The sequence below is a fragment of the Mustela nigripes genome, chromosome 12, assembly GCF_022355385.1.
Source record: "Mustela nigripes isolate SB6536 chromosome 12, MUSNIG.SB6536, whole genome shotgun sequence".
In the NCBI taxonomy this organism is placed as follows: domain Eukaryota; kingdom Metazoa; phylum Chordata; class Mammalia; order Carnivora; family Mustelidae; genus Mustela; species Mustela nigripes.
In genome coordinates this window covers 59,730,451-59,802,233 of record NC_081568.1, presented here as the reverse complement: position 1 = coordinate 59,802,233, position 71,783 = coordinate 59,730,451, and the positions used below count along the sequence as shown (strand labels likewise).

Here is a 71,783-nt window from a genome sequence, read left to right as displayed (position 1 = left end):
GACTCTTGCTAAGTGGCCTGGCTGTTGCCTGAGAAACAGTGATTTAAACTAGATGTATGGATTTCTGTCTAAGTATGATAGATGAGGTCAGATAACAGCTGGAAAAGAGGGAACCTCAAGGAAGGAAGGGAGGGAATTGATTTTGGTTTTCTTCAAAAGGCTGGTGTCATTTTTCTTAGATTTGTCATCATGTCTTGTTTGATCAGTTGAAATCTAGGTGTCAAATACCAGCTGCATGCTTCACAAAAGCAGCGGGTTTTATAGAGTAGATGGGAAAGGTTGGGAGATACGGCAGAAAGTAGCAGATACTGTCTGAGGCCAGTTGCCATCCCAGAGGACCACTATGCAGGACAGAGGGCATTAGAGATGCTTAAACAGATAGCTGGATGTGAGTTTGGAGGGGACCCACGTGAAGTATCCAAGTCTTGGCTCATCAGTTTCCTTGGAAACCACACCCAACCTTAACCTAAAAATTAGCTCATGATGCAGCTATTTACAACCCCTTGGCTAATGAGAAAATTTTAGCAAAAAGGTTAAATAATGTGCCCACGATTGAATATTTACAGAGCCAGGATTTGTACCCAAGTGTATCTCTCTCCAAAGTCCCATCTACCTTTTTCACGTTATCATCCTCTCTCTCCCCCAGACATGAACTTATGTTTATGAAGTAAGTTCACGCAAGCCCTTTGTAAGGCATAAAGTATTATATAAATCCAAGATATTTTAGATGTTATTTAACACCTGAAAGACAAAAGATACCCGGAAACCAGAGAGGCAGTGTTGCTCCTGTAACGCTCAACATATTTTCGTTTGTGGAGTAGGTTGAAAAAAGAGGAGGGAATATGAGACCAAAATGGAGAAGAAGTGGAGACAGAGATGAAAAGTAGTGAGTTTTAGTGTTTCAGAGAAAAAGAAAAATAAACTTATTTCTGAGTAGTAGAAATTGTAAAGTTTAAACATTTGCCTCTTGTGTGAAAAAAATTATTATTATTATGAATGTTCTGGGTATAAAATTAAGAAGGTATTATTTCAAGTCTGGTCCACAAAAAATTTTGGCTCTTGCTACTCAAAGCGTGGCTCAGGACCGACAGTTCACCTGCTTCCCCTGGGAGTTTGCAGGAAATGCAGAATTTGGGTCCCATTGAGTCAGGGTGGGCATTTGACCATGATCCCAGGTGATGGATCTGCACTGTATAGTCTCAGAAGCATTGCTAGGGGCTGAGAGCTAATGGCTGCAAATGAAGAGAAAGGGCACAACTTTGGGCAAGAGGTTTATCTGTTAGATCTTCTAGTGAGAAAAATGAATTTCAAGGAGTATCCAGAATACTTTGTATGGCCAATCAGTATGAACAAATCATTCTAGTTGCCACAGAATTGTCTTGACTGTGGCTGGGGAGCGGTGTGTGGAGGGAAGTCATGTGTAAATAAAGCACATTAAACAAAGAAACAAAAAGTTTAGGGACTTAAAGGGGTGAGAACATTTAATTCAGCCTACCATTTCTCCATTACATTTTAATTAGCCACAGAGGTTGTAGGTGAAATCTTGAAAATTTAGCTTAAAATCTTCCCTCTAATAACATTCTATATTGAATAAAACAAAAGTAAAACTTTGTGGATTTCATACTTGTCAAAGCAATTCAGTATTTTATAAAGAAGAATAGTTTACTCCTTCAGTGTGCTGAAGTTGGAGGGAAAGAGTTTCTGGGGTATCTGGCACCTTGTGAAGAACCCAGCAGTGGGGCAGGAACTGGTACTCATAGGTCTCCTGAGTCCCTGCTAGGGGCTAGGTCAAATTTCCTGGCAGCCTGTCATTACCATTTATGACTGCACTCTCAGCAGAGCATTATCCTGGAAGAGATCAGTGGAGGCATGAGACAGGAAGTCAAGGATTTGCTGCTATAGCTACAGTCTCTGATTTAAAGGAAATGATAATCCCTCGGGTCCTTAAGAATTTACACTCTTTCAATCAATTCATCAACAGGTATTTAGTGAGCACATAGCTTGTAAACAACCCTGTGCAGTAAATCAAAGTGTAAGCCATAGTTCTTTTTTTCCAGAATATTTAAACTCCATGCCAGAATTGGCAGAGTAAATTCATGGAGGGGTGGGTGATGTACATTTGGGTAGGAGGGGTCACTAAAATAATACACTGACTGTATTTAGGACTTGACAGAGAGCAAAGAACTTTCAGAGTCCGTTTTCACATCTCAGAACCATGGAAACAGGTTTGGAGAGGTTTCACGACCCCCTTAAGGCCATCCCCATTGGTAAACTGGCAGAGCTGAAAATAAAATCCAGATCTTTCATTGTTTACCGTGAGGAAGAGGAATCCAGGGGACGGTGGTAACAGTGATGATGGCGATGATGATGATGGTCATGATGATGGTAATGATGGTGTCGTGTTGGCGGTGATGATGATGGTGATGATGACATTGGTGGTGGTGGTGGTGGTTAGAAAGGATGTAAGTTCAGAAAGGCAGTGCTAGGGACTCTTCTTAAACAAAGAACATTCCTGCTACTCCTTTCACCAATGTTGTTTGTTCTGGCTGAAGGAGAAAAATGAGTGGCTTCAAGAGAACGAAACTGAGGACAAAAAGAGGGACTTCGGCAACCCAATGTGATCTTAGTCCATATGGGGCTTCCCAGAGCGCCACGAAGTAGATATAAGTGAATAATCCTCATTGTGACCTACAACCGAGGTTAAAAAAATCAGAAGCTTCACTAAATGCATCTGGCAAGCTTTTCGTCTTCCCTTAAATAAAATAAATTCCCTTAATAAAGCCAATGGAGGCAGGGTTGGTGGCGGGGGTGGGGGGTGGAGAGGGTGTGTATGATTTATTATGGAGCAAGGAGAGGGCCTTGATGGCTCTGAACTATCTATTTAGAACTGCTGGCTCTAAAACCAAGTTGTACATTGGTTCCTCTTTTTGTGCCAATCTTACATTTTTTAAAAAATATAACTTTTATGAATATCATCATTAGTGCTATAAGCACATGGAAGTATAAGTTAATTCTACAGTAAAGTGATTATTAAATCCATTAGTCATATACAGGGAATCCATAATTAACTTATTCTCCAGCATCAAGTAAATGATTCTACTGTGTGCTTTAAGAAAGCAATTGTTCACTAATATGCAAAATACAGCAGAACTATTAGATCATAAAGCTATGCAATCTTATAATTAAATTATAAATTTTACATATTTTAATAATGTGCTTTATATACTTTAATTGTTTTCTACGCAAGATTAAAAGGAGGTGCCACGGTTTTTCTCAGACATATTATATCTTGACCTGAACCGTGCAATACTTAATAATAATGGATGAGTATCTACCAGGGATGACAGCAGTCTTTCAGCAGCATCAGATATTTCTTTTGGTTATTGCCGAGGACAAAAATAAAGATATGCATTAGTCTTAAGTGAAGTCCTAGCTCTACCCTTGGGCTTTCTTTTGTTTGTCCCCCTTTCGCTGTTTTACCAACCATAAGCATCCATGGCCTCTTCCCAGCCATGGCCTCTTCCCATGCCACAAGAATGGGCCGGCCTCCATTGCCACTGCCTTGGCTGTATATGTGGGTAAAAGCAACATGAGCATTAAATTCTCTGCAGGGGACTTAGCCGCCTACATGAGCAATCTATTGTTGTTATTGTATTTTGGATTAAATAATGATGCCATTCTTTTCCATGTGCACAATTAAATGTTCTTGAAAGACCTGGAAAATACCATGGATCTGTGCTGCGGGGGTTGCCTCTGTAACTTTCTGTTTTTCCGAATCCTGATTGCTGCAGTGGGAACCGTAGTGCTGGTTCCCTTTATTCTGTCTGAGAGCCTTTCTCCCAGATGATTGCACTATTCCAGCCTGCTTTCCAGTTTTCAGAAGTAACTTTGCATTGATGATACCTTCCACACAGGTACGTTAAGTGGTTCATTCATTCCTTCACTCCTTCAGTGAACACCGACTAAGAGTTGACCACTGCCCAGCCCCAAGGTCAACACTTGGCGGGGAGTGGGGGGGAGCGGTAAATTTAAAAAGACAGGTTTTCTTTGACTTAGGTCCACGAAGCAGGTGCATTACTAAGGCTTACACAGGATACTAAGTTTGTTAGTTTGCTAGGGTTGTTATAGTGTTGTTGTAGCAAAGTGCCATAGACTAGGTGACTTAAACAACAGAAACTTATTTTCTTGTGGTTCTAGAGACTAGAAATCCAAGATCAAGTGTTGGTTTCTTCTGAGACCTCTCTCCTTGACTTGCAGATGGATGCCTTCTCCCAATGCTTTCACGTCATTTTCTCTCTCTGTGTGTCTGTGTCCTATTCTCTATTTATGAGGACACCAGCCATATTGGATTAGGGCCCACCTGATAACCTCATCTCCCCCCCCCCTTAATTAATTAATTAATTAGACACAGAGAGAGAGAGAGATCACAAGTAGGCAGAGAGGCAGGCAGAGAGAGAGGGGGAAGAGTAGAGAGCCCGACGTGGGGCTCTATCCTAGGACCCTGGGATCATGACCTGAGCTGAAGGCAGAGGCTTTAGCCCACTGAGCCACCCAGGCACCCCCTGATAACCTCATCTTAACTTCATTATTTCTTTAAAGACCCCCACACCCAAACATCATCCCATTTCGAGGTGCTAGGGTTAAATCTTCAACCTATAAATTGGGGGGTGGGGATACAAATCAATCCGTAACACTAAGGGATTGCCAAGGGGCAGTACCAACAAGCCCAACTTCAGATGGAGAACTCTTCCTGGATGGTAACTCCAGTCTGAGTGTTGGAAGATAAGTAGGAGTTGTTCAGGTGAAGTGTGGAGAAGGGGAAAGGCAACATAGGTGGATAGTGCATCATGCAATGTTTAGTTTTCAATATGGTGGGATTTAAATGTGAAAGGGGTGGGCAAGGGACTGACATAAAGTTTAGTCTTGAAGGTGGTAGAAGGCCAACCTTGGAGAGCCAGGTGAATCCTACTAAGGGGTCTGAACTTTATCCTGAAGGCTGAGAAGAACCACTAAAAGATTCTAGGGAAATTGGTAGAGATAGTTTCACCTTTTACAAAGAGGTTGGTATATTTAGGGGCCCGATGGAAAGGCTGCCAATGTCCCAAGATATCTTTCCTGTGGGATTTGTCACAGCATCTGAAATTCTTTTTTTTTTTTTTTAAAGATTTTATTTATTTATTTGATAGATCACATGTAGGCAGTGAGGCAGGCAGGGGGTGGGGGGAAGCAGACTCCCTGCTGAGCAGAGAGCCCAATGCGGGGCTTGATCCCAGGACCCTGAGATCATGACCAAGCCAAAGGCAGAGGCTTAACCCACTGAGCCACCCAGGCACCCCAGCATCTGAAATTCTTAACACCAAAGAAATATTACTTTGGGTCATTATTCTATAGATACAATCATCTTTATTTTCTTAAGGGCACTAATCAGGATTTGTGATTATTGAATTTGTTTACATCTTTATTCCTTTGATGCTATGTTTTCTGTATACACCTAGTACAGTGCTTGGCACATGGTGGGTACTTAGTACATTTTTGTTGAAAGAATAATGGGTAAATTATTCTAGACCAGTAAATTGACCCAGAGCCTTTCGGAATAAGATGAAGATCCCGTAAGTTTTGATAGTGGTAAGCAAGGAAGTATAGGCCAGACCTAGTGAAGTTACCTGGGACAGGCCAGCAGGAGGAGCTGACACACTGGCCACTACATTACTGGGAGGCTGGCTGGAGTGGGTGGGAAGTTAAGGACTGCTTGAGACAATGCATGTGGAAGTGATCTGCACATTGAACTTGGAATTGGAAACTGCCACTGCCACTGCTTCAGTGGCAGTCCTCTGCTACCAACTAACTGTAGCACTCTGGGCTAAGTGCCTTTCTGTCTCTGAATCTCACTTGCTTTGTCTTAAAAAGAGGCTAATGATAGTCTCTACCTTTTAGGTTGTTGTGAGAATTAAATGAGTTAATTTAAGAAAGCCTTGATATAGCCTTATGATAGGGCCTGGCATATAATTCGAGTTACGTCAGTCTTGGTTACTATTATTATGTTTTTTAATTTTAGTTAGATGATGTTCAGTTGGTCCCCTTGATTTTGATCTCGGTTTTCTTTCTCCAGCTTCTAAGCTGCTCCCATTTACTCTCTAAAACCTAAATAATGTTACTTCCCTACTTAAAAATCTTAGGCTTGAAAAAAGAATCTTGACTTCAGTTTAGATTATCCCATGTGTATTATGTGACTGGCAAGTTCCAGGCCCTGGAACAGAAGATGTGACCAGATAAATGTGGAAGCACATTCTACTGATAGCTTCATATTGTTTTGTGAAAGGTTTTGTTTATTTATTTGAGAGAGAGAGAGAGAGAGAGTGCATGAGCCAGAGAAGCAGCAGACAGAGGGAGAGGCAGACTCCCTGGTGAACAGGGAGCCCGACAGGGGCTGTGTCCTAGGATCCGGAGATCATGACCTGAGCTGAAGGCAGACGCTCACCAACTGAACGACCCAGGTGCCCCAATGGTTTCATATTGTTTTGAGCAGTTCTTCTTAAAGCTTGGTCCATAGACCTTCCATTAGCATTTCTGGTGCTGAACAGAACAATGGTAGACTAGATATGTAAATGCTCGGAGTAGATTGGGGGCAGAAGTGTAAGGCTTAAACCTGTCTCAAAGGTACGGGGCAAGTTGTGGAAAAGAAGAGGTAAGAAGTGGGACACTGGTAGCTACAGTGTTCTTTATAAAGATCTGGTTACCTCTTTTATACTACAGACAGCTTTTAAGTCTGAGGGAGGTCTAAGCTCTTGGCAAAAGGGAAATGCATGAAGAATTCAGACCTTGCAGGCCTCCTTACATGGGCTGAATGGTGACCAACGGAACCAAACATGGCTTCCTAGAATTGGCTGACAGAGGAAGAGGCTGTTTAATTTGTGAGTTCTGGACACAAAATCATTCTTTGTGGCAGCTCTGATATTGGCAGATGGGAGATTTAGCTCTGTCCTGTTTATATAACAGCAGTTGATAGATAGTGACTTCATAGTTGGATATTTATGAGAGGTTTCATTTCAAATAATATAGTTTTGGCCTGTGGCAATGCTAAGACTCTTACCCATTATTACCGAGAAGCTAAATCTTTAGGATATTGTTAACTATAACTGCAGGGTCTGTTTGATCTACCCGGAAGAACTGGAAAAGTTAATATTTTTCAAAGCAATGAAAGCTTTATTATAAAAAGTCTCATTAGGAAGTTTGTCCCTAAAACATATAGGCTATCGGAAGGTCAGTATTAAAAAAAGCAACTTTTTATACTTTTCTTTTACCTTATGACTTCTATCACATAACAAGATAATTAAAAAGAAAAAAAAAGTCTACTTTCCATTACAGAAGCCAAACATCTTGCCATGCCCTCCAGCCGGGTCCCAGCTCTGAGGTGAGTTGCCAAAGTCCATTCTTCACTGTTTCAGGACAATGGGCTTTCCTGTGCTAGGTATTGAGCCCTCTGCTGACTTAGTACCCTTCCCAGACCTGCAAACGGTCAACAAATCAGGAGTGTTTTCCCAGTTGGGAAAGAAGACTATTCCCATTCGAATACCACCTGGGCATGTATCTTCCAGAGTCTGTGGGTTTTAAATCTATGTAATGTGATGGGAGGCCCCTGGCACCTGAGGAAGTTATCAGGTTTGGAAAAGGTGGGTGGGTACCGTGTTACAAAATCTCTTTTAAGGATAAGCTCTGGGAATCAGCAGAGAAGCAGTGTGTCACTACGACTCTTCTCAAAGGGACAGTGGATGGCAGCAAAGGGCCCGAGTCACAGGGATGCTCTTGGTTTGGGGGAGACAGAATAAGATCTAAAATAGTTGAAGAAAAATTGGGTAAGAAATAAGAGTGATAGATAACTTAGCAGGGAGCTTAAATATTTTTTCTTTTTTATATTTGTAGTGCAGGAAATCGAGCAGGGCACACAGTAACCCGGCACCCATCCTTAAAGAGTCTTTAAAGGGCCAGTGAGAGGAGTTATGCCTGGTGTTATGGGATGAACTGTGTCATTCCCCTCATCTCTGCCCTAAGTTTGTATGTTGAGGTCCTAAATCCCAGTACCTGTTGGCGGGGGGGGGGGGGGACTGTATTTGGAAATAGGCTCTTTAAAGAGACAATGAGGTTAAATTGAGGGCATTTGGGTGGTCCCTAACCCAATATGGCTGGTGTCCTTATAAGCAGAGGAGATTAGGACACTGACACAGACAGAGGGAAGATGATGTGAAGGCACAAGATGAAGATCGCCACCTACAAGCCAAGGAAAGAGGTCGCAGAAGAAACCAATCCTGAGATCACGTTGGTCTTGGACTTCTAACCTCCAGAGCTGTGAGAAAATAAATTTTGTTGTTTAAGCTGTCCAGCCTGTGGCACTTTGTTAAGGCAGCCCTAGCAAACTTACACAACTACTTAAGTCATCTGGAGGGAAAGGAGGAGAAGGACAGATAGCCATGTTCCTAACTGCATAGCACAATGCACGATGTACTTCTTTTCAAAGCATGAAGCTCTACCTTTTCCTATACTTGAACTTTTGAAGCTGCATCTGGCTTCAGCTGCAGACCCTGCTCTCAGGCACTCCAGGCGTCTCTTATCTTGGTCCAGGTGAAATATTGGGATCTAAAAGCTTAAGGCTAAATCCCTTTTTCCATGTATATCTCACTAATTGAATTTTAAGAAAGAGTTACTTTCTTGTTATTGTTGTATTTCTTCATTACCTATACTGTTGAAAAATATCCAATCTCAAATTTTGTTTCTTGTTATTTTGCTACTAAGGAGTCTAATTCAGCATTTCCCAAAGTGTGTTCCATAGAGGATCCATGAGATACTCTAACATACTTTACTTATGAAAAGAATTCTGTTGTCAGGGCAATTGAGTGGTTTGGTTAAGCTTCTGGCTTCAGCTCAGGTCATGATCCCAGGGTCCTGTCAGCCAATTCTAGGAAGCCATGTTTGGTTCTGTTTGTAACCATGCAGCCCATGTAAGGAGGCCTGCAAGGTCTGAATTCTTCATGCATTTCCCTTTTGCCAAGAGCTTAGACCTCCCTCAGACTTAAAAGCTGTCTGTAGTATAAAAGAGGTGACCAAGGTGACCTCATGATCAAGTCCTGAGTCTAGTCACTGGTTCCCTGCTCAGTGGGGAGCCTGCTCTCCCTTTCCCTCTGCCACTTACCCTAGTTGTGCTCTCTCGTTCTCAGTTATGTTCTCTCTCTCAAATAAATAAATAAATAAAATCTTTTTAAAAAAGGATTTTGTTGTCAAATAAACTTGGGAAACATATTTTGCTCTCCTCTTAGACATTTATAAAGCACATTAGCATATTAAAAGTTCTGAGAAGTCCTGCATCAAAGAAAGCCCATTTAATCATTTAATCCAGTATCTTCCAAAATTATTTGACTAAAAATGCTTTTTTTTTTTTTTTTTTTTTTTAATCTCCAGGCCATTAACTGCAATGGTATTTCAAGAAACATAGTAACAGTAGTTAATCTGCTCAGGCATTTATATATAGGACATTGCTTTAAGCAATGTATCTTGATAACAACCCAGCAAAGCAAGGACTGTTATCCTCAGTTGACAGATGAAGCACAGAGAGGGGGATTAATGTGAGTAGTATAACACAGCCAGTAAATATTATAGCCAAGACTCAAACCCAGGCATTCTGGCTCCAGGGAGGGATGCTTGGGGAAATTCTGCTCTAGTCTTCAGACACAGAATTTGGTTCAGTGTTTCTGGATTCAGTGAATGTATTCATTTACTCAACAACATTCACTGGGCACTTTTAAAAAAAAGATTTTATTTGAGAGAGAGAGAGCATGAGGAAAGGGAGAAGCAGAGGGAGAAAGACAGGCAAACTCCCTATGGGGACCCCTACTCAGGGCTTGAACCCAAGAACCTGGAATCATGACCTGAGCCGAAGGTAAACAAACGACTGACTGAGCCACCCAGAGGTCCCTCACTAGACACTTTTTATGTGAGAGTTACCCTGTAAGGCACTGTGGGATACTCAGTGAATAAAAGCAAACAGAGTTCTTGCCCATAAAAAGTGGCAATCTCATGGAAAGACAGTAACCAACAAATTTTTCAAACAGGTGTAAAATTACAGTTACGGGACGTTTGATGAAAGGCAGTCACTGCTATAGTCTACAAAATATGGGGATGTGAGCTGTTGAGAGAGGGAAGGCTTCCCTAGGAAATAAAAATTAAGCCTAAAGAGTTACTACTCCATAGGGACCCAGCCCTACAGGTGATATTTAGTGAAAACTCCCATAAAGACTTGTTTTAGTTTTGCTATGGAACTATGGGGTTTTAATTCTTTAATGTGAAATTTTATGTGGTGCCCGCCCTTGGTCAAACTGTCACTTAAAAATCCTAAATCTCCAGGGGTGCCTGGGTGGCTCAGTGGGTTGAGTCTCTGCCTTCGGCTCAGGTCATGGTCTCAGGGTCCTGGGATGGAGCCTCCACATCGGGCTCTCTGCTCAGCGGGGAGCCTGCTTCGCCCCACCCCCACCCCCTGCTCTCTGTCTGCCTCTCTGCCTGCTTGTGATCTGTCTATCAAATGAATAAGTAAAATCTTAAAAAAAAAAATCCTAAATCTCCAATAGTCTCATTCTTCATTTCCCCCACTTCCCTGTCCAAAGGACTTCCATTCTTAATTCATACTGAGGTAAATGTTTTAAGGTGTTATCCTCCCAAAGGGACCCCCACATTTTTCCCTTAGATTAAGCCATAGGTGAAAAGCTGAAGGTCTAATAGGAAAGGTTTCCCTGGATGGGAGACCTAGCAAAAGATGGGCCCCATTGCAGCTCTGCTCTGCACGTAGCCAGGCTGTTACTTTATTTTCAGCAATCTTATTTAGAACTTTATTTTTATTTATTTATTTTTTTAAATAAGAGTTTGAGAATGGTGGGAACAAGAGCTAAAACTTCATTATGTAAAAATAAGAAAGGATGGGATGTGCATTTTAGGAACTGACATATTAATTAGAAATTCTAAACACTTAAGTTTCACAATCTTAAGCAGCACCAATTTCCTACTTAAACTGGCAGGAGAAATCAAATGGGTTCTATTTTGGGCTGCCGACTAGACTTCAGTGTTAGCTGAGCCCAAACAAAAACATCTGTTCTTAAAAGTAGAAACCCAATGCTTTACATCCATTCTTTGTTGTTTTTTTTTTTAAAGATTTTTTATTTATTTATTTGACAGACAGAGATCACAAGCAGGCAGAGAGGCAGGCAGAGAGAGAGAGGAGGAAGCAGGCTCCCTGCCGAGCAGAGAGCCCGATGCGGGACTTGATCCCAGGACCCTGAGATCATGACCTGAGCCGAAGGCAGCGGCTTAACCCACTGAGCCACCCAGGCGCCCCCATTCTTTGTTTTTTAGGCTCTCTTAAATCAAGACGTGTAAAGCCATTAGGTGCCAACAAAAACCAATGAAGCCAGAGACTGTGAATTTTTTTAACCAATTATGTGTCTTATTTTTATACAGCAACCTAATAGCAAAAGATTGTAACAGCAATCTGCCTGGTGCTGTGTTGAGTATATCATACCCTTTGTATTGTTTTCCCCATCTTACAGAGATGGAAATAAGGCTCAAAGAGGTTAAGTGGGGTCACACAACTAACTAGTAACAGACAGAGCCAAGGGCACAAACCCAAGCTCACTCAGATCAGAGCCATACCTGCTAACCTTTCCACAGTCTATGTGCTGCTTCTTATCACCCTTGTGAGTTACTGCTTTGGGAGACGGGAAGTTCAGTGGATATTTCTAAGGTAGAAGGGTGAAGGAGACATGTTCTCATTACATTTGCCTCATTTTTATTACAGTCTAACTCAGATCCAGATTCTTGGAGACTTCTAACGACTTGCTATAAGAGGGAGGGAGAATTGTGTAGTGGATGAAGCATGGGTCTTGAGACCAAATAGAGTTGGGGTCAAACCTTAGCTCTGACCAACTGTGTAACCTTGGGTCAGACAATCTTGTTATTACTGTTCTGCTCTGAAAAATGGGTTAATAGCATTTACCTTATAGAATTATTGGCAGGATGAGAGCCAGAGTAGGGTCAAGTGCATAGTACATGATTGACACTTAATAAACCTATTGACTTGTATTTACACACCACAGACTCCTATCCTTTTATGTAACTCACAACAGCAAGCCTGTCTAAACTACCTGAGAAGGAAGGAAAATGAGAAAACCCCTGATAGATTACATTGTGGGGATTATTCTTAATATTTCCCCCCAGAAGACTGAATAAAAGTTATTTTATGCCTGTGTTCTATTTGGAAAACATTATAAAACTTTGAGCAGATAATAGTGCTGTGATAGCACAGTGCTTACCAAAGCACTGGATGCTTTTCTGATAAAGATATAACTTTATTGCCCTTTATGTACTCTCTTGGTTAATACAGTAAGCAAATGGTAGGTAATTTGAAATACCTTTACTACCATTTATAGTGTCAGAACATACAACTTACCTTTAAAAATGCAAAAGATTCATTGCAATGGAAGGCATTGCTTATATATACAAATGCATTTGTAAAACAATTCACAGTACTGAGAGGATTCATCTGAGATCTTTCAACTTTGCAGAAATGAAATAGGATTTTCTTGCTAGCTGCATTCTGAGAGCAGCTAGCCAGGTCAGAAGTATGTTTTGTGAGCAGGATGCCAGTGTTTTGGGATCTCCTCTGCCAGGGCTTTTGGAAGGAAGGGTTGAGTGGGGCCTGTAGGCTAAAAAAGAAATGACTTTCAAAAGTCCTTCGTGGAGATCTGATTGGGGAGCAAAAACTCTAGAGATACCTTTGTCTTAAAATTTGGGGGGTAGAAGAGTCCTGGCAAATTGAAAGAGATCTTCAAGACTTAGGCCACAGATAATGCCATTAAATCTTGATGGGGTTGTGACTTTTTGTTATACTATAGATGTTGTCATCTTTCCGTGCTGCTTCTGCACCATCAGAGCTTGAAACTGCCCAGAATCATTTAAGGAATCTGTGAAAAGAAGGCTGGGCTTACAAGACATAGCTTCTAGTTCTGGCCATGTCCTGGGTTTCGGTCTCAAATGCATCCTGTCATGCCTTTGACCCTTAGCTACTAATATGTCCTATAAGCAGGTTGGATATCATGATGTCCTGGCTCCATTCCAATTGTAATATTCTAGGGATATGTAATATGTACACAATCTTGTCTCAGATTAATTAGGACCTGCTTCTATTACACATTTCCAAAATACTTTTATATTTATAATCTTACGTTTAACTCTGTCACAAATCTGTGAAGTAGGAAAGACAAATATTTTTGTTTCATTTAACATATTAGTAACTTAGGCAAATCGAGATTAAGTTAATGGCAGAGCCCGGATCTCTTGACTCTCATTCTAGGACTCCTACCAGATTAGCTTTTTGGGATGTGTGTGCAAGGGTACACAACTGGATTCTTTGTGGAAAAAAGATAAATGAGTGAGTTATTTAAATTACTATAGGAGTAGATAAAACAAAGTCCTATTTCCCTTATTGAGAATTTACCTTTGAATCCCTCTGTGAAATGGATTAGAATGTTTTGTTAGGATTTAAGAAAGATACAAACCTAAAGAAGGTACAACTCATATTCTTTTAAATGGATAATTTCTCCTGGGACTTCTTTACATTCTGAAAATTCACTTTATTATTGCATTCTAAGGTTTGTGGCTTTAAATGCCACGGCATCCGAGTCTAACTTTTATTGGTGATATTTGTGGTTATCACTTTCTGCTGTCATCCTTTCCCATTTCCTTTGTTTCCTTGCATAGATCCGATTTGATTTATGAATGAGGGCATTTTGATTCTTCAAGATATATTTTGGCGAATTGGTTCAATAACTTGTTATTGAAAAGCAAATTCATCAGGGACATATTTGCCTACTTCCCCTAAAAAGAAATCTCTCTCGTTGAGTCAACTGTTTATTCATCTGTCATGCCCCATTTCTGTATGTTATGAGGACATATCCACATTTTTTCATTTGTTAAATATGGCCGTGGACATATTCAACTGGAAGAGCCAGCTTCAAGAGTACTTCTAAAATGTGAAAATTAAACCAATGTCTTTGTCCATGACATAGAAACACAATGTAATTCAGATTCTGGCTACACTTGCAAGGCCTTTGGTGCAGATGAAGAGAAGGCTGGCAAGCCAGATGGAAAGAAGCCTAAGAATGAGGAAGGAAAGGGAGTTTGCAGATGCTCTTTGGTGTCACAACTTGGACGATCTCTTATTTCTTAGTCGAGTCTTCTTCCTCTGTCACTTTGAGAGTTCTGGGTGAAACTTTGGGGTCATGCCCTGAACCTCCCTGAGGGCTACTTCTGAGGGGTCATGTAAACCAGCTTTGCCCCACTTACTACTGCAGAAGCCAGAGTCTTTGTATGCATGTAGTCAAATTTTTGCTTTCCTATGACGATTTTTAGTTCATTTGCATAAATGTTAAGGTTGACTGTCTCAAAAACTGGGAGTTGCAGTGAAGAGCTGCTGCATCCCCATCCACCTTCAACTACATATTTGTCATGGGGTGCCTTTTTGTCATGTTATGGCCATATCAGAAGTAGAAGCTGTCCTATTTCTTCTTGGCACTAACATAGAATGCTCATTGGAAAAGTGGGAGAATTTTGCTGTCTGCTGTGTATATTATTTTTTTTTTAAAGATTTTATTTATTTGACAGACAGAGATCACAAGCAGACAGAGAGGCAGGCAGAGAAAGAGGAGGAAGCAGGCTCCCTGAGGAGCAGAGAGCCTGATGCGGGGCTCGATCCCAGAACCCTGGGATCATGACTTGAGCCGAAGGCAGAGGCCTTAACAGACTGAGCCACCCAGGCGCCCCTGCTATGTATATTATTCATACTCAGTCATCATATTGAGTTGGACTCTTTCCTTCCATGTGGCAGACATAGTGCATTATTTTTTTTTTCCCCTAGGAAATATAGCTTTCACACAGCCGTTGTGAAACCAATGTTAAACCAATGTCTTTTCCACCAAGACATTTGGCATCTCTTTTCCCATCTGACTTCATATAAAAAACATCTGGAGAGCTTTGCAAAAAACACAGAGATTGAGTCAATAGGTCTGGGGTGATTCTGGAATCCATCATCCTTAAAGCTCCACTGGTGAATCTTCTGGTCTGCTGGGTTCTGAAGCATGTGTGTCAGGAGTCCCCAAGACCACTATGCATTCACTGATTCTCTTAGAGGACTCATGGGACTCAGCATATAGTCCTACTCATAGCTGTAATATAGTACAATCAACAAAGGGAAAAAGCATATGGGGAAAAGGCTGAGGGAAAGCAGACACGAGCTTCCAGAGACTTCTCCCTGTGTAGTCACCCAAGATGTGCCTACTTATTCTGACATGGAATTGTGGCAAATGTATGGAATGTTCTCTACCAAGAAACTCTTTAAAGACTCCATGTCCAAGATTTTTATTGGGAGCTGGTCACAATGGCAATCCCAAATCCCAAATTCCAGACTCCCAGAAGGGAAGCAGGTGTTCAGCATAAACCACATGGTTTATACAGTTTAGGAAGAGTGAGCCACTATTACCAATCCGGGAGTAATGGGAACTCTCCCCAAATCCAAATTCCCAGATGCCAGCCAAGGACCAACTTTGCAAACAGACCTTTTTCAAGATAACAGTCTCAGCTCTGGCATGTTAACTTTTCTACACAGTATGTTAGCCAAGTTTCTGTATTGGGTAGGAGGAGAAACTTCCAGATGAAAATGGAGACTCAGGTGATGAAACACAAAATCCTACTCCTTGAGGATTTTAATAAAATTTGTGTCATGGGAAGGCGGCCATAAATGCAGGACTCTCCAAGCCCACTTGCCCTTGGCTCTAATCTGGCTTAGAGAAAAAGAGATCCCAGAGAGATTGGATCAACATGCAGCTAGCTACTCACTTTTTATGTTCTGCTCCTCTTTCTAATTTTCCAAATGGGATTGTTTCTTTCATTTTTGGAAAGTCACAATTATAAGTAATGAGACTGGATAATAAAAAAAATTTTTCATATCCAAGTCACGGAAAGCTGTGAGTCACACGACCCCCGCCCCCATCCCCCCAAAGAAACTATAATTTTAGAACTCAGCCTCACGGTAACCAGGAACATTCGTGGATCACCTGGGAATATTCTTAGGCATACGTTCTTTGTTAGCAACATGTTGGTATGCCACTTTAATTTTTTGTGGCTAGAGGCGTCTCCCTGCATCTACAACCTCCCAAGATTACCTGGCAGAATAGAATTATCTGCTTTCAGACCTGTTGATGGCAAAATCAAAAGAGAGATGATTGTTTCTTCTCATGGGAAACTTCCAGATGGAGACTAAAAGTTAATCTGAGCATTTCATTATTCAAGCACATTTCATTATTTAACTTGCACATTTTCTTCCTTCCAAACAATTAGACTTCCTTTTAAGTTCATTTCTATTTACTTTTTATTCAGTTCACTTATTCAGGTGAATAGTAGAACAGCATGTACCTTGTACAAAGCCCTTTGTGAACCGAATAATGATAGTCATTATGCAGCATTGCTTTTCAAGGTGTAAAAGCTCCTTCTTCTTGGACCTGTTTTTTGTGATTTTAATCTCTTCTGCCATTTTTCTTTGAGTCTTTCCACTTCTCTATATCCTTTTTAAAGGTATGATGGCCAAAGTTGGACTCAACATTTTTCAACCCAAATATACAGCAGTGAGACATATTTCTAAATTCCCTACAAAAACTATTGAAAATTATATTACATATTTTTAATTATTCAAAAACACAAAACACATGATCAAATGTTCTGTCCTTCTTTAAAGTCATTGTTATAACATGTAAGGTACATTGACCATATATTGGGGCATAATTCCCTGTCTTTTATGACTCAATTTTAAAAACGTATATTAAGAAGCAAGGATCTTTGGCAGTAAATATATTATAGACTGATCAAAATTAATTGTGGGTCAGCAGCTGAGAAGAATGCTCTGTAAGAGTATCATATAAGAGGGTAAGAGTAATGTATAGGATCAAGGAAGGACCACGTTTCGATCCTGGTTGTCTAACTCTCCTGAAGTACAAATTGTCCCTAAATTCAGTGCCACATACTGGCACTGAAAGCCCCTACTAAACTAATTCTCCTAATGGTACCCCCCTCCCCGTGTTCCCTAATTGTTTTCAGCATGTGGTCTATTGTAATCTCTAGCTCTTTTCTCCACTTCTCCTGTCTTTCACTGGAAATTAACCTCTGTCATTTGTTACTGAATATCGTTTTATATAGATATGTGATTTCATATATGGAGACTATTGACATTCTCAACATCAAGGTAATTAAAAATCATATTTCCATGACTTGGAATATTCTCAACCTTGCATAGTTTCATGTCTTTGGAAATTTGATGAGGTTAGTCTTTGTACTTTCACCCAAGAAATATTTTGAATGAAGTGAATTCTGGGACTGATCTGGGTAGGTAGGAAACATGGAGCAGATCTAAAATTTTAGTTCTCACTGAGAACTCTGATGTTTTAGCCTACATAGATGTCAGAATGATACAAAATGCAAGAATTCCCCCCCAAAGTATATTTTCAAACTTCAAAAATATCATTCAACAAAAATAAAAATGAGTTCCAAAACAATGAAGGAGGCTTAGAAGGGAATTTGTGACATTTTCTGAGACTTTGACCTTTCAATAGCAGTGGGCCCAGCTGTTTAACTGCAAGGCAAGTGTTGTGGTGCAGTGATCTCAAAGAAAGACCTTGACTGTGCCTCCAGTGTGTATCTTCCTCTGCAGGCAATAGTAGGGGGGATGTGTGTATATGTGCCTGTGAATGTGTATGTGTACTGTCTCCAGTGGGGGGAAACAAGGAGATGTTAGACTGTGAGCCCACTGAGTTTACCGCTACAATGTATACCATTTCCAGATGGGATCTTACACTACTCATTCTACAGATGACCACTTGATTTGTTGGGTAGCTAGTATGGTATGTTTATTTCATAGTTTCACTCATTTACAGCTTTTAAAAAAATATGTATTGCTTGAACAGGGTTTCAGAGCAGATATTTCCTTTTAAACCTTTAAAAAAAAACACAAATATGATTGAACTATACAATCACCTTCCACCTCTTTTAATTCCCTCATTCCCATTAGAAACATTTTGTTAAAAGCTCAAGTGATTCCACCCATACACACTGAATTGGGAGAATTACCAAAAAGAGAAAAAGAATGAGAGCTTATGGTACAGAGGGTTATAGAAAAGAGAAGCCATGGTTTATTTCTGAAAGTAAAGGTAAACACATGCATTTATTAAAAAAGGAAGCTGAAGAATTAAAGATGGAAAGATTCTCTTAATGAAGATTGAGTCTGAACTGAAGCCTTTATCATGACACACGGGCAAATCTCCACTTAATAACGCTGTAGGTTGAGCTTGACCGAGGGGCAAGGATGCAATAATGTGCTTCTTGTGTTTGGGTGAGAGTGATGGGACTTGGAAAAGCTAGCTCTTCTGCACGTAGGTTCTGGAACAAGTCCCATTGTTACTCAGAAAGTTCAGGACTCAGGACCAACATTCTCCTACTCATGCAGGATAAGCTACTCCAAGTAATCCAGCTAGAAGGATCGGGGTTCCAAGCAAGGCCAAGCTTACTTGTTCTAGGCCACTTGTTTCTGGGTAATGCAGTTCGTGATCTAATAAGCATCATTCCTGATCACTAGAGCATAGGAATAAGAGCTCCTCTTGGAAAGATGCAGGAGATCCGCTGCTGGGAAAGTGCTGCTCGGTGTCAGAGAAGCAGGTAGAAATGAACTCAGTTCTGCAAGTGTTGATGGCAACAGTTCAAAGTAAGACTCCTTAGAATCAGTGTTTTAAAAAAAAAAATCTTCCATCTTCATCCCTGATGTGGGTAAAGGGCTTTCGCATTGCTGAGGACTGATGTACATTTAATAGTTAAATGATAAGACATATCCAGTGGGGGAATAAAGCTCCAGAGCTATTTCAGTTAAGATTCAGGGAAATGCATTATATCTTAGAAACAAATTTATGTTAGAGATTATTGACCCCATTAATGTTTTCTTCATTTACATTTGATTTTTCAATGGTGGAACTTACTGGGATTTGGGGACAATTCTGCTGTGGTATTAAATACTGTATTAAAAACTCATCTTAGTATTGAGTTAGTGCAGTGACTTCCAGCGAATTGACTTAGGCCCACATTTCATTTTAATCAAAAACAAAAACTAGAAAATGTTACTCCCTAAATAGGTAACAATGCATTTTATAAGCACTATAGAGAGTTAGTAAATAGCATGTATGATTAATTTAGAAACAACCACTGACACTTGAGGGTTACTCAATACATATAATAGTTTCCTTCTCATTTTTTATATGAAGTAAATGCAGACCAGGGAGCCACTGAGCAAGTAGTCAACTCTGAGTAGGTTAGTAATCTTAGGCTCCATGGGGATGTCTTTGGTAAAGATAAAAAGGGAATGAGTTGATGTTTCTATTACAAGACTCTGTAATGCTAGGACTTCTGCACAGCTTAAATAATGGTTGGGGGAATAGTCTTTGAGGAGAAATGCTCAAATGTTATTTTAGTCACTCGTAGTTCTATTGGGTTAGTGCACACACTTGGCTTAGAATCCCATTTACATCATTACCTTGTTCTGTTGAAGAACCACAACATGCAAACAATTCATCGTACTCTCAAAAATACATGTAGTACGCCCAGTAAAACACATTGGCTAGCATAAAAATCAAAGGAAATAGTAATTTGGAATATCGATCAACATTACTGGGGTTTTGAATTGTGAAATAATCAACAATCCTGCCCATCTTATCTCGGAAGACAAACTTGAACTTGTCACTGGTTTTCATTGTCAAGTCACTATAGTCGACATTATCACCAGAAATTTCAATGCTGGCAAAGCTGATCTTCCGTTTAAAGCTGGAGATGGAACTGTTGATGATGTTAGTAATATTGACTTCTTCTACTTCCTTTGCCGTCCCCTAGATCATAGACAATGCAGTTAGCTTGAAAGACTTGACTTAGCAAAATAAGTAGCTAGACATTTAAATACTTAGAAGTCTAAGTATTAAATAATCAGGTTTAATAGAAAGTGGCACTGAATGTCTCAGATGTAGGCCAGTGGGCCAGACTTGGCAGTTTTGTTATCCTTCTTAAAGGCACCCATCCCTAGGTCATCAGCTTTTATACTGTGGAGAATAACTGTTGCCCACTGTTGCTATGCAGAGCTCTGTGCTAAATGCTCAGGCCTTGAAGTTAGCTGGTCTGGGTTTGAATTCCATTCTGCCTCTTGCTATTATGAACTCTGAGTTACCTTAATTCCTTTAAAACTTGGTTTCCTTGCCTGCAAAATGGTGATGTTATTAATACCTACCTCATGAAAGGGATGGGAAGATTAAATGAGATAAATTATGTAAAGCATTTCGTAGGTGTTTGATGAATTCCATTCTGTCATTGGAATTGGGAATTCCAATGTCATGGGAATTCATTGATTATGAGAGATAATAGAAATCGGCAGTGTTTAAAAGTCTCTGCCACACAAACAGAAATAGTGATGCTCCCTACAGTTCTGGGGAGCTGTCATTTTCCAAAATGCTTGGAATGGACATAGCATGTGGGGAGCGTAGTGAAGTCGGAGAGAGCAGACTTTGGATCCTTGGCCAGGCTACTTACTAGCTGTGAGGTCTTAGATGAGCCATCTCACTTCTCTGAGTGGCAGGTTTTTGAGTAGCAAATTTGGAATAACAGCGGTGGTCCTCTGACAGGCTGTTGGGTGGACTGAAGGAGATGTCTAGCACATAGCAAATACCTTGTAGTGGAGCTATTATTCTACACAGCAAAAGGAGGGCTTTTTGATGACTTAGGTAAAGGATTTTAGTAGTTCTCCAGTCTTTTATTGCCATTCTACCAAATCCAAACCTTTTTTTTTAAATTAACTATTGACCCCTTAATGAAGCCTACAGGGAGTAAAAAGAAATGCATATTCTTCTTTGGCTAGTACATAGGCTCATTTGTCTTTGGTATTGGGTAATATGACTGTATGAAACATTGTTCACATTAGTCAGACACAAGGAACAAGGCCACTGGGTCTTTGGGTTATTCTGATTCATTTCCTCACCATTAGACCCTGTGTGGTCCTGGCACTTTGCTGGAGGTGGGCATCTGTTCTGTGCTGAACCCTATCACTTTCTTGCTTGTTAGCATGAGCTTTAGTATACCAGTGTTTATCAAACTGGGCTTCCAAAGAACCTCAGGGTTCCATAGGCCTGGAGTGAACAACAGTTAAGAGCATGGCTATTGCCCACCACCAGTGAGAATAACAGATAAATGCCAGGCTTTGGAGCTAAGCAGATTCAAGTTCAAATCCTAGCTCTACCTCTTCATCTACATCTCATGGGACAAGTCACTTACTCTCCCTGTAACTCAGATTCCACAATTATAAAAATGGAGATAGCTTTACTGGGTTGTTATGACAATTTAAATGATATTTGCAAAGGGCTTGGAAGTACGTCTGGTGCATGTAAATGTTCAATTGCTAATAACGATTATTATTATTCTGAGAGCTGGGCCACGGTGTTTCACTGCTAACTCAGATAATGGCAGTCTTTCCCACTTAGAAGAAACATATGCTAATTGAGAAATTTGCTGCAATTTATTTTCCATACATTTTCCAGCAAACCATACTTGTATAATTTAAGAAAATAAGAATGCAACAAAAGAATTAAATAGTAAATACTTATTAATCTGAAACTTGTAAGCAGCTGATCACGTCTGGTTTGATACTGGGTTTTTCATGGATGCTTATTCTTGTGGTTGTGATTTCATGTTGCATACAGGCAACGGTTATTTTCTGCTAGCAGATTAAACATGTTAATATCCCATTGTACTTGATGGAAAGAGCAGTCTTTTGCAAAAGGTGCCATGACTTCCAGATGACCCCATCTGAACAAGGATGAGTACTGCTGGAGCAAAGTGAATCACTTGGGAATGGGAACCAGCCAGGGTCATCTCTACTGATCAGCACAGGGCAAGTGATGAATCGTACACAGGGCCTTCAAAATTCTTACCCTATCTTTGGCTGCCATCTGCTGTAAGGAGCTGTAGTGGGCAACTGCGTATTCCAGGAGCGCCCCAAACACGAAGCTAAAGCAGATCCCCAGGTACACATCGATGGCCTTTATGAAACAGTTGGTATTGGGAAGAGAAGTGCGGGACCCGATCATCAGCGTTGTCATTGACAATACGGTGGTCACTCCTGGGAAAACAGGCAGGCAATGTTCCCACATCAGTGGTCTGTGAACCTTTCACCTCTGCCTGGCAGACTGTCACCATTCAGGAGTTGGCAAAGGGGGACAGAACTCAGAGATGGAACAGCTTATTTTGAAAAAGCTGTGATCTGCTAGCACAGGATTGATTTATCCATTTTGAATGGATAGGAATGATAGGGTTTTCTAAATGTTTTACCTTCTGTTTTCCCACTGGAGGGAGGTGTTCAGTAGGCAAAGTAACAGGTAATAGACCATCCAATCACAATTCTCTCTTATCACTATAAAACATGTTTGGAAAGGCACTGTCTGTCTCTTTCTCTCTGTAAAAGATCTCTCAAGAAACCAACTCCTAGAAGCATCATATGAATATCAGTGGGAAAAAAAGAAAACTGGTAGAAGGTAAAAAGAAACAAAGTTTTTTTGTTGTTGTTGTTTTGTTTTGTTTTTGTAACCCCAGTTCTTAGAAGTCTCCTGTTGGAGCTGCTTACCAATGCAGGTTCTTGCAGGAACTGAATCAAGGGAAATCCAAAATGAAACCCAGGATAACACCACCAGGAAAGTGGAAGGAACATAGGTTTCCAAGATGAAATACAGGACATTCCTCCGAAGCTCAAATTGCAAGACCAGTCGTGTATAATTTCCTGATTGGGTAAAGAAGAGATAGGAAATCATGTCTCCTCACACAGCAGAGTGCTTTCCCTATGGGACATTTAATTAGCTATATTCACATTAATTTATCTGTTATTCACCAAAACCTAGTTAAGCATGTACTGTCATTACAGTTTCAGTGGGAGAAACTGCAGTTGGATAGAATGAGATGTAGAGGGGTGCTGGTACCCCCACCCCTGATCCTTTTCTTGTGCCTTGCTCTGTCCTAGTATTCCTGCCGAATTATACCTGCTGGTTTCCTCAATGTCTACCTCACTAGATTCCGAGCCCTTGGGGGATGATTTCAATACTGGGTGTGAAATAGGTAATAGTGTCAGGGCCAAATCCTCCTGCCCTACCACACTGTGGAGGGGGTTCCTGGGCGCCAAAGAGATAAAGTGGAAAAGAGATGGTATTTCTGACTCAGAATGCAATTCAGTTATTTTGCTTTTGTACGATGCGTCTCATGAGTCACCTGTTTCCTGTCGCGATCTGGTGACCAAGGTGAAATACCGTTGGATGGTATACTGAGCAAGCCGCAGGTTTTCCAGCCCACGCACAGAGTCGTTCCCTCTCAGCCAGCTGAACTCCACGTCGTTTCCATCATAGCCCCCTGGGGAGGAAAACAGTGCCCTGGTCAGTGCAAGAAGGTGGCAGAATGAACTGGTTTGGAGACCACTACAATGTGTGGGCAGAACGAGTTCTGTCTTGATAGTGAACCCATGTAAAACCTGGTGTGATTTCTCACATGCAACTGAAGTGTCTTCCCAGAACAGGACGACCAGCTAGGGCTGTTTGCCATCAGTCAAAAACCAGCTCTGTGCTAAGCATCACACAGACTTGGTAGGTAATAGGCCTCTAGGATGATATTTATTGAACTCATTCCTATCTGTGAACACACACAGCCCTAAGCTCCACAATGCCTTTCAGGACAGTCTAGTAGCCCCTGCCGTGTTCTCAGTGACTTTACAGCTGTTCTGTTCCTATTTCCATGTTGGCATAAATGCAAGCACAAAAACAGAAGATGACAAGAAACCTACAGCTAGCCCCTATATTGATGTCTGTTAACTTAGGCATTTGATAAATCTCAAGGCAGTTTTACAAAAATAGTTCATAATAGTAATAATAGCTACCTTTTATGAAGCATTTATGCTAAGTCTTTTATACACTATGTCTCTAATGTGCTCACAAACTTGCAAGGTGGATATTTCTATATTTCTTCACTAAAAATTTTTTTCTTTACAGTTTTGGAAATTGGGATAGATCTCAGAGTTGATACATACATACATACATACATACATATAAAGTTGAGCGTACATTTTTTCCTAAAATGTTACTCAGTAAATGCTGTGCCTTAGAATAGAGGAACTGTAATATTTTGCCCATTTTATACATGAAAATTCACAGATTCAGAGAGATTGCCTAACTTTCCCAGGATAGCAAAGCAAGTTAAAAACAAAGCCAGGATTGTGTATGTTCAGGGATAAGCAAATCAAAATCACGGTCAGATACCACTTCACACCCGTAAGAATGGCTGTCATGAAAAGACAGACAATAACCAATGATGAAAATGTGGAGAAGCTGGAACGTCGCCAGCGGGAATGTAAAATGGTACAACCACTTTGGAAAACAAGTTGGCGGTTTCTGGAAAACTTGAACATAAATTTACCATTTGATCCAGCATTCCACTCCCAAGTATCTGCCCAAGAGAAATCAAATCACGTCCACAAAAACTTGTAGACAAATGTTCATAGTGGCATTATTCTTAATAACTACAGGGTGGAAACAAGCCAAAGGGACGTGTACTACTTGTCCTCTTTCATATGGAAGAACGAGGAATAAAGCAATAAAAGGGAACAAAACGATACAGTCTCCCAACATGTATGAGCCTCAAAAACATGCTAAGTGAAGGAAGCCAGATGCAAAAGACCACATGTTGTATTGATTCCTTTTATATGGGATATTTTTATACGGACAGAGACAGAAAGTAAAGTAGTGGTTGCCTGGGGGCTGGTGATGGCAACCGGAGACAATGTAAATGGGCAGAAGGAATCTTCTCGGTTGATGGAAAAGTTCTAACCATGAAATGTGGCCACGGTTGCACTACTTGACAAATTTACTAAAAATCTTTGAATTGTACATTTGAAAGGGCTGAATTTTATGGTATGCACATTTTACCTCAGTAGAACTGTTAAAAAATAACTCTTTGAGTCAGATACTATTATTTTTCCTCATTCACTGATAGGGAGAGTGGGGGCTGGAGAGGTTAGTTCTAGTCACCCAAAGCCACTGCTAGTGACAGGGAAAACCCATTGATCCCAGAACCTGTCATCTTAAACATGGAACTATATTGCCTTCATTTTCCCAGGCCACTCGGAGATGGGACCCAGTGTTGGGACTAACATTTTAAGTCCTAGCCTGTGGTACGCACTGTTTAGCCATGGCTGTCTCCCCTCCACAGGGCAGAGAAGTGGTCATGAGCTCTTAGAGTCTTTCCAGGTAAAAATTGTCTATGAGCTTTCTCTCAGAAGCACCCCAAAATTTACTGTCCAATTTAGCTGTCCAAAAATGCCTAGGATCCCCAAGAAATAGAAAAAAGCCTAAACAGGTGAATTTTACAAGCTTCTACTTGGACACTTTACTTTTATGACTATTAAATGCTCGTAATCATTACATTATCACAGCTCTTGTGGGATGCTAGCAATTCTTTCCTAGGGATGGTGTTCAGGAAAAAACAACAACAAAAAACAACCCTTGGTGAGGTTTCTGTACCCAAATAACTGCCAATAAACACTCAGTGAAAGCTTCCTCTGCTCACTGGGGATGGTATTCGTGCAAGCCAAGTGCTGAAGTTTCCAGGAGAATCTCACTCCTGGGATTTGAGATGAGCAGAGCCACACGTGGAGGGCAATTACTTTTTTCCGTGTGGGGCTGAAAATGAGTTCTCTTTTTGATAACCTCAAGTTTTATTCTGCCCCAAATAGTTGTATTGCTTTAAGGAGGTTTTGTATGCATTTAATCAATAGGGTAATTAATCTGTTTGTCTGAGTCTTTAATTAAACGTCTACCTCTGAAAAATGACTGCCACCTCATAATGGTTGTGCTTCTTGGATTCATGTCCTCACGTCAGAAATGCCTGCTGATCCCCAGTGCTTGACTATGGTTTTTCCTCCTGGTACAAGCCATCCCTGGATGCCTGAATGAGGCATCGTTTCTTCAGGACACCTGTCGCGGGTACCACTTTCCCAAGTTTGGTGGGCATTTCAGAACAATGGAGATTTATTCAACAATGCCATTTGATATATATCAACTTAGAATAAAGGCTCATTCCTCATCATAGATCTTCAGAATGCAGTTTAGATGCTCCTCATTGTTGTGTTAAGCCATATATATATATATATATATATATATATATATATATATATATATCAATCATACACACACACACACACAAACACCAAGCAACTTCTTTTCAAAGTTGGAAGCAGTTGTGCAATCAGTGTCAATGACTGCTTTCACCAGTTACCAATTTTAACCTCTGCTGTGTTCTGGCTTCTGTGCCTTCTCAGATTCTGAGTCCCACTCCTTGTCCTATAGACTCCCACTTCCTTGGCTGTCCTGTCTACTCTCAGGTAGAAATATTCAGTGCTGATGCACAGTGGTCCTCCCCCAAATGATGTAGTGTCAGAGGGCTGTCTTTGCGAGGTCTCTAAATCTCTCTGGACAGACACTCAGAAGGGCTGAATCAACACCAAGAAAAGAAAGGCTGCTGTGTGTTTCTTCATGAATACACGGCTCTAAGTCAAGTCACCCAGGAAAATCATCTTGGGGGCCTGCAGGATATACACTCACAGCTTTCCAGTTGCAACTTGCATGTCTGTGTGTCCATGGGGTATTTCGACAGGTCCATGTTACACGCAACAGTCGTTGTGATTCTGAAAAAGGAAAAATGGGCTCAAAAGGAGTGATCTGGGGGAAAGGATATATTCTCTTTTAAGGGCCACTCCAAGGGTACTCTGACCTTGACTCTTACAGTGAACGTGTGACTTGCAGCCTGCACTCAAAACAATCCTGAGGTTTTCTGTACTACATAACCCCTTTGAGCTGTGGTCAAAGCTGGGGTCCAGAATGGAGGAAACTGGAATGTGGACAGTGAAGAGGCAAACTTAAAAGAACATTGCAGAGGAGCATTGCTCGTTGGTTTGACATGCTTTTGCACCCAGTTTTTTTTTTTTTTAAAGATTTTATTTATTTATTTGACAGACAGAGATCACAAGTAGGCAGAGAGGCAGGCAGAGATAGAGAGAGAGAGAGAGAGAGGGAAGCAGGCTTCCTGTGGAGCAGGGAGCCCGATGCGGGGCTCGATCCCAGGACCCTGAGATCATGACCCGAGCCGAAGGCAGCAGCCCAAACCACTGAGCCACCCAGGCGCCCCTGCACCCAATTTTAAAATGTAATCTTCATGACAAACCCAGGAGGAGCTAGAACAGACAGCACTGTCACTACTGTCCCCATTTGACAATAGACTCAGGTGCTTGCCTCAGCTCACACAGCTCCGAGTAGCTGGAGCCGAGGTCTCCTGGCTGGAGATCAGCATTCTTGGAGGAAGTAGAGGATGCTGGAAGGTCCCAGACAATGTGGCTCTTGGGGACCAACACCTAGAGACATTCACTTAATTATCATCAGCAAAGCCCTCACAGTGGAGATTTCAATAGGCTGACCTTTATCTTCCTTTTTTTTTTTTTTCAGTGTCACATATTTTGACCAAGCATCATTTTTATTAAGTACTGTGCTGGCTTCTTGGGGAAAGTGAAATGATGCATACATGGTACCCACCTTGAGGAAGCTCACACTCATTTCAGGGAGACAGAGAATGACAGAATGGCCATATCTACCATTTCCTGCATGCTTACTCCAAGCCAGTCCTGGGTCGAGGTGAATCTCATGCATTATCCCTTTGAATTTTTACAAAAGCTTTATGAGGTAGGAAATATTCTTCTCCCTTTGCTGCTGAGGAAACTGAGGTTGAGAGAGTCTAGCAACTTCCCTCAGGTCACAGAGCAGGGACAAAACAGGGACTTGCCCCCAGATGTGTTTGATTCTAGAGCCAGGCTGTTAACCATTATCCATAATCCTTGCATAGGACAGATTGTATTATGTGCATAATACAGACAGAAGATAGATTTGTACAGGCACAGGAAGAGGAGAGGTCTAGTTTGGCTTCTTGAAGAAAGGGTTGGGGCTTTGGTTTTTGCCAAATTGAGGAATACCAGATGAACAATTCCAAGATTCAGTTTATTGGCTAGCTCAGTGTTTGTTGCATAATGTCAGCTTCTTACTTGGGATCTACAATAAGTCCCATGAGTAATTGGTTTCTGGGCTTCTCCCCAAAGACTGTGGGGGAAGGTATGCTGGGTCCTTGCACATCCCTTGCACAGTCAATGATGAGCCTTTCCTGTGGGTTGCCTCTTGCTGCATCTAGGGAGCACCTTGCTTATTCTAGCCAACCCGCCACTTGATGCACAATTGGGTGGAAGGAAATTTTGGCCTCAGGGATTTGGGGAAGGGACCAAGGAGAGCCCATGACTCCAGATGGCAAAGGCCTTGGGGCACTGCACTTGGCTTCTCTGCAGGAAAATGCCTCAGCCAAGGAGAGATGCATTCTAGGACAACCGTAGCTCCACTGAGCCCCATGAAAAGAAAATCCCTGACGTGGACCTACCTCTCGGTCACTCTTGCTAGTCCCATTATTCCCTTGCTAGCTTTTTTTTTTTCTTTAAACCTTTAAGAATCAGCTCAGTGTTCTGTGAAAGCCTCCTCTAGCACCACCCTAAACCACTAACTTACTGCCCAACTTAGCTCCCTGCCCACCCCCCGCCGCTGCGATGCTGTTCCTTTGTTTCTCCATCTGCATCAGGACAATGTCTCTCATTCAGCTGTGGATTCTCAGTGTCCATTGTGGGTCCTGGCACAGAGCAACATTTGGGAGCCACTTATTGAGCCAAACTGAACTGACGGAGGGCCCTTCTGTTATGGGGACAAGAATCTAGGAAGGCAGGAGCATGAGAAGGGCGAGACCTCAGGGTGCTTATCTGAGTGCTGTACAGAACCACCAGGAGATATTTATGCCTTTTCTTCTAGCCATTTCCCCATTCTGCCCTGAGGTGGAAGGGACCCAGTCACCTGAGAGCGTACAGGACGGTGCCATTGGAGAAGAGGCGAATGAGCCTGTTCCCCACAGTGACCTCGTGGAGAAAGGACTTCTTGGATTCCACAATGTAGGTGTCCGGCACCCAGAGGAACTCCACGAGGCGTGCATCCAGAGTGAAGCTCTTGTTGCCTTCAAAAACCAGCCGCTGGTCTGTCCAGCGCTGTCTGAGGTATATGGTGGCCGTGTAGTCCTAGGGGAAAGCCAAGTGGTAGAAATGGATGTTGGGGGTCGCGGGGGGGGGGGGGAGAAAGACTTTGAAAATGGAAGGAAAGGGGTGAATCTTACTCCCCTTCCAACCTTGACTTAGGCCAGGGGTACAGACTGTAAAGTCTTATTCTTGAGGGAGCGGCCTGGAGCAGTAAGAGAAGAAAGCACCTCATTTATTCTAGACAATAACTCTTACTGCCAAAAGGGAGCCCCACAGGAGCATGTTCAGGGCCTTAACTTGCTTGCCCTCTGTCCCAAAGGCCTGACCAAGTTGCTGAAGGTTTTGGTGAGCTAAGCGCTTAGGTCGTCTAGAATTTACCAGGAAGGCAGAGCAGGACACTTTGGGCAATCTGCCTTTAGTGTCACTTTGTCTTTAATGGTTTCTCTCTCTCTCTCTTTTTTTATTTTAAAGTTTTTTTTTTTTTTAGATTTTATTTATTTGACCGAGATCACAAGTAGGCAGAGAGGCAGGCAGAGAGAGAGGAGGAAGCAGATTCCCCGCTGAGCAGAGAGCCCATGTGGGGCTCCATCCCAGGACTTGGGGACCATGACCGGAGCCCAAGGCAGAGGCTTTAACCCACTGAGCCACCCAGGCACCCCCTTAATGGGTTCTTTTAAGTGAGAGGATGGTGGAGAGCAGTCATGTGATTGTCAGCTGTCAACAGCTTAGCTTCTCTTCTGCTCTGGGAGGACCCATGTGATATTCAGCCTTCCCCAGTGTACTTCCATTCTCTCTCTGGTTTCAAATGTACCCACTCCAATCCCTCATCTTTTCCCTCTTGGCTCTTGAATCTACTTTCCTTCTGATATGCAGAAGATCTGTTTTACAAGAATCTTCTGCTGCCTTGAGTTTAGGGATAGGTCTCCAGCTTCTGCCATTCCAAGTGCATGGGGGCGGTGGGTCTCTGTTCTGCTTTTGAGTAGGTAGAAAGTGCATCCCCATAAAACATAAGAAGGGCTCCTCAGGGGGAAGATGAAGAGTCGCACTTACCATGTTACTCTCTGAAATACTAGAAATACTTGCAATGTCCAGAGTCAGTGCTATCTGAACTGGTTCTCCTAGGAATGAAGAAAACACCAGAAGGACTTACACAGAAACACAAACACATTATGTTAGCACAGTGCTTTAAAAATTAGGAAATACAAAATAATACTGGCCTATTGGAAAATTTTAACCACTCTGAAAGTATATAGAGTGAAAGGAAAATTTCTATCCTCCCCTTGTCAGGAAGAACCACTGTGTAGAATGGAAAAAAAGTATGAAAAAATTTTTGTATAAAATGCACAAATATATAAATAGCTTAACATGTAAGAGAGACCACCCTATGTTCACAAGTACATATTTTAGAGGATGTAGTGGTATTTGCTACTTTTTTCTTGGAGGATGTTTCCTGTGGTGCTTGCAAGAGACAAACTGTTTAGAAATGTAGTATGAGATTTGGAAATTTATGCACAGAGATCTTTTTTCCCTCCCCTCAACTAAGTAAATTTACCACAAGATGGCATTCAAGACTGCTCATGGTTGAGCTCTTGCTCACCTCCTGCCACCTCCCTCCTCTTCCTTTACTCTCCAGAAAGCCTAAACTATTTAGAATTCCAGAACCTTCCCCTGTGATCTGGTTTACAGATATTGGGCCTCAGGCCACACTCCTCAGAGTGCTGGTCTCAGCTCCTGAGAAAGAGGCCTTAGGGCCACCATTCTCAGAAGCCAGGCCAGAACAAGTCTGTTTCTCCTCAGACTGTAGATGTGAAAGGAAAGCCCAGGGGTGAGGAAGATGTGAGTTCACAGCTAGGAAAAGTTACTGAATCTTTCAGAACTACAGTTTTCTCCCCTGTGAGTAAGGCTAATGCTAATGACATCATGGTGGCATCAAGAGGGTTAAATGAGATTAGCAAGTGACAGCTTCTTTACAGGGTGGTGGCAAGAGGAAATACTTGAGAAGAAGGTGATCAAAAATAATGATCTGTACAAAGTCCCAGGACTGTGTCTGTCACATAATAATAGAGATTCAATACATGGCACTCGCCTTCCTTCCCTATCACCTCCGTAATCCTAGCTAATTCTGGAAAAGGAACAAATTTACTCACCAGGTGAATAGCTGCAATAGCTTTCACTTGAAATAAATAAGTTGGGGTGCCTCAGGGGACTGTGACAATGAATTAACCGGGAAGAGGAGAGGTGGAATTCAAAGGAAGCTTAAAACCATCTAATTGCCAGGAATCAGACAAAGCAACCTAATTATTAACTGAAGGAAACCAAGCCATAGAATGTAGGTAGGAATTTGGAAAGGGAGTTTAAGAACCAATGCAATTAAGAATAATTTAGCTAATACTTGGTGTTAATATTCGGTGGAAGAGTGGGAGACTGGGAAGACAGACCCTGGAAAGTGATGAAGGAGCATGGCGCTAAGTGGCTTTCTGCCCCTCGAGGCAGAAATTAAGACAAGGAGCTTAGAGTTAGAGTGTTTGAATCCCATGCCCACCACTTGGTAGCCGTGTGACCTTGAGCAAATTGCTGAAGTTTTTTTGCTCCAGTTTCTTTTTTTTTTTTCTTAAAGATTTTATTTATATATTTGACAGAGAGAGATCACAAGTAGGCAGAGAGGCAAGTAGAGAGAGAGAGAGAGAGAGAGAGAGAGAGGAGGAAGCAGGCTCCCTGCTGAGCAGAGAGCCCGATGCGGGACTCGATCCCAGGACCCTGAGATCATCACCTGAGCCGAAGGCAGCGGCTTAACCCACTGAGCCACCCAGGCGCCCTGTGCTCCAGTTTCTCACCTGTGAAAGAGAGCTATTTGTGTCTACTTCTGAGGGTTGGGTTGGGAAGGTAACAGGATCTATTTTTAAGTGTCTGGAGCACAGTGAGCAGTGGGTCAGTGTTATCTGCTCCCTGAGGAACATGGAGAACAGAAAGTGCACAAAAGTCTACTCCACTGTGCTGTTTCATTTGCTTCCAGCTAGTCCAGTCCGGACCTTGCTTCCTTTGGCTTCTTTATGGACCAGAACTTGCTTTCTTCCCCTTGAATTATGAGAGTGAACTGTGCCACCAGGGGGCAGCTTCCTCCTAGGAAAGAGGTCAAAGCTATTTCCTGGACCGTGTTCCTAGGGCCTGCTTACACACCTGCACTCTGGCTACCTCATCCCCTGAAAACCCTATGGAGGTCTTGTCTCTTAAGGACCTCAAGTGGGCAGACATTACAGAGAACATGGTCCCTGTACAGAATCCCAGGCTGCCACATACGGGTAGGTTCCAAGGTCTTGGGGCCTGTGCTTTCCCCTTTTCAACCCCTGTGGATCTGGGCCTCACACTCCTCAGGTCTACCCCGAATTCAGAATGGGCACTTTGCCCAAGAACCTTGCCTCTTACCGACCTGTGAACAGGCAACAAGAAGGGCAGTATCCTGGCCTAATTTGGGGTTTGGGAGGCAGAAAAGTTGGACCTAACCAGGGTGTACAGACTCATTTGCTTGTCATTAGTTTTCAGCTGGGCCTGAAGACCAGGGGATCCTGAAGCCTTCCTAGATTTGTTAACTTAGGATCTCAAGTCTTTATTATGTGGCCCTGAAAATGGTTTCTCTGATCTCCAGCTGAGGTGGGTGTAATTGGGCCAGCTGCTGTGCCCTGAAATCTGTTACGGCACATGCTCTGAGGCCATGCTTTACATGGCTGTGCCCCACCAGTGCCTGAGTATGGTGGGGATACTAAGGCACACTGTGCCTGGCAGGCAGGGGGATGGGAGACTCCTCTGATGGGAACCTGGGCTCTAGGTCTCCCTGGAGGCCCTTGCAAACACAGAGGACTGCACCATAGTCTAAGACACCTGTGCCCAACCTTCCTGCCCTCCCTCTCTCCTTCCCCCACGGTCAGCTTTCCCCTCTTCCCACCCCACATTCTGTCAGAAGTATTGCCCCAATAAATATCTTGCATGGATAATCACCTTTTGGTGTCTGCTCCTCAGAGGACCTGCACTAACCCTCTAATCCTGGATTTGACCAGAGAATTTTATCATGTGAGGGGAGGAGCAGGAAGAAAGGAAAGGGGATTAAAACAGACCCACGCACCCTGATGACATGGCAGGCGCCATGCTTCGTGTCACCCACTTCGTCTCAGTCCGTCCCCTCTGTGAGCTGGGAGATATATCCCCATTTTACAGAAAGGGGGCAAGCAGTAGAGACAGGAGCCAAATGGAGGTTTGCTCAACTCCAATTCTCTTTCTAACACTTTATGCTACGTAAGATGACGCTAGCATCCACTTTTATCAACCTCGTATTTTATAAACAGAGACTGAGACCCTGTGAGGAGGTATGAGATTGGCTTCATTCCCTCCCTCCTTGCCTCATTCTGTCACCAAGTACCAATTGAGATCTTGCTCTCTGCCAAGCGCTGGGCTGCTGCTGGGGTTAGTGAGGTAAATAAAGCAAGACCCCCCTCAAGGGGCTGCAGCCTAAAGCTGAGGCAGATGTAAAACAGCGGCATTGCTGGTACCACCAAGTAATGGCTATGATTTGGAAGCATGTTCAAAACAAAGTATGAAGCATGGGCATGGGGCCTAAAGGAATCAGGGCTGGCCTCCCAGAGGAGGAAGCCTTTGACTTCAGACATGAAAAATTGGCATTTTGCTAGGGAGTCAAGTTGGAAGAAACCATTCTCAACAGATAAATAGTCTCAACAAAGGCATGGAGCCCAGGGAAGCCGAGGAGGTCAGGGAGCATTTGGGGCACACTTGTGGCAGGGCAGAGTGGGAGGAGTTGGGCTGGCAACACTGGCAGATGACAGAGGTCGGACTGGGAAGGCCTGGTGGGGCTCTGGACTCTTTGCAGAGGATGCTGGGACATAGGCAGGTGTTCTGAGCAGGCAAATGGCCCAGGCATGTCATCCAGGTGGCACAGTTGGGGTTAGCCTTGAGTGACCAGGTTGAAAGCTAGAAGGCTGGGTGGTGTAGTCCTGGTGAGTTTCTTAAACACTGGAAGTGGGGGCAGAAGGAAGACAGTATGTGAGGGGTTGTTAGAAGCTCTGGTCCCCTCCTTAGCGGGGATGAGGATTTCTTTATCCTGCAGGTTGAGAGGCAAAGCACATTCGGGAAAGTAGTGTGAAAATCAGTGGCTTTCCTCACCCTTCACTGCTCATCCTTAACAGGTCACAGACCAGAAAATTGGTTAACAGGTCAACCAAAACCTTCTGAAACCCTCCTCTGCATATTGTGTCTGTTCTTGTCCTTTTGAATTAATGTCCTGAATGGACAAAAAGGATGACTTACCACCAAAATTGGGCCTGAGAAATTTGTTATATCCTGCTGTGAGATTCTCAAAGCCTGGCAGGGAGAGCTTGTCACTTCTGCTGACCTCGAGGTTGAACTGATTCCCCTGGATACATATCCTGGAAAAGAAAGTGGGTATTGGTGCATGTGCTTGTTGAGGTGTGAATAAGCATGTAGACACATAAACTTGAGTTTGTGTTTGCATGTATGTGTGTGTGCTGTGCCCACATACCAGCGGTGACTTTCCCAGAGAGAAATCTCTAATTTTTGGTTGCTAAATTAATATGTCCCTATCCTACTCCATTTTATTGTCTGTTTGCCATACATCATCAGAATGCTGAGGTAATCTGGGAAACCCTTCAAGTGTCTTTAGAAAAAAGCACAAGGGGTTCATCCATCTATGACCATGTTGGAAGCTTGAGTTCTCCAGATGGAATATACAGCAGGAAGTTACGCTGTCTGGGTATATCAGGAAGGTGGATAGACTAGGCTTTATCTTGCCATTGGTAAGTTGGAGGACCTGCCACCCTTCCTACTTCATGCATATATGCAAAGCAATTCACCAAGGTCATTGTGAGGCAACAAACTCACCTTGGAGTGAAGAGACTCAGACATACGAAGGTCAAGGGGAGACTGTATTTCATGTTGATAAGGTGCTCATGCAGAGAGGGACCAAAGTAGAAATCACCTAGGGAAACAAGATGGGAGAGGTGACCCAAGGGGCTCACCTGCTCCAAGCCCAGCTCCATCCCGTGGGTCATCAGCTGCAGTATTTTCTCAGAATGTATGGGGAGCAGGCTCTTTCCATGCCATTTGGTTATAGTTCCTATTCCTTCCATGCCATCCAGGAATGACTTCATTTTGGAGGATCACATCATAAATCCAACCCAAATAAAGTCTGACACCTTGTTTAGAGAGTGGCTCAGAAGCATCAGAAATGCAGCCAGTCAGTCATCCTTGCTTGTATATCTGGAGAGCCCTAAGACTGTCCTTTCCCTGTCCTTATCCTGATTTTGCCAGGAAAGACACCCCCAACTGTGTACTCACCCCGACAATGCCATTAATCCAAGGGTCTAGGCCTGTTAAGCAGATCATGTAGACAGGAAATGAAAACTTCCCAACAACAAACAAGCAAACTTCCCAAGAACCTTCCATGTGCCAAGGAATACATCAGATACTTTCCCAAGAATCTTCTCACTCCACTGTCACCGTGCCTTTGTGAGGTGGGGATGTTAATCCCGCATGGCAGTGAGGAAAGAGAGACTCACAGGTCACTGTGAATATCAGAGGAGACTTTGAGCCCGGGCTGGCAGCCTTGCAACCATGATACTGGCAGCTCTCCCAACCTCCCAGACCTGTTCTCTGGGTGTTCTGAAGCCATTCAGCCGGTTGGGTGAGTGAGCATCGGGTATGTGTGAGGATGCTCATGGAAGACATGGCCCAGGGGCCTGGTCTCCTCAGGCTTGGTAGTTCCTATCAGGTGTTCCTCCTGAGAGAGCAGCCAGCAGCCAGGCTGGTGAGCCTGTGACTTGTCATGCTGGTGACAGCAGAGTGGGGGTTCTTGGGTGCGGCTCAGGGCCTGAGCTGAGGCAGGCAGTCCCAGGGTGGGTCACCCCTTCCTCTGTGGCAACCTCTGTAAACCAGGCCACCTTCAAAAGTCTAGCCATTCTGGGGCTTAAGGTGCCATTCAGCCATTAAGCAACTAATATTAATTTTACTTAGAAAGCAAATACATGCTCATTGTAGAAATGAAAACAAGATAGAGAGGGGTAATTAAAAGTGTAAGTCCCAGTGATCTGTCAATGTAGGTTCATCAGTTTAATGAATGTCCCACTCTGGTGGGCGATGTGATAGTGGGGAAGGCTGTATGTGGGGTGAGGTGGGGAGGCTCAATTTTGCTCTGAGCCCAAAATTTTCCTAAAAAAATAAAGTGTAAAAAAAAAAAATCACAAACCCCATCCCTTCCTCACCTCTCTCTAGTCTCACATCTCAACCAGTTGTCTCTTAACAGTTGTGCATTCTATGCATATATTATTGTGTATTTATATACATCTATAGCTGCATGAAGACAAAATTAAAAAATAAAATTCAGGTGATGGTGTGCATTTTTTGATATTTACTTTTTTTGCTTAATAATGACAGCCAACATTTCTTAAATACTTAAGGCATGCTTACACTCTGCTGAGAACCTCAGAAACCTCTTACAACAACTCATTGAGGTAATTACTACCATTCTCCTCATTTTACAAATGAAAAAACTGAGGTTTCAAGAGGACAGGAAACAGTCCCAAGGTTGTAGAGCAGGTGAGGGACAGACCTGAATCCTTCTAACAGCTACCCCATGACACATGCTCTTCTCCAATGCCAGCTTCTCAGTCCCTACAGACCTGCCTCATTCTCTTTAATGGCTCAAGGTATTCCGTAAGATCGGAGTGCCTGGGTGGCTCAGGGGGTTAAGCCTCTGCCTTTGGTTCAGGTCATGATCTCAGGGTCCTGGGATAGAGCCCCGCATCCGGCTCTGTGCTCACAGGGAGCCTGCTTCCCTCCCCCTGCCCCCCCCCCCCCCCCACCTGCCTACCTCTCTGCCCACTTGTGATCTCTCTCTCTCTGTCAAATAAATAAATAAAATCTTTAAAAAAAAAAGGTATTTCACAAGATCAATATACCAACATTTATATAACACACACCCTGCCCATGGTACTAAGTTATTTCCTCATTTTCTACTGTTACAAAATCAGTAATGACATCTTAGCACATATATAAGCTCCTGGAACTCTGCACTCATATTTCTCTTCCTCAGCCCTTTCCCTCTCATCTTTTGATAAGTCAACGTCGTCAATCTGCCAATGATCATATTCAAACCTTCTTCCTTTAGTTCATCTTCCAGTCTCTATCCATTCCCCTGTCCCTGGCATCAAGTTTAACAGGGTCCAGGGAGTGGCTCCCATGACTTCCCATGCCTTCATTCAATTTTCCAAAGGCTTAATTAACAAGCTCCTCCTGGGAATCAGGCATGTGGGAGTCATCCCCAGAGCTCCCGTCTAGTGAGAGAGAGGAGCCTAAGCAGTGAAGTGACACAGCGTTCCCTGAGACTGTCCTATACCAGGGACTGAGGCAAAGGGGTACATGGTGTACAAAGGAAGCAAGTGGTCAGCTCCATGGGGGAAGGGTGAGACAGTGCCAGGATGGAAGTCTTAGAGAGAAAATCATTAGATTCTTGAAGAAAGTGTTTCCATCTGCCAGGTGGGCCGTCCAGAGGCTGGGCAAAGATAGGGAGGCTTGCCCACCAACACTCTCCCATCCACTTAGGCTCTGTCTCTCCCCTCTAGCCCATGGCCACCTGTGACTTCTTCCTATTCTGTTCTGACTTAGCTTCATTCTCATTTTGGGATATTCTTAAATTCTTCTTCCTCTTATGGGAAATTGAATTTATCAGGCAAGTTGGAGAACAATCTAGCTTCAGCTCCAAGGTTCCTATTGAATCGTGTTTCTCAATGCTAGGGACCTGGGTCTCTGAATCTGCTCCATGACATCTTGTGTCTGAAAAGCTTTGCCCACACCAGACCTGGAAAAATGTTTCCATGTGACCTTGCTTGATCTGGTCAGATTGTTGAACAGGTCTCATTTTATCTTAAGGAAGAAAAGAGAAGAAGAGGAAGCCCCCTAGATGCTGTGCTTGGCATTTAATTGCATTTAATTCTCATGACCATCAGGCCCAGTGGGAGTGAATTTCTAGAATCTCAAGTTGGTGAAGGGATTTGGCCAAGGCCACAAAGCAATTAAGTGTCGTGATTTGAATCCAGGTCTTCCAGGCCCCTGTTCTTTGCATTGCATTTAGGAAGAGGGCCCCAGCTCCCACAGTGAATTGAATTCTGCTTGACTCTGGTCCTTCTTACACCAAACCCACCTCTGAGAGAGGGTGCTGCATCCACACTATGTCCCAAATGGCAACCCAACAGTGCTGGTGCCTTCAGCCTGCATGGCAGAAGAGCCAACCGCCAAGTGATGGCTTATGTATCTGCCTCCCTGAATGAAGGCTCCGGCCACCAGTGCTGACGCAGACCCTGGGAATGGCATTTGGCAGCGCCACATATTGACCCACCAGAGGGGAGTGCCCTGAGGGTTTGTCCCCAGAGCTACAGGGGACCTGGAGAGTCCAGCTGGATCTAGCCCTTCCCACCTGCAGGGAACACGGTACTCAGAAAGTCTCCAGATGTTCCTGAGTAGAGGCAGCCTAGAACTTTTACCCTACTCTGATGGGTTCTCTGCCAAGATCCCTCCTCTACATAGAAAGGTTTGAACTTTGGGTTGACACACTTGAGTCATTTAACCTTTCAGAGTGTGGGCTTTTCTATCTGAGAAATGGGAACAGAAAGCCCTCCATAAATACTAATTTTCATTCTCCTCTCCCTTTGGCATCTTCTATGGGGACTTCAGGGAGCCCGCTCTGACCATGAGAGCCCAAAACTCAATCTCATCTAATACCCATCCGCTGCCACCCAGGGCAGGAGCTGACTGTAGTGTCCTTTTGAGGGCCCTCATTTGGCATCAGCTCAGGAAGGACAGGGTCAAGACCTAGGACTGCAGGGTCACCCAGGTGTCAGATGGCAGCTTTTTCTGGACTGGCTCTAAGAGGCAGAGGTAATTCCAATATGCACACATTTCCGTTCCCATTCCCAGAATCTCCATCACGCAGACAGTGACCCCAAAACTTGTCCTGCTCTGGCCTCCTTCCCATGCAGGCAGAGTCCCCTGACTTCTGTCACTTCTGCACAGACAGAATCATTTGTTGGGAAGTAGGAGTGGAGTCCAAATTAGGTCGAGGCAAGGAAAGCATTAATGCCATGGGAACCTCCTTAAGAAAATCACAGCAGGTGAAGTTGTGGGGTGTGGGGGGCCCTGGTTGACAGTGCAGAGAGGAAGGAGCTCGTGTGGCTCTAGAGTTAGAAGAAGCTCTAATCTTGACTCTGCCACTGACTTTGAGATTGTGTTGCTTCTCCCTGAGCTTTAGTTTCCTCCACTATAAAATGGGATGGTAATCAACAGTTTTTCAAACAGTGGTGAGACCTGATACAAAGTAGGTGCTCAGCAAATTCTAGGCCCAGCCGCCTCCTCACTCCCAGCAGGAATTGTATCTGAATTTCCTTCCCTTTCCTCCCTCCAAGTACTACAGGGCCCAGCAGTTTTCTTACCAGGATGCCACCGAGGCTCTGTTAGAGCAGGTCCTTCTGGCCTTTGGGCTGGGCATTCAGGCAGAACATGGTCTTCTGGGTCCCTGAGAGTCTTATCATCCTCAGCCCTGATGTGCTGGCTGCAGGCACATGGCCACTCTCTGATGGAGTGGCTATCCCCATGGGGAAGACAGAGCTGCAAGACCGGCTAGGCAGAGAAGTGGGCAGAACCTTCCATGGCTCCTCCCTTGGGTGGAGCTCTGACCTGGTCCCTGGTGCTTGTGGGAATCACCCAGCTCCTGCTATGACTACTGGCTGCCAGGGCTTTGATTCAGAGTTGGTGTCTTGGCTGAGCTCCTGCACCACAACCAGCAAAGAATCTTGAGATCAGAGACCCATGAAAGTCCAGGACAGTGGGTGACCCCACCCACCATGCCTGGAAGATGGGTCCTAGGCTCTGAATTTTGAGGACACCTCTATTCTGGTGTCATGGAAAGGTCTTAGCAGCAAGTCAGACCTTGGCCAAAACCACTTTACCTCTTTAGTCTTCAGCTTCCCATCCTGAAGATAGAACTTGACCATTTCTAAAATTCTCATTCCTTGGGCACTTTAAGGGCACCTTCAGAATCAACAGAAGCCTAGTGTTTGTAAAAGGAGACTTGCAGATCTGAGGCCATTGTGGGAAGTTTTCAAAAGAGATAAAGTGCCCAAGGGAAAGGAGGATTGGGGCTGAAGTAGCCAGCCTGGAAAGAGGTGGGAGGGACTTTGGGAAAAATCTGGCTAGATTTCTCTATTTCTCCTCCTTCACCATCCCCGTCCCTCACATAGAAGGTTCTTTAACTCCCTGTGAAGCTGCTTTAGGGTTCTCTGTCCTCCATAAGCAGTTGAACCTCCTACCAGAAGGGCTTCAACAGTGGGCACAGACTCCTAAATTCTCCCTGTTACCACAGCCAGTGGCCCCAAAACTCACCCCCGGCTCCAGACCCACGGGAAGGCGCAAGGAATTCCCCGGAGACATGGCTTTGTGCCCTGAGGGAGCCAGGAGCAGGGAGTCCGATGGAGGGGCCTGAGAGAGAGTGGAGGCTGTGGCAAGAAGCCCTGAGGTGCCTCCTGCCCTCCCGACAGGATGGCCAAGCCCCTGCCCAGACCCCTGCCAGTCTTGGAGAGGAGAAGGTGGTGGGACAGGGGAGAAGCAGGATGGGGAGTGAATGAAGCTGCAAGGAACAAAGGGTAGGATGGAGCGGGTGGGCGTCCCACAAAAGCCTCTGGCCCCAAACCAGTTTCCTCAGTGTGCCCCGGAGCCTGGCCCGCCTTGCGAGCATTTCTGTGCACCCGAAGAGAAAGCTCTTTGATTTCTCCTGAAAGGCCTCCTCACTTTCACCTGGGAACCTTGAAGGCGGCTGAAACAGGAAAGGCTGAGGAGCTGGTTTCAGGTTCCCAATGAATGGAAACTGCTTTGTGGTTTTTCTCAGGGTTTCCAAGATGTGCTCACAGAAAACAAAGGCTTAAAAGTAACAAAGACAATGCAGAGCTGGGGGTAGGGGAGCGGGCTTGTGGTGTCCTCTGACACAGGCACGGTGAGACTTAGATGAAAGAACACAGAACGGCTGGGTGGCTTGCTTTTGGCAAGTTACTGAAACCTCTTTGGACCTGTTTCATTTTCTGACAAAGGAGGAGATGATTTCTGGGAGCATTGTTAAAGAATTCAGTATCAACACAAGTGTGGTGTATCTGAAATGACCTGGCACATTGTATGTGCTCAGTAAGTCGTTCGTCTTATTCTGATGTTAGTATCTTCTCATGTCTGTACTCTGCCCAATCCTCCATCTGTCTGAGTATCTACAGTCATCATTAATTTATCATATTTATCATCTCTATCGTAAGTGGGGAGTTTCCATGGAAGCCAAGTCCAGTGGTCCTGGCCTTGCTCCTTGGCTCCAGAACCCCCGATAGTCTCTGCACCATTCAGGCCACCTGGCTCCCAAGTGTGACTTCTACTCTCAGGGTGCCTGAGGTCAGTAGTATTTCAGGATGTTCAGCTATGCAGACGTACTGCCCATGGGTTACTCATCCTGGTGTCCACCTCCTACACCCCCTGGCTACACACCCTCCTAGAATATGTCCCAGAAAAACAAAGGCCAGAGTGATGGGGTACGCCTTGTCTGGGGCATCCGTCACCATGCACATGAGATAGTATAAATGAAGTATAATGTATAAATAAAGCATAATGACGCCGTATGGGTATATGGCACTCTGTAGTTTTCTGAACCTTTCGATTTGCCTGTGTCTTTTCTTGTTTGAACCACATTAGAATCCTGGGAAGCTAGCAAGGCTTGTTCTTTTATTCTCATTTTGCTGATGAGAAAACTATGCCCAGAGTCACACAGGTACCATGTATGGACTGGAACCCAGGTCTTAGGATTTTGAGTCAGAGGCTTACCACCTAGGTCTATGCAGTGATCTGGGGTGAGGGTGGGGTAGAACAGAGGAACAGAGTCCAAGTGAAGCAAGGGACAAAGCCAGCCTTTGGATCCTCCTCTGTCCTGGAAGGCCAAGGTGGGACAAGCCTACCTCGCACCTGGGCTTCTCAGGAGATGCTGCCTAATCAGACTGATTACCACCTCCCAACCCCCACCCCAACCTGAGGTCCCTGCTGGAAACTATAGACAACTTGGATCTCCTTATTCCCTGCCCCCAACCAACACCTGACTGATTCCCCACCCCGGACACCTTCTCATTTGTCTTCTCTGCATCTCCTCAGTTTGGACACTGGGGTCTCCAAAACGAGGCCTGCAAATACCAGGCTATGCGCAAGAGGAACCCACTGAAATGTGGGGAGAAAATATTAGGATTTCTAGGGCTTCAAACAATGGGAAAGACAATTATATCTTCTCATATTACTAAGGGATGGGTACTGGCTGCTCATTGGTCAGTCAGACCATCTGAGGTCACATGCCAAGGTCACATACCGAACAGCCTAGCCACACTGGCCTGAGACAGAGCAGGGCCTCTAAACTGGGAGGGCTTGGCACCCACTCCTTTGCTTTCTGTATAACTTTACTTTCTGCAGGGCAGGTGGGCCAGGTTAAATGGATTTATTATTTGTTTTCACTAAACGCTGAACAAATGGACACATGGCTTAAAAACGAGTCCTGCCAGAAGAAACTAATTCCAGAAGATAGCATTAATAATGCAGAGGCCAACATCAAGAAAATGGTAGTGTTGATGCTGGGCCTACTTCATGCCCAACATAATTAAACATCTTCTGAATAAGAGTTTGAGTGGTTTTCAAACCTTGTGAAAACTAGAAAAAACATAATTGACATGTTCATAAGAACAACTGATGGACATCAGAGAAGATGGAAATTTACCAGCTGAATTTAAACAAAAGCCTTTGTATAATTGGTGAGAAAGATGAAAACATTAATATTCTAGTAAGCACAGCCAATGAAGCACTTTTTTTTCATTTGGATGCCTGCACCTTACTGAGGTTATCTTTTTTCAACTCTGAAAGCTGTAAGAATCAAGTATCAAAATAATTTGCACTTAAAACCAGATCTTCTGAATACTGAACTGCAAAATGTTAATATGCAGGTAGCACAACCATCATAGAACATATTGACCACATTGCACTCACTAAAAACATAAGTACTCATAATAATTCCTTTCCGTGCAAAGGTGTTTTTGTACGATTAAAAATTAAAATCATTAAAATTAGTGTTATTTTATCCTTAGCTCGCCCATGTACATTCTTCTTTCTGTCTAGGTCTTAACTGTGGTATTGTGATTTGTAATATGACAGCTGTAGTTGGCCTTTGTCCTTAAGACTGGCACAGAGCTAAAACCCAGGGATTTTCCAGGTAATGAGCTCCAGATCATATCTTTGGTTATGTTAATGCAGCAACTTTTGGAATGCCCTGGGGTCACCTAAGGATGGGGGCTGGTTGCCAAAGGAGACTACCAGTGCCTGGAACTTTCAGTCCCACCCCCTATTTCCAGGGAGAGCAGAGGGGTTGGAGGTTGAATCAACCACTGATGGTGGCTAATGACTCAATCGCATTTAAGTGAACGAAGCCTCCGTAAAACCCTAAAAGGATGGGGTTCAGAGAACTTCTGCATTGGTGAACATATGGGGGTGGCAGGAGAGTGGCAGTCATGGAGAGGGCATGGCAGCTCCGTGCCCTTCCCCAGCCCCCCGCCTGTGCTTCTCTTCTATCTGCCTATTCCTGAGTTCTAGCCCTTCTAATAGACAGGTCATCTAGTAAGCAAAATATTTCTGAGTAAAATATTCCTGCTCCCAAATGAGTTCTACACTGTGGTCCTTGCTAATGGGAGCTGATCTTGGCCCTCTACTAGACCCTCTTCCTGGCCAAGGAAGCCCCAGCTGAGCTGGAGCTGTTCTAGCAAATGAATCAAATCGGAGGAGAGGATCTTTAGAGCCTCTGATCTCTAGCCAGTTGGTGAGAAGCACAGGTGACAAAATGCACTTGTGATTGGCATCTGAAGTTGGGGGTGGGGGCAGTGTGGGGGGACTGACCCCTTAACCTGTGAGATGTGATGCTCTCTTGGAGTAGATAGTGTCAGAATTGAGTTGAATCATAGGACACTCAGCTAGTGTTGGAGGATTGCTGGCTGGTGTGGGGAAAAAAACCCACACATTAGAGTTGGGTGTAGAATCATTACTTATACCCATAAGTAATTGTATTACTTGTATTACATGTATTAGGACATGAGACATGTATATGATTTCTAAGTACATAAATACATGTATATTGAAGGTATATGGAAACAGTTGGGCCAGACTAGTGAGGAAGTTCCCATTCTATTTTGTCTACCACATATCACCAGCCTAATCTTCATAAAAACCCAGAGGAGAGCCAATTCCTACTCTGGTTTCTGCTCTCCTTTGAATCCCCTCTCCTAGAAAGAGTGGCAGAGCCCTAACTGCCTTGGGGCTGGGCAGCTAACGAGATGTAAGAAGAGGGGTGAGTGTAAGGCATGTAGGAAACCATGTGGGAACCACAGAAAATAGGAAAGTTCTTTGCCTAAAAACACTCTAATTCAAAAGTCTTAAACCCCAGACAGGCAAGAGAAAACCCTGTTGTGGCCTGCATGTAACTAGGGGGCTGGCATCTGTAACCCCTGAGCAGGTCAAGGCCAACCTTGGAGGATGCTGTCCATCTCTCGAGACAGGTCATTTTCTGCCTGCTCCCACATGAGTTCTACACTGTGGTCCTTGCTAATGGGAGCTGATCTTGGCCCTCTACTAGACCCTCTTCCTGGCCGAGGAAGCCCCAGCTGAACATACCTGGTTCTGATGCCGCCCCCTCTGGGGAGCCACACGACTCTCCTCCCAGGAGCGGTCCTTACACGTTGCTCTTGTTGGGTTTTACTGTTCTCAACACATCACTGACCTGCCTGCCTCCACCACTAAGCTGGCTGCTCCCTGAGCTCTTATTAATCCGTGAGTCCCCAATACCAATGTCAGCGCCTTGGTCCCACAGTGGGTGAGTCTGCTGAGCCACTGAATGCATGTAAACAGTGGCACCTGTACGCGGGGTAAGTAGCAGTGTATTATTAACTTTAGTGTTTGCTTCTAATTTCTAATAATAATAAGCACACGCCTACTCCTTTCACCCCTTTGCCCTTTCTCCACAACTCCCTCAGCTCCGATGCATAAACTTTCGGACCTGACTTGCTTAAAGGACCAGGAAGGAAAAGAAAGGGCACGTGGTGGACATGTCTTTCTTGGCCGCGTCTCTGCAGTGGAGACAAAACCATGTGGCCAGGGCAGCGGGTCCTAAAGTACAGTCCGCCCAGACGTGCCTGTGTCAGCTACACCAGGAGGGCTTAGCAAAAATGCACACGCCTGGGCCCCTCTTGATCTATTGCATCAGAATCTCAAGCAATGTGGCCTAGGAAATCTGAATTCTCATAAACTCCCCAGGTACTCCTTCTTGGGTCTGACATTCGAGGACTGCTGCTCTAAGGCAGAGCTCCTGTTTCATTCACTCCGCGATTCGGAGAATCCACCGTACAGAATCCCTACCTGTTCCGAGTCAGGCACTGTGCTAAGTGCTGGTGGAACATTACTGACTCACACCCGGTCCTCCTTTTTTGGAAGCTCATAGCTCAGAAGTGGAGGCAGACAAGAAATAAGAAGCCTATTTAGCTACAGGAGCTCAGGAGGAGATGAGCAGCCAGTAACAACGGTGAGGGGGCGGGCCAACTTAGAGTTGACCCTGGAGTGACCCTTTAAGATGTGACATGGAAGCTGATCCCCAGAGGGACAGAAAGGAGTTGGCCATGTGTCAGGAGAGCCAGGAAGATAGGATGGGGGCTGAGGGACCCCTGTGGGTACACCCCCTGGTTTAGGGAAATGAGTCTCGATGAGGGAGGAAGCTGAGGGCTGGCCTCATGCCTCCCCAGGAGCTTCCCCCTCTCAAACTCGTAGTTTGTAATGTCTATGGTAACATAAACCCTGGCTTCGACTTTGACCCTTCACATCTCCTGGGGTTCAGCCAGACTCCCACAGTCTGAGAATTCCGCAAGCCAGGGAGGTTTCACTCATTCTCTCCAACCCCGACTGCTTTGTTCTTTTTCTTTCAACCTCTTCTTTTGAGCTGTTAAGTCCCTGGCACCTTTACAGGACTATGAGAGCTGTATTAAAGTATTGAAGACCACAGAGCTCACTCCCAAGCCACGAAGACAATCGTTAGCCCAGTTGGCCATGGGAGCAGGTGGAGAAAGGTGGGCCGGACTGCAGGGAAGCAGTGTTTAACAAGGACAGACCATCCCCGCCACTTACTGTGTGCCCGGCATGCAAAGCCAGTCCCAGGAAGGTGGCTGTAGGAGACATTTGCCAGAAGATGGCAACTCTCTCACCAAAGCTCCACCTTCACTTTACTGTAAGAGACCATGCCTTATTACACTGCCTGGGCTCAAAAAGCAAAACCAAACCCAAACCAAACCCGTCTGCCATTGCCAGAAGGCCAGGCTATGTATATTACCTTTATTTGTCGAACTGCTTCATGGGTCAGTTTCCAGGAATCCTTGAGTTCAGGGGTCCTTGAATGTTGCTTCAGCTTCTGAGCCCAGGGTGGCCTCTCACCGCTCTGAATAGGTCCAGGGGAATAAAAAGGTTATTTTGAACATCAGGCATTTGAGCTCCTGAAATCTCTTATTGGCCTGAAAGCATTGCTTCATGTAAGATCTCAAGACTGGGGCACCTGGGTGGCTCAGTGGGTTAAAGTCTCTGCCTTCAGCTCAGGTCATGATCCCAGGGTGCTGGGATGGAGCCCCACATCGCATCCGGCTCTCTGCTCGGCAGGGAGCCTGCTTCCCCACCCCGCCCACCCTCTGCCTGCCTCTCTGCCTAGTTGTGATCTCTGTCTATCAAATAAATAAATAAATAAATAAATCTTTAAAAAAAAAAAAAAACAAACTCAAGATTGTTTCAAAGCCCTTCCTCTAGAACAACCAAGAAATAGTGATTCTTATCACCTCAGATAAGAAGTTTCCACTTCACACCTAAATAGGCTTTGTCACAAAAAGGGTCGTATCTCCCATCTATTCTCCTCAGGGCCCATTTATCTTTCCTGAAAGTCATTTGTTTTCCTGTAAGTGTTCTCTCACCCCTGCCCTCCCCCTCCACTTCTAAGAGGTCCCTGGTTTTCTCTTAGGTGTCCACCTGCCCACCCCTTCCCCTATTAAGTTGGCGTATAAGCACCAATTCTAACTGCCATTTTGAGCCACATTTCTTTGTGAATTCCCATATTTATGTAAATAAAATTCTGTCTTTTCTTTTGTTAAATCTATCTTTTGTCTGTTTAATTCACAGGCTCCCATTCACCTACACAAGAGGATACAGGAAAAGTGTTTTCTCCCCCACAAGCTCCATTTCATTTACCAGCTTGCCCTGGCCCACCCAGGATCCTTGGCCCCTTCCCCTGGAGTCAGGAGGAGTCTCTCTGGATGAGAAGGGCAGGGGCTCTGTTGATCGTAAGGAGATGCCAAGACTCCGTGGTGAGGCCATTAGAACTCAGGGCGCTGGGTCTGGTTTGGGATTAGCAAGTTCAATTTACATGGCTGAATACAGTAGAGCACAAGTATTGGAGTGAAAAGTGGGTTCCAATACCTTGGCTCTGACAATTCCTACTCTGTGATCTTGAGAAATCACCTAATCATCCTGAACGCCAGTTTTTATCTGTAAAATGGGGATAATAATACCCCGTGGCATTAGCATAGGTAGGGTAACTTGCACTTAGTCTGGTATGCAGGTGGTCCTTAATATTTTTCATCTGGGATTTCAGAGTCAGGGCCCTCAGGAGGCAGTCACACCCTCCCTGGCAGCATTTGGTGTTATAAGATGCCGACGTGGCACCTGGCACCAGAAACCTTCTAGCCCTAAGGCACTGGGAGTGGCTAGCACTGAAGAGGCCTCTGTAGGGACCCGTTGGCAGAGATCTGCCAGGCCACCGGCCTGACCTGTTGGTGACTTCGGAGCCTTGCAGTACAGATATCACACGTGTGGAGCTCACTTTACCGACCTTCAGAGCAGCTTTTTGCCTCCCTCAGGGTCAACCGAACTCTGAGCTGCCTACCACTTCTGAAAAAAACAGGCCCACAGCTAAGTCTTCTGTGTCTTAGAGAGTCAGGGTACAGCTTCAGAGCCTATTATGTGTCAGATGGTCTTTGCGTTGTGAACAAAACAGGAAGAATTTCTGCCTTCCAGAACCAGACGTTCTAGTGAGGAGAGACAAAGTAAATGAATGCATAGACACTAGATGCAGAATCAGGTAGAGATAAGGGCTATGAGGAACTACAAAGCTAAAGGGACGGGGAGTGGTCGGGGGTCTATGTTAGATGCGGTGGTCATGGAAGGCCTCTCTGAGGAGGTAACATTAGAAGGGGGCCTGAAGGAGGAGATGCTGTCCCATCCTAGCTTTCTTCCTCCAGCCCCATTCCCTGTCAATTCTCTTTTGGAACTCTGCTATCATCAGGTGACGTCCCTGCTTGAAGGTCCTTCAATGGATTTTTTTTCCCCCTAAATAAGCCTTTTTGGCAGGGCATTCAAAAGCCTTCAGGGTCTGGCCATAAAGGTACTCACTTACCATCTCTTCTTCACTCTGCAATTGTCAATCCATACCAAACTGTCCACAGTTCCCCAAATCTCCCTCTCTCTCCTGACGGACCCAACCTTGCACATGCTGTTCCCTGCCGGGAACATCCTTTGTCCTCCTCTTAGTGTCCATCAGGCCAACCCCAGCAGGTCCCTCCAAGTCCCTCTTGTTCCAACTAGGCTTTCTCCCCTTCCTCCGTGCTGACCATACAGCAGAGCACTGCATGGCTTCTCCCAGCATCATCTTCACTGCAGACCACAGAGTACATAGTTTGTTTCTTGCCTGATCCCGAACCAGATGATGAGCTCCTAGGGAAATTATTTGCATCCATCCTTAATGCCTAGCATAGAACTGGATACTTTGTAGGCATTGGATGTAGTAATGAATAGGGAAAAGAATCCATTCTATTCATTCTCTGTCGCCTTGGCGGGCCCTTTCCAGCTTGGCCTATTTTATTTAGTAAGAAAACTAGATCCAGTCTCTTTCTCCCAAGCAGTGTCCTTTTCCTCCCCACTGTCTGCTTAGGAGTCCTTTTCATTGTTGTCCCCTGTTCTTCTTCATGCTGTCTGTCTCCTCTCTTGACCCTCCTCCTAGGCCTACACCTGCAATTGTGGGTCTGGAGCTTGGGTGCGCATCTGTAAGCCTGCTCCAAGTCCGCCCAGCTGACCCAGACCTTTTTCCTGATCTCCTAGATCTCCTCTCGGATCCCCAGCTGGACATGGGCTCTGGGTCTTGGTTGGCTAGAACCGAAGCCACTTTAAGATAGGGGGCCTCTGCTGAATCAGGTGGAGCCAACCTGGAGGCCACCCCAGGCCAGAGGACAAAGGTGGCAATGGAGCTGTCCACGTCACTGTGGCCCCCCAGATACTAAAGGGTCAATTGCATTGACCATATTGACTTAGAGACCACACTTGGCTTTGGGGATCCCTTGGCCGCCCCCTTAAATACACGGTCCTGCTTTACCTTCTACTAGATTGAGCTTTAGACATTTAAATACCCTGACCTAAAGTTTGCTTCATTCACTACTTTGCCTGGAACCTGGTGATCAGACTGTCTGGTCTTTCTGTCAATGAGAGACCATATACTCACGCATGCTTTCAGCCATTTAGGATGTATTTCTTGGTTTGGGCCCTTTGCAAGGCTCTAGATCGGAGTCTGCAAATGTGTTCCGTGAAGGGCCAGATGGTGCCTGTTGAAGGCTCTCCAGCCATGCTGTCCTGATGTCCTAGAGCAGAGGCAGCCACCAGTAATACGTAATGGAATGGGTGAGGTGATGTTCCACTGAAAATTTACTTACAACACCAGGCATTGGGCAGGATTGGCCCATGGCCTGGAGTTTGTTGACTTCTGCCCTCAACTGTTGATGACTCATGAGCAGGAGCATGTACCGAGAGCCCTGCTCATGTGTGGGATTGGGCCCCGTCCTCCATTTGTTACAAGATTTATTTATTTATTTATATTAGATAAAGAGAGACCGAGAGAGAGAGAGAGAGAGAGGGTGTGTATAAGATGGGGGAGAGGCAGAGGGAGAGGGAGAGAAGCAGACTCCATCCTGATCCCAGAACCTGACTGGAGGCTCAATTCCACGACTCTGAGATCATGACCTGAGCCGAGGCCAGGAGTCTGATGCTCAACCCACTAAGCCACCCAGGTGCTCCTGATTGGGGCTCTTTTAATGAAACGTTTTGAAAACTGAATTCATTTCTAGAATTTCCCCCACCAAATCAACACCTGTTCCCTTGTTCTAACTTCTTCTGTGATATAACATTCCATTAGACTTTTTCCTTGAAACCTTCCAATCCACTTTCCTTACTTCTTTCTTTTATGGCTTCCTTGCCTCCTTGAGGATACACTCAGGACTGTCACTTCTCTAGTCTGTGGATGACTCAGTGGGGTCCTCAGGACTTCTTGCTGGAGTTACTGCAGCAGAGGCGTCCCAACCACAGGAAGCTGGAATTTACTCCTAGGCTCTCAAAGCTGGCCTACCCAAGGTCCACTGCAAACCCAAACTAGAAGGTTGTTCCCATCTACGCAGGTCATAGATTCCAGTGTCCCTTTAATTTTAAAGATTTATTTATTTGAGAGAGAGAGAGAGAGAGAAAGAGAGGGGTTGGGATGGCCAGAGGGAGAGGGAGAATGAGAATCTCAAGCAGACTCCCCACTGAGCATGGAGCCCAATGGGGCTTGATCTCATGACCCTGAGATCATGACCTAAGCCAAAATCAAGAGTCAGATGCTTAACTGACTAAGACACCCAGATGTCCCTCCAGTGCCTTTCTGAGGCCAGGCAACCACTCTTCTCTCATCAGAGAGGTGGGAGATGACTAATCTATGGTCCCTACCTCCCACAATAGCTACCTCCAAATCCTTCTTCCTGAAAACCCACACCCAGCACTGTGCTTTCCTTCCATCACTGTTATAGAATTTGTGCGTTACCCATCACTCAGCATTCATCCTTCAGTACTTACTCAAAAGTCTTAATCAGGTGCCTCTTATGTTTCAGGTACAAAATAAACATGGTCCTTGCCTTTATGAGCTTCCAGGTCAGCAAATGCTTCCTGAAAAGGGTCACAGAGTAAACATTTTCAACTTTGTGATCCTCATGGTGTCTCACAACTACTCAATTTTGCTGTAGTAATTCAAAAGAAGTCTCAGTCAATACATAAACATGTGCTCATGGCTGTGTTCCAATAAAACAATTTCTAAAACCAGGCAGTGGACAGGATCAGGCCAGCCATGATTTTTGAACATTTACCATTTCATCCTTGTGCTGTCTAAAAATTGTGATTCTGTGAAACACCAGCACTGAGAAATACCTGAATCCTTAACAAAATGAGGTAACATGAAACCTCAGAAAAGTATATTTGATGAATGAAAAGTAAAATGGTGTCTAGTTTAGACAAAATGGAGGTTGGAGGTTTGAGTGGTAGAAGGGAAGGTAATGGGACATGAGAAAGTGTCAGTGGATCTATCTGAGATGAGAAGTGGGGTTCAGAGAAGTTTCTAGAAGAGGTGATACCGCAGCTGAATCATGAAAGGTGAGTAGGTGTCAGCGTCAAGAAGAGCATTCCAAGTGGAGGGAACAGCATGAGTGAGGCACAGGTATGGTGGGAAAGTTGGCAGGGTGCCTCGTGACGATCTCAGAGTGCCATGCTCAGGGGTTTGGACTTCATTTTGTGGGAACAGCAAAGCAACACGATCAAATTTGTATTGTAGAAAGATTATTCTGGCAGCTGTTTGGTGGAAAGATTGCTGTTGGATATACTCAAGGCAAGGGGTCAAGCTTGGAAACCAGAGCAGTGGTCCCAGCACACACTGCTTTGGGCCTCAACTGAAGAGTCAGGCTTGGGCCGGCCACTTCCCCAGCTGTGCCTCACATGTAAAAGGAAGAGGGTGAAATGAGATGATCTCTAAAGTTTATTTGCTTTGCTCAGGGTCCCAGGGAGTGTTCATCTTTCCTGGAATGGGGGACAGGGTTCTCAAGATACCGGCGAGGACACAATGTGCTGTCGGGCCAGGTTAGAGGAGCGCCGTGTTTCTGGTGGGTGCAAATGTCTGAGACAACTGCCCGTCTCCGGGAGGGTTCCAGGGTGGCTGGAGACACAGAACTTGTCCCATTGGACAGAATGAGGACCGTGAGACTCGCCTCCTGTCCCTGGGACACTGAGGCAGGCTGGGAGCCTGAGCACCATTCTGAACGATTCAAACCTTCAGGGAGGCAGGCACAGCCACCCCATGGCATCATCAGACACCCACTCCAGCCCAGCCACACCATCTACCGCCTGGTCTACACCAAGTTCTGCCTAACTGCTTCCACCCTGGTGGCCGTATTCATATCATAGTTTTTGCCTCCCTGGCTCCCCATCTCCCCGCCCTACTCCTTTCTCTTCTCCGTATCTTAGCTATTTCTACCACCCTCCAGAATTCAGCCATTTACTGTGTTTATTGCTTATTATCTGTTGGTCTCTTTGCTACCGAATGAAAGCTCCATGTAGGCAAGAGGCTTCACCTGCTCTGTTCCCTGGTGTATTCCAGAGCCTGGCATGTAGAAGGGAACAGATTTGCTGAAAGAACCACAGTGACTCAGTGCCATTGGCATTTTAGGATTCCTGTCTTAGGAAGCAGCTAAAGAGCTGGAATGCCTTGCCCAAGGACACAGCCAGCAAGTGGTTGACTGCCAAGTCATTGTCCTCTCCACCAGTCCTGGCTGAGCCCCAAGCTGAAGTGGGCTGTGTGATGTGGTCTCTGGGATCACTGCTTCTTCCCTTGACTGAGCTCCTTCAGCCCCACGGGCAACTCCCAGGTCTGCTTCCCACTCTCAACATCCCCCGTTCCAGACTGAAGGAGGATACCCCTTTGGTAAGGAGATGTGCCCTAGTTAGAGCCTGGACCCAGAAGATGCTTTTGGGCTGTGGTAGTGGGTTGTGCTGAATTTTCTCATGCTCAAGGATATAGATGTTAGAGACACTTGGCTCAGGGTGCGGGGGAAGTAGAGGCAGGTGGAAGGAAGGGGGAGTGATTTGGCAGAGGTGTTAGGCTTGCATGGAGCAGCTAATTCTGGAGGTGCCTGCCTCAGAGACCAGTCCTATGACACTCAACCCCGCCTATTTTTGCCACGGGCTCTGGCTTGCTCCCACCCCCTTTCTCCCTGAATATATGCATCACTTAACATCCTTAGAATGCGATGTGCTTTTTAATCCCTCTAACATGCATTTGTTTTGTAAACATTCATGCAGCCAGGTCAGGTGTGGCCATGGCCTGGCCGTAGCCTTGCCAGTCCTCTTCCAGGCCACCTGAGAAATGTCCTGTGGCTACTGCTATCTCCCCCAAAGGCCAGGGGAACCCCACCCCTAGAATGCTAACAAGTGCCAAGGTCTCGAGGAAGGACCCTCTACTGTGGAACCAAATTGACTCCTCATCTTTTCATCTTCTTCCCTTCTCTGCTCTGCTGCCACCATGCCCCGAACATACCACATTCATTCACGCCTCCCTGGGGCCGCACACCCCATTGCTCTCTTCCTGGATCACCTGCCCTGCCCTCTCCACCCACTGAACTCTCCTCATTCTTCCAGAGCCACACTCAGCCCTGGCCTCTCTGGGAAGTCTTCCTGCTTGTTGACTTTTTACACACACACACACACACACACACACACACACACCACACACACACACACACACACACACTTCCATATGCACACACAAAGATACGCAAGCACATACACCACACACCCTATTCATACATAGACACATACATCTATACACTTAATAAATACACAGATATTCAAAATTTCCTTCCCCTAAATATATACATACACCTATTCCCTTCCAAATACCCCACTCACATACACAAACATACCCCACTGTCCCACCTTTCCAACACACATTCATATACCCACAGTGCCCTCTACGCCCTCCTCTGACATACAAAGGAGCTAACCACCCCTCCTCCATGCTCCGCAGCCTCCCATCCGGGGCCATGGTTGTTCATTTCCTGTTCCTCATCTCTCAGCCAAGAGCCCGGTGTGGCCAGTGGGAAAGTTTCTTCAAAAGATTCTCTAAGGCAAAACCAGAAATGCCCAAGCAAAACTACTTATCAGAAACATTCTGGCTCAACCTGTCCTCAGGCAAAAGGAACACTAAATGAATTTAGCTCAACAGGTGAAAGCATCTCTTATCCTCCGAGGTCATCTTTATGAGATTGCCAAAAAGCTCACTAATTCAAATCCCCTACTTCTTCCTGTTGGAGTCTTTCAAGAACTTCACCCTTATCTTCTTGCCTCCATTTTCTCTCATCTACCACACACTGCCCCAGCCCTCTTTCTGAAATGCAGATCTGGTCATGTCACTCTCTGCCTCAAAAGCTATCAATGGCTCCCTATTGCCTCTAGTAGAAGGTTCTAAATTCCATACTATGTCATTTCAAGCCCTCTGTGGTCTTTCCCAAATGACTTCCCTAGCCTTACTCCCAGTACAAGCTACTCTCAACAGGCTGCACCCTGGGTCCCAGCCACCCCAAACATCTTCTGCCTTTTATGCGCTCTGCAATTTTGCTGCTGCTGCTCCCTTCTTATGGGATACCATGCCTTGCCCATGCCTCCCCTCTTGAAAGCTAACTTATTCTTTAAGACTTCAAATGCATCTTCTCACGAAGAACCTCCTAGTTGGAGTGAATCTCTGTCCCACAACACTTTGCCTCTGTGATCTAGCAAAGCACAAGAGTTGATTAGATGCCCATTCCTCCACAATGGTGTGGAAAGCTCCTTGAAGTCAGGAACTGTGTGTTATTAATTGTTGTCTCTAAGCTCTCTCCCCCTTCCCTGCATCCAAGTGCTGGGCCCAGACGAGGAATTAAATCAGTTGTGGCATTGAAGGGTTTTCTACAACTCTTGTAGGAACCACTGATGCTGACGGATGGAGGTAAGGGCTCTGTGATGGCTGGCACCCCTCCACAGACATGCAAATGGGGTATGGTAGAGTGGTTAGCAGGGGGTCACTCAGAGACGACACTGAGATTTCTCAGAGAGCAGGTTCCAATGGTTGGGGAAGCTGACTCCAGCTGGTGCCATGTTATTTTCCCATTTGTGAGAACCAGGCAGTCTCTTTCCTTCCTAAGACTCTTCCTCTTCTGTCCAGTTCCCAACTCTGGCTCTCCTCCAGGGGAAATTTGTGTCCATAATGGTGGAATAATTAGCTCCAAGTCTTGGCCTGCATTAACCTTGACTTGATGGTGTCAGCTAATGAGAGAGAGGGAGCAGAAGGGCTCAGGCATTAGGGCGCCTCTAACTGAACTCCTTTCTCTAGGACCTGGCTGGAGATGAAGCGGCCTCCTGGCCCTAAGAGGGTCCTTGCAAGTGTCTTCACTCCCAAGTAAGAGAGATCATGACAGATTTTCTCACGTTCTATGTCAACCCCTCTCCAAACAAACAAATAAATAAAAAATTAATTAAAATGTGTATGTCTGTACCTTTACCTGGTATCTTTGCAGAACTTCTGGTTGCCCTGGCAACAGAGAGACAAAAGTCATAGCCCTTGCTTACTAACTGAAGCTGGACAAGCTATGTGGCTCACTTGAGTCTGTTTTCTTATCTATAAAATGGAGATAATGATATTATCTGCCTCATAGGGTTGTTGTATGGATTAAATGACCTAATGCCTGTAGGCCCTCCATCATTGGGCTGCGTTCAAGAATAGGAGCTGTTGGGATTAGTATTTGGTCCTAATACTGTGGCCCTGTACCCGCTCTGGGCCTCAGTTTCCCTTTTTCTCAAATAGGGGCTAGGACTAGTTCATCAGTAATTCTTCAGTGGAATGCAAAGATGGGATAGGTCTTTAGGTCTTTGTTTCTTATCACTTATAGTCCTGCCTGTTTGACATTCCACTGATGTAAAAAACACCTGTCATTATTAGTTCTGGTAACATGCTGATGGAGAGAAGTGAGTTTCCTAAGTGTCCATTGGAGCTGCCCCAGGCAGCTGGGAGAAGTCACCACGCTTCACCAACTGCTCCTCCAATGGCTTCTGTCTCTGGCTGCCAACTGTACCAGTCCACGTAGTAACCCTCATGTCAGCACGGTGTTTTAGTTTATGGAGCTTTTCCACGTCTGTGATCTCAGTTTCCCCCTCCCAGTAACATGGGACAGCTGGACTAATGCCGTCAGTCCTAGGTTGTGGATGGAATGTTCACTCTTCCATCTGCTGGCTCATCCTATGAACATGGAGGGAGCACATTTGGTACAAGTGGCCGTGGCTCAAATGATTTCAGTGGATGTGGCTGAGGTGTCCTTGCTCTAAGTGGAGGCTTCGGGTCAGCGCTCCAGGACATTCTGTGCCAGGTCCAGATGGTATCTTTACTGACTGAGCAGGTAAACTGTCCATACCCAACAGAGGGGCTGCTCCCTCACCTCCCAGTAATTTAGAACTGACGTAGCCCCTTGAGAGTTACAGAATCATATTCACACAAAACAAAGGACATCATCTACAGATGCCATCCAGAAGGATGACAGGTTGTGTTTTGAAAGCTTGAACTCCAATGGACAGGATCTGAGTGCTGTCTCCTGAACCAGGCCCTAACGTGGGACTGTGACTAAGGAGGCTGACAGGTCCACAGGAGGATCACATGCTTTCTGAAGAACGTGGGAGTTATCCAGAGGGGAGGGTCAGTCTACAACCTTGGAAAGCAGAGCTCACAGAACAAGACTTTGGCCTTGTTTATCCAGGACGTGCCAAGGGAAAGAGGCTGGAATCTGCCAGATGTGTTTTCAGGTCACAGGAATGGTTTGTCTCTTGCTGGAAGAAGATAGTTCATGAGGCCTCCGCACAGTTCTGGGCGCTCCCTGCATATCAAGCAGGTGCACTTCTGTTGTTCTGTTTATAATTTGGTTTCCCTTTTGTATTTGTTTACAAAGACACCAACACTGACCATGTAGCATATTTATTCTGGCATCTTCCCCGACTTAACCTCCTTCTCTGCCTTCCTTCTTTTCCTCCCTTTTTCTTCGTCACCTTCTTTTCCCTGTGCTTCCTCCCCTCCCCGTCTTGCTCTTATTTTCCTATAGATCTATTTCTCAAAATAAATTCATAAAGTGGAGTGAATTCTAGTTGGTCCATGAGTCTTTTGTGAGTGTGGGTGGTATGAGCTGGTTCCCCAAGAGCCTTGGTGGAGTCGAGTGGCCGGACTGGGAACACTGGGGCCAGGCCCTAAAACCAGGCCACCAAACCATGGCCACCACCACACCATGGCCTCTGCCCCTCAGCCCAGCTCAGCAGCCTCCCTGGCAGCGTCTCTGAGTTTTTTTCAATTGCGACATCCCTGGGCAAATAAACAATCAGTTTCGTGGTTTATAACCCAATCCTGGTTCCATCTTATTTCTGTAAACACTGCCTGTAATTTCCCAGAGCCTTTTAATCTTATTGTCTGCATGCTTATAGACTGATAACGCTCTCTTCTGCAGTGAAGGGAGGTATAAAGAAAGAAATGCATGGTTTGACTGTTAGGCATGGAACAGGAAATATCAGTTGAAGAGAACGGGAAATATCCAGTTGAGGATTCTTCTTTAAAATAAGACTAGTCATCTTCAGGTACCCTGAGGTGGAAGAAGCTGACGTAATATAGAAAGCAGTGTCCCTGTGAGTAGAGAAGCCAAGACCCCTAAAAAATGGGCCCCAAAGCCTTCATTTCAAGTGACTTTTCACTGCTGCTTCCCTTGCCGAGATGCCAACTAACTGTCCTTTCGGCCTTGCTCTAGGAAAGATGAGTAGCTGTTTGCAATTTCAAGGGCATATCAAGCAGGTGCACTTCTGTAATCATCACTTATACATAGGATATAGTGTGGGATGAAGCTCTACACAGAGGCAGGGGCTCCTGTGGCTGGTGAGGACTGGCTGTCACATCAAATGCCTTTGTTCTCCATCCTGGACATTGTGTTTGCCCTGCTGACACCGAGCCAGAAGGAACATCCAGAGTGACATTTCAGGTTCCTCTCCTTTTGGTTATTTTTTGAGTTGGATGGCTCAGTTCTATTGCTTCAACAATAAAAGAAGGAGGCAATTAATTTAGTTTAAAGGAAGGCTCATGCATTCCTTATGTAAATATTAGCAGTACCCCCGGTGCTGTAATACCCTTTCAGACTCACAGGTATGAGCCTGAGAAATAAACATCCTGTTTGCTGGCTCAGTGGTGACGGGCATTGTGCGGTTTGGTGGCCTAAGCCTATGGTCTCGTTGTGCACATTACAACTACAGGTCACTACTAGGTCATGGAGATGTGAATGGAGCTGAGCATGGGACATAGCTGGGCGGGGAGGGCAGGGCAGGGCTGATCTGAGACCTCTGTGGACCTGGGCAAGGATCCAGATCACTCCCCACATTCACATCCCAGGCCCCGAGACAGAGTATTTGTATTTTATTATCTGCATCATATGGCTTTACCCAGGTATCGAGCTGATAAGGGAAGTGGATGACATCTTGGATACAGGGAAGCCATGGGGATGGGATGGGCAGGGTCCAGTAAGACTGTCAGGAGGAGAGAAGAGAAACATCCCCCCATCCCTTCACTTATTCATTCATTCACTCACTCAGGGCACATTTATCAGCACCTGCTCTGTGACACACAAAGATAAATGAAACATGCCGTCTAGTCTCAAGGTGGGGGAGAAAGGCAAGTCAGTCATAATGATGAGAGATACTAACGGGGCCTTGCTCTGTACAGTACCTTTTTGTGTCAACCCTTCCTTTCCTCAGAGTGACAGAAAGAGGGCTGGGTGTCCCTTGCACACACTGGGGGCTGCATCATAGGAGAGGAAACCTGAGCTTGGGGAACCCAAATCTTTTATAGTGGACAGTAAGCCTACCCGCCCTTTGCTTCGGAGGGGAACCATACCTATTTCCTGAGGCCCTTTGTTACACAAACTTGCTGGAAAAGGTAGTCCATAACTAAGATGATGTCCCTGCTCACAAGATATACAGAAACATGAGAAGCTGTTGGAAAACTGTGTCCCAACATGGATCAGTTTTATTTCTTTAGGAGGATAGTTTTTGTAGAGACTGAGAAGGAGGTACTGAGGGAAAGCCTTGGCTCTGGTACCAAAGCCTTTATTCTCCTCTGGCAGGACTCAGTCCCAGGGCAAGACCATAGCAGAACAGATAAAAGAGGTTAGCAGCAGGAATGGGGGGAGGGGGGTGGAATCGGGCTCCCTCTCTGTTGGACAGTGATAAAGGCTTTGCTTTTTGGAAAACATGTGTATTCATCTTATTAGCATTCCAGAGCAGGTATCTGAGGAGAAATGCAATCAGATTGCCCCAGCTTGGCATGAGGGAGAGTGTTGTGTACAATTCAATGTGATGATCTGAAGGAAGGAAATTCAAGTACCTTCAAGACCTACCAGGTTCTGTGACCAACATTTCTACACCCTGCATTTCATCTAATCTGATAATAACTTTTCTTTTCCTTTTTTTGTTGTGGTAAAACACATATGACATAAAATTTGCCACTGTAACCACTTAAAAGTATACAATTCAGTGGCACTAAATTCATTCACAAGGTTGTGCCACCATCACCCCTCCCTAGTTCTGGAACATTTTCATCGCCCCAAACAGAAAACTCCAGATCCATGAAAGCAGTCACTCCGGATCCTTGCCCCTGGTCCCTGGCAACCACCAATCTGCTTTCTGCCTCTATGGATTTGCTTATTCTATATATTCATAACAATTATTTGATATAAATATTGTTATTCCTGTTTTATAGGTAAAGAAGCTCAGAGAAGTTCATGTCCCATCTAAATTTGCAGAATGGATAGGTGATGGGTGTGATGGGTTCTCTTCTGAGCTCCCCATGGAGAGCAGAAAGGTCGGTCACTCACGTGGCTCCTAGGAGCATCCCCCCTATGAGTGTGGCAGGGTGTGGGGCAGGGCAGAGCAGGGGGAGCAGGAGTCCCATGCACAGGCCTGAAACAGGAGGGGAGCAAGAAGAAGAGGCCCTCCAGGTTGGGAAGGGCCCAAGGTGCTGTGGCCACTGCAGCGGGAGGCTCTCTCTTGCAAAGTGTCTGAAGCAGGGGAGACACTCTTGATTCTGGGGAAGCTTCCAGCAAGTACGTGGCCTCCATACTTCAGACCTAATGGCTTTGTTCATTTGGGTGGGACCACCAAGGGAGGGCAAAGGGAAGTCAGCTGACTCAAGTTTCTTTCTCTCCAGGGAAACCCAGACCTGTCTTTGGGTGAAAGGCTCCCTGTCAGCTGCCAACATCCCCAGGCTGTCTGGGGGGCTGAAAGACTGAGCGGGAATTCATGAATGGCCTCCAGTCAGAGGCAGCTGCCAACTGACGCCTCCCGAAGCACTGTGTGAGCCTTTTGTTCATTTCCTGGGAACCCATGAGAAGCTGGGCCAGGGCGCTGCACACCGTGGCAGCCTGGACCCTGTGGCTTTTGCCTCCTCCTTCAGCCATATAGGGTTATTTTCTGGGTCTTCCCCTAAGCCTTTCAGGTTCAGGAGCCCTTCTTCTTGCTTTGGGGTATATGGTAGCTGTTTGGGTGTGTTCCTTCCTTAATTCCTGAAATCTGAGAGGCTCATGGTCTCTCCCTTCACGGAATGTTGGCCTCTCTCCCTCCCCATGCTGCCTGCCCCACCTTGGTTCCCCAGGAAACAGAAGCGGGTGAGGGAAGTGGGGTTCCTCTAGGGTGCCTGGACTCATCCTCGGTGGAGGGGACCCTCTTCTTTTAAATCTGTCTCTCGTGGGCCGTATGGCATCCTTTGGCCCTGAGGGTCCTCAGAAGGGTTAAGTGTTCAGCAAAAAGAGCCCTTCCAGATGGGCTCTGCTGTGACAGCTGTTGTGAAGGGACTCTGCCAGCCCCTTAGGGCCTCTGGGACACAACTGTGACAGCATCTGGCTGTGTCTGCATCCAGTCAGATGAGCTGGGAGGTAAGGCATGTGGCTTCCTCCTGGCAATGATCTGTCTGTCTGTGAATGTGACCCCACAGATGTCCGTCTGTCTGCCTTCCTCACACCACACCTCTCTGGAAGGAATTTCCATCAGCAACCTGACTCCACGGGTGAGCCCGCTCCTTGGTGTCAGGATGATGACCCCACAGTGCCTGGTGGGGGCGAGTGGGGGTGAGGGGAGCAGGGTAAGCACAAGAGACATCTGGCTGCCTGGAAACGTGGCCCCGGGGGTAAGTGGCCTATCCTTCCCTGGCAGAACTGGCGCGGAGGCAGAATGGATTTGGGGTCACCGAGTGCTGCCAAGCACGGCCGTGTGAACTCTCATAAATCCCTTTGCCATAGTGAGGTTTCACGTCCTCCTTCGTGACGGGGATAATGCCTACCGCACTGAGTTGTGAGGCTTCACGTGAGAGCACATGCGAGATTCCCAGTTGATGGGCAGTAAATATCACTTTATTAGAGTCTATTTATTTTAGAGTTTGACCCTTTCATTTAGCATTAATACATCCTAACAGAAAGATGGATTGGCTCAGGGACCCCTAGGTCAGGAGAGCCCTTGGCCTGCCTGAGCCTTTTCTGGGATGGTTATCTGATCAGTGTGCCTGGTGGTGGCCTCTGTCTGACTCAGAAGGGGACCTGAGGCTTTGACTCTCTGTGCTTTCCCAGGAAGGAAGGTCCTCCTGCTGTGTGACAATTTTTCCTTCAAGGCTGTGAGCTGCACGTCCCTTCCTTAAGTGAGGAAAGCCAGCTTTTAATCTGCTACTTGTCTCTCAGACTCCCACCCTCTCCGCTTACCTGCTCTTCAGGCATGTGAGGCTTGAAGAGAGGAGCGGCTGAGGGTGGACACTCGGGACAGCTGTCTGGAGCCAGATGCTCCTGTGAGTGGAGAATCCATGTTTGGGGAACACAGGGCTTCAGAGGAAGGCAGAGACCCAGGCCCTTCCCTTTGGGGAGGCCCCCTGGGGAACACTGATGTCAGCGAATGCCACAGGAAAGAAAACTTCTGTGTTCAGTCCCATCTGAGCATCCCTTCATCCTGGAGGAGAGAAGAGGAATAAGTGGGAGGACCTTCTGTGGAAACAGAGAAGCTTTCCCAGTACTTATTATATAAAGGACAAGGCCACAGTGAGCTGAAGTAGCTCACTTTATCCTCTCTTCACAGTCATCTGGCCCTCACTCCTCTTTCTGTTGTCCATTGTCCCCAGATGACAAAAACAATGGCTGGGCCCAGCCCTTAGGGCCTTCACACACACCCAAGAGCCAGCTTTCTCAGAACAGAGTGGGTGACAAGAAAAGACACGGCTGATGACAGGGGCTGTTTCTGTGGTGACACAGGCAGACAGAGGTCCTTATGCTAGAGCACTATGGTTGGGTGAGACCACGGAGATCGCCCTCACCAAGCCCTAGAGGGAAATGGTCAGTCTCAGGTTGGGCTGTCCAAATTGTTGATGCAGCAGTAGAGCCAATGTCTCTGGCCAAAGGTGTGAGCTACTCCTCCAGTAGATTCCCTCTGACTTCCTGCAAATACGTGCATCTGAGGGAGGTGGTTCTGGTAGCTGGGCTGACAATGGCTGAGGAGGAATGAGAAACACCATCTTTGAGGAATATTCCATCATTTTCTCTAGGTTTGTAGGGGAACACCGCAGAAATCGCTGCATGAGAGAGATCTGTGAATGGCTGTCATTTGTAGCAACAGTACTAGCTAACATTTGGGTTGTGCCACGGTCCTGGGCAATTGCATGAGGTAATGCGTTCCCTCCTCACCACAGCTCTGGGCACCAGGTACTGTCCGTTACTTCTTGTGCTAGTGATTGTCTTTCAAGAGGCACAGGCCGAGATGTGCTTAGATGTGCCAGAGGTTTACAGGGCAGGTGGTCTGTGAAGGGTAGGCGGCGGGGGAGGGTCGCTGTTGAAAAGGAGAGAGAGCAGGAGAGTTCGGGTAGCAAGAGACTTACACAGCAGTGCAGTTCTGAGAAGCACTCGGTAAGGCTGATGGGAGCCTCTGTGTAAAAGTTGCTCCTTAGAAGGATTAGGTATCCTATAGGAATGGGTGGAACTAATGTGTCCTCCATGCTCAGTCACGGGCTGAGCACAGCATGGGCCAGCAGTCGCCATCCCCAGGGTCTTCTCTCTTGGGGTGGAGTGGGATGGTCCCATAACATTACTGCCTGACTCTGAACCCTTACGCATGAGGTGGTCAGGCGAGTTCTCTTGAAGGAGGTCTGAGCAGCACATCTCCATGGCTGCCACACCTGCATTTTATAGATGAGGAAACTGAGGCACAGAGAGGTTAAGCTTCTGGTCTGTGGTCCCACGGTTAGTAAGTGGCAGAGCTGGCACCAAACCTGGCTTGGGGCTAAATCCACCCTCTTAACTACCAGGACACACTGTAGGCTGTTAGATTATTCGTTGGTGTGTGGGGGAAAGTACTGTCATGTAATCTTTGGAATCTGGAAGACCTGCATGGAACTCCTCCCTCAGGCATGCGCTAGTTGTGGGAAAATGGAGGCTTGTGTAAAGTGCCTGGTGCAGTGGCTAACGAAAAGTAGGTGTTCCCGCCCTCATTCTGTCTCCTAGGGGTGGAAAGACTCACAGTCTTGCATTGTTGATGTTGCCTGCTTATTGTCCCACTCTCTGAATGCCAACTCTGTCCCGCAAAAGGGTGCAATCAGCTGGCTGAGCTGATTTCTGAAAGGATGTGGGCACCAGATCGGCCTGGGGCTTTGGAGAGGACGGATGTTGGGGCAGGAGCCAGGTCTGGTCTTGGGGTGTCCTCCCCACTGAAATGCAGCAGCAGCCACCCCGGGGGGCCTCCTTCTGTCCTGGGGAGATTAACATTATTGACTTGACTAGAGAGGCCAGGCAGAGTGTCTGGTAGCCTACGGCTTCATGTCTCATCTCTACTACAACCTTAGGCAAGAGGTCTTAACATTCTCATTTTTTCAGATGAGGAAACTGAGTCTTAGGGAGGTGAAGATGCTTGCCCAAGATCACACAGCTAATAAATAGCAGAGCTGGAATCTGAACCCAGTCTGACCGACTATAAAACCCACTCACTTTCCCCCACACCATGCTAATCTCATGAGGTAAAGCCCTTGCTTTAAACATGAGAAAACAGAGGCTCAGAGAGGTGGAGTCACTCACCTAAGGTCACACAGCAGGTACATGGCCCACAGTGGGGTTGGAGCCCAACCCTGAGTGACTCCAAAGGCTCCAGGACAACCTTTCATTCTGGACTTAGCTTGGACTGTGAGGAAGGCACAGGTCCTAGATTTAGGAGAAGCTTTTGTGTTCTCCAGTCCCCAGTCTGCACCCACTCCTTGCTTTGTGGGTCTGGGAGATGGAGAAAAGAAGAGGGTCGCTCTGCCTTTTCTGTTCCTTCATCCCATGGCCTGGAGGCCCTGACTGTGCAGTACCAGTCTGATCCCTGAATTAAAACCCAGAAGACTGGGTCAAGCCCTTGCGTCATCCTCTTGACGGCAGGGGCAGGCCACTCATTGTAAAGTGGGGTGATGAGCACCCTGTTGGGAGGAGAATCCAGCAGCATGAAGGACCAGAAAAGACTCTGAAACCAGCCTAGGGTTGTATGACCACCTGGGCGGTGGGAGTGTTATCATTCTGTGGTTTTGTTCCTATCCTCTGCCCCCCTGTTTCCCTGAAGCCCTGACCAGCACGGAAGGCACTGTGCAGGCCTCTTTCTAGACCCACTTTGGTCAGCTCCCCTGTGGTGCCTGGCCTGGCCTGTCAGACCACATTTCTCCCAGTTCTCCAGCCCTCTCACCCTAGGCCTCCTAGCCAGCAGAATACTTCATTCCCTGAGGGGGAAACTCCAGAGCAGATCATCCAGCTGCCTTCGTGACAAAAACCAACAGCAGATAAAGGAGTATTTACTGAATACCTGGAACTTGCCAGGCGCTTCAAGTATTTTATCTTCTGCAGCGAGCCTGAGAATTTTTTCCTGTTCACTTTTGCTGAGCCAGGCTCATGCTTAGGGGCATGCAGCTGGAGAGAGGGGGAGCCAGGATTCCAGATCTGGGCTGTCTCATTCACTGGGAAGACAGACCCTTTCCTCCCCATCATGGTGCACAGGCTGCTGATGGGCAGGTCCTTCTGATGGCCCAGGGCCTCGACTGCGACGGTCTGTCTGTGCAGAAGGCCAGAAGCCAGGACGAGTGCAGGGCCCCGAGCTTCCAAGGGCCCGGCGCCTGGTTGTATGACCACCTGGGCGGTGGGAGTGTTTCATTCTGTGGTTTTGTTCCTATCCTCTGCCCCCCCTGTTTCCCTGGATTAACAGCTTGGGTTGTGAGGGCTGCCTCTTCCTCCCGGCTGCCCAGGATTTCTCCATCACCAAAAGACATGGAGACTCTGGGGACAGTTCTGCACAACCATCCTCCATCCCAACCTCCTCTCAGCCTCTGAGCACCAGATGGGCCTGAAGGAAGCTGCCTGGGGGCAGTGGTCAGAGGCTTTTTTCTGGGCCTAGGAGGGGCTGTGACTGCCGCGGGCAGCTTCCAGTGTGGGCACTGCGCTTGGGGTCCCAAGAGCCGCCTCTGCACATCAACTCCCAGTATGTGATCTTGGACAGGTCTCATTGCCTCTCCGAGCCTCAGTTTCTTGGTCTACAAAGTGGAACCACATCCTCAGCTCACTGCAGCATGGGACAGAATCAATGAGTCAGAACGGGAAAGTGCTGAAAGCAGAAAGTTCCCGGTAGGACTTGCTGCAGAATTTGCAGGGTCCGATGCAAAGATGAAGAAAGTGCCGATGTTCCCGTTCGCACATTTTCGGTGGTAGCAGAGCGTGACACCAGGCGCCGGGCCCTTGGAAGCTCGGGGCCCTGCACTCGTGCAGGCGGAGCTTCCCAAAGCCGGCCGGAGAGAACGGGGGTGCGTCCTCCTCCCCGCAGCGGCTCACCGCTGCGGCCCTTCCGGACTTGACGCTCGAGCGGAGGGTCCGGCGACGCGTTCGACGGGGCGCCTACGCCATCTAGCGGCACCAGGCCGCGCAGCACCCGCCGCGCTCTCCCAGCCCGTGGGCCTCCCAGGCTGGCGCTTCCAGGTTCCACGTGCCGCCTGCGTCTTCATCCCCTAGCTCCAACCCATCACCACGTCCTCTGCATCGTCCCTCAGGTCTCATACCTTGTCCCACTCCGTCGTTAGTTCCCGGGTCCCCTCCCCGCTCACCCCTGCTCCCGGAGCTTTCCCCCTTGGGCTTCTGGGCTTTCCTCCCTCCCCGCTCCGCTCGTTCCAGCCCGCACTTCGTCTCTCCTCCGCAGCTCCTTGGAGCCCCGCCGTGGCTCTATGCCACCTCCAGGGAAAGCCCAGTTTCCCTAGCCCGGCGTCTAAGGCCGTTGTCCTGCAAACACACCGTCGCTTCCTGACACCCCTCCCGACTTGGGGTCCTCTCGTGTCCCGCCAGTCGGTTTCTCCAGCTCCCACCTGATGAAAGCCTTCCAGGACTGCTAATCCTCTGGGTGCCCACAGCAGTGCCCAGGAGTCGTCGGAGTCAGAAGTGGCCAGGTCAGAAGTGCGTGTAGAGTGATTTGGGGTTGTGAAGATGAAATGAAATGACGTGTATTAGGCACTCAGAATGGTGTCTGGCTCATTATAAGCACAGTAAATGCTGTCTCTATTATTATTTTAAGTTCTGTACCTATTAATTATTAATACTCTTGGTCATGTGATTTCACCTGGTTGAGCTCTTCCCATCAGGAAAAGAGGATTATCCCAGAGGATTGTTCCAATACTAAAGGAGGTGCTGCTCCAAGGTGCTAGGTAGGCATGTAGCAGGTGATTGAGAGAGGTGGTCCTCTCCCTTTACACCGTGCCCTAGGTGCTCAACAGAGAGTCCCCTTTCGTATTCCTTCTTCCTGATCCAAAAATATTTAATTCTCATATGTTCTGGAGGCTGAATTTCTTTCCAGGACTTTAGTCTTTCCTTTTAAGGCATTTCACTGATTGGATGAGGCCCACCACATAGTAAAAATTGTCTGCTTTACTTAAAGGCTACTGAGTTTGGGGATGGGGTTATGGACACTGGGGAGGGTATGTGCTATGTTGAGTGCTGTGAAGTGTGTAAACCTGGCTATTCACATACCTGTACCCCGGGGGTTAAAAATGTATTATATGTTTATAAAAAAAAAAAAAAGGCTACTGAGTTCAATGTTAATCATATCTACCAAATACCTTTGACCATGGTACCATGACCTAGCCAAGTTAGCACATAAAACTAGTCCTCACAGTGGGCCTATATTTACCACACAAGGACTTCTCTCCTTGATAGAATCCATGATAGTCTTTCTCCATCTTTCCCCAAGCATATACCTATTCTATGTTGGCATTAACAGCGAGGAGCTTTGGTGCCTTAGACTGCATGGGGAGTGGGGGTTTAGGAGATGGAAGGATTGGATACTCTTAGCTCACAACCTTCTGCCACAAAATCCTTGCCCCTCATCAGACCTTCCAGTTTGGATAAAGGGCCTTGACTGGGCTTTGGGAGGAGAGCAAGAGAGATGGGACTGGATTTGGAGCTTTCCTGGTGGGAATGGGAGGGATGTGATGTAGCTGGAGAAACTTAGCTGGGAATGAACTGACCAGAAGAAACACCAGGAAAGGTAGGATGATGATGATTAATGCAAAGTACTTCTTATGGTGGTAAGGGGTCCCAGTTCAGTGGATAGCCCATGAAACACGAAAGGTGTTGGTGGTGTGGTGCGGGATCCTAGATTAAAACTTTTTTTAAACAATTTTAAGTTGACATGGAATCAACTACACATACTTAAAGGGTATAATATATCTGATACATGTATCCATTCGTGAAACCATCACACAATCAAGATGATAAACACAACCATCACTCTCAAAAGTCTCTTCTTGCCCCTTGGTAATCTCTTTTACCTCTCCCCATCCCCAGACAACCACTGATCCCCTTCCTGTCACTATAGATTAGTTGGCAATTTCTCGAACTTTATATTAATGGAAACATACAGTACGCACCTTTTTCTTGGTCCAGCTTCTTTCATCAGCATAATTATTTTGGGATTCATTCATGTTGTTGTGTGCGTCAAGAATTCATTTTTCTTTACTGCTGGGTTTTATTCCATTGTAGGGATATACCACAGTTTGTTTACCATTTACTTGTGTTCTTTTTAAAAGATTTTACTTATTTATTTATTTGACGGATAGAGATCACAAGTAGGCAGAGAGGCAGGCAGAGAGAGAGGAGGAAGCAGGCTCCCTGCTGAGCAGAGAGCCCAATGCGGGCTCGATCCCAAGACCCCGGGGTCATGACCTGAGCCGAAGGCAGAGGCTTTAACCTACTGAGCCACCCAGGTGCCCCTACCCTTTACTTGTTGAAGGACAGTTGGCACTGGCCTGATGTATTACCAGGGGAATATGTAGTAATAGAATTTAGTGCAGAGGTTGCAAATTCTGGAATGCTCTGTGCCACCCCTGTACCAAGTGCATCTGCTACCCTTGTTTGGTTGGGTCTTTTGGCTGTCACTGAATGAGTTGCCAGATTACAAAACTTAGGAGATTTCACATGCAAGTCCAGATTTTCAACTTTACTTGAAGAATTGTTAGGTCCAATAACTGGACCCACATTTTGACAACATGACATCAGTCCCTAGAGCTGTGACATAATTGCCTCCTTTATCCTGGGCATATATTCTCTAGGTCGCCACTAATTTCTTTAATCACCTGGCTCCATATACTCATTGAACCTGGCAGTTTCTGGCTTAGCGGTTAAGTGCAGCAGTCAGAAAGTCGTGAGTTCAAGTTTTTTGTCACTTACTAGTTATTGTATCATGGCTAAGTTACTTAAAATGTCTGAGCTCCAGTTTCCCCATTAGTAAATGGGATTAATAACAGAAACAACCTCAGGGTAGTGAGAATTGGATACATGTGAACTAGTTAGCCTGCAATAATTGCTCCATAAATGATATTTAATATTCTTGTTATATTATGGTCACAGAGTAGATGGCAGAACAGCACAGTGGATATGGCACTAGACTAGATTTCTGGTCCAAGTTCTGCTACCAACCAGCTTTGTAGCTGTGGACTTTGGCTGCCCCATCTATTACATGAAGTAGTGGGGGATCAGTTATCATGAGTCAAGTTGCAAGTGGCAGAAAGTTCAATTCCAACTGCCTTAAATAATAAAAAATTAATTTATTTTTGGTCCGCAGCACAAACCACCAGAGATAAAAGTAGCTTCAGGTGAAGTCTGATCCAGCAGTTCAATGAAATCATAGAGTCCATTTGTTTCATCTCTCTGCCTTCTGTGGTATGATGTCTATCTATAGGTTGGCTTCCCTGCAGGTTACAAAATGATTGTCTATATGTCTCAGGGCTATGTGCTTATTCATTCATGTCCAGCAGGGAAGAGTGACTTTGTTTCATTGTTTTCAGTAATGACTCTAAAATTCATGCTGTTTGCATTGGCTTAGGTCTTAAGCTACCCCTGAACCAGTCACTGTGGCCGGAGGCATGGGAGAAATGATTGGCTTAGTATAGGTCAAGTATTCCATTCTAGAACTGGGAGTGCAGCCAGCTCCCCCAGAGTCTCATGGGTCTTCAAAAGTCCACTTAGTGGGGCTGGCTGCTCCTAGGATTTCCCCCCGATCTTCAAGATCTGGATTTTTTGGTCTTTAGGCAGTCACTATTTTGATGTGGTGGGACATGCTGATTTCAGCTCCTCTAAGAAATCCATATGGGCATCTTTGCACATGTCCTTGGCATTATTCCCTATAGAGGAAGAGTAATTTGGCTTGAATTCATGGACTTGTTTTCATTGCTTTTTACTAATAGATTTCATGGCAGCTGCTTTCCAACACCTTCTGGTGTTTGTATATCATTAGAGCTCATTTTAGGAAGAGGTGGAGAATGGTCTTCATGCTCTCTAAGAAATGGAGCTGGGCAGAGATTTTGGAGCTTGGCATGCTTTTAAGCCCATTTCCAGCTGTGTGGGCAGGTCCCTCCATGTCTTGGGGCATCATTTCTTCATCTGAAAAACAGGTGCCTTGAATTCCTACTTCACAGAGTTGTTGTGAGATTCAAGCAGGATATCATCCACAGACAACCTGGCACTGAACGGTGTGGTCCCATTCCTATCTACACTTCCTCCTGGGAACCTCTCCAAGGGGCTTTGCTGGCCTCTTCTCAGAGGATTTGCTTAGAGATGTGATGTTAGAGAACCACAGGATGGGTCGTAGTGGGATTCCGTATTTCCAGACATTATTTCTGTACTGGAACAAGGGATAGACTCTTGAACGCCTGAGCAAGAAATGATAGCAGGCGTAGGCCCAGATTTTCTGTAAATGCCTAGTGATCCTTTCCACCCCTGGGCTACCTGAGATCATGTGAAGATCAGCTCAGAGGAGCCATCCCTCCCCACGCTGGCTAGAGTAGCCTCCCCGGCCACCCTGGTCACTCTCTACCATGTCACAAATGTATTCTCTTCACGTCACTTTACTGGAAACATTGTTATCTATGGCCTATTTACTCCCACTGGATACAAGGTTTGTGCGAGCAGGACACGTATCTGTCCCGTTCAGCATTTTAGGTTAGGTTCCTCCAGAAGCCAACACTGAGGACAAGGCTGTGGGATCCAGGAGCTGATCTGGGAGGGGACCCGAGAAACAATGGTAGGGGAGTACAGGAGATGAGAGAGGAGAGGGAAGGGGGCCAATGGTGGGCACACTGTTATATTACTGCTGTGTGTTCTTAGGGCTCAGTTCTACTGGAGAAGTCTGGGAGATGGTATAGAAGGTGCCCCAGAGTTCTTCCTATGGAAAGGAAAGGGGTATTTACACACCAGCTCTTGTCAGTCATTGGTTAAGGGCTGCTCCACGGAGGTGTTAACTACCTGATTCTTCTGGCCTGCCCTGCTCACAGGCAGAGTGCAGCCATCCCGGCCAGCGTCTATCTGGGACAGTGAGAGTTACAGATGAAGTCCCAGGCATTTCCAGGGGGCACAGTTCAGTCCAACTGGGCAGTAACACTCTCTCTGCTACCTAGATGAATCCCCATCAGTGGGCACGGTTACTGGCAGACAGTGACCATGTATAGGATGATTCAGGAGGAGCAGGATCCCTCCAGGAGGACAGGTTGGAGGCGGGTGTTCTGAGCGGAGAGCCTTTTTTCTCTAGTAGCCTGAGTGCTGAGAGATACACGGGTTCACAAAGCACAGGCCTCTCTCTGTTTCTGTGCTCCCCTGGAAACTGCAGTGTTTATTTTCCCCTTGTTCCTTTATTAAAAGCTTTTTGTTTGTTTGTTTTAATATCACTCTTTTAATTAAGTTTTAAATTTTAATTCCAATATGGTTAATGTATAGCATGATTTTAGTTTCAGGTGTGCAATAAAATGATTCAGCTGTTCCATACATCTCCTGGAGCTTCTCACCAGGGCACTCTTTAATCCCCTTCACCTGATTCACCCAGGCCC

General features: G+C 45.6%; 1 protein-coding gene across 1 annotated transcript; it reads right to left on the bottom strand.

The window, feature by feature from the left end:
* Positions 1-19,398: 19,398 nt before the first annotated feature.
* On the bottom strand, positions 19,399-39,948 carry GABRP (gamma-aminobutyric acid type A receptor subunit pi). The gene is made up of 10 exons (XM_059416557.1): positions 39,805-39,948; positions 35,204-35,300; positions 34,613-34,731; positions 30,350-30,417; positions 29,124-29,341; positions 26,793-26,875; positions 23,416-23,553; positions 22,781-22,933; positions 22,092-22,279; positions 19,399-20,006 (listed from the first exon to the last, which is right to left on the bottom strand). Exons 2-10 carry the CDS (start codon positions 35,254-35,256, stop codon positions 19,704-19,706), a joined length of 1,323 nt encoding a protein of 440 aa, XP_059272540.1. The 5' UTR covers positions 35,257-35,300; positions 39,805-39,948; the 3' UTR covers positions 19,399-19,703.
* Between the last annotated feature and the right edge of the window lie 31,835 nt (positions 39,949-71,783).

Excerpts from the sequence above, each read along its gene's own strand:
- GABRP (XM_059416557.1), bottom strand. The coding sequence starts at position 35,256 with ATGAAATACAGTCTCCCCTTGACCTTCGTATGTCTGAGTCTCTTCACT. Across the intron at positions 29,342-30,349 it reads GTATTTCAGAGAGTAACATG|GACTACACGGCCACCATATA; the intron begins GTAAGTGCGACT and ends GCTTTCCCCTAG. Across the intron at positions 22,934-23,415 it reads CAGATCGCGACAGGAAACAG|GAAATTATACACGACTGGTC; the intron begins GTGACTCATGAG and ends TTACCCAATCAG.